Source organism: Indicator indicator, chromosome 8 (assembly GCF_027791375.1).
Source record: "Indicator indicator isolate 239-I01 chromosome 8, UM_Iind_1.1, whole genome shotgun sequence".
Taxonomy (NCBI): Eukaryota; Metazoa; Chordata; class Aves; order Piciformes; family Indicatoridae; genus Indicator; species Indicator indicator.
This window is the reverse complement of record NC_072017.1, coordinates 12,901,805-12,972,767: the sequence shown is the minus strand read 5'-3', so window position 1 is coordinate 12,972,767 and position 70,963 is coordinate 12,901,805. Positions and strand designations below refer to the sequence as shown.

General features: G+C 39.3%; 3 protein-coding genes across 3 annotated transcripts in view; all 3 read left to right on the top strand.

The window, feature by feature from the left end:
* Positions 1-16,996: 16,996 nt before the first annotated feature.
* TLR3 (toll like receptor 3) lies at positions 16,997-23,165 on the top strand. The gene is made up of 4 exons (XM_054382926.1): positions 16,997-17,440; positions 18,754-18,945; positions 20,479-22,304; positions 22,937-23,165. Exons 1-4 carry the CDS (start codon positions 17,000-17,002, stop codon positions 23,163-23,165), a joined length of 2,688 nt encoding a protein of 895 aa, XP_054238901.1. The 5' UTR covers positions 16,997-16,999.
* Positions 23,166-26,985: 3,820 nt separating this feature from the next.
* On the top strand, positions 26,986-51,677 carry FAM149A (family with sequence similarity 149 member A). The gene is made up of 14 exons (XM_054383159.1): positions 26,986-27,272; positions 39,237-39,347; positions 39,786-39,918; positions 41,380-41,522; positions 43,771-43,896; positions 44,042-44,218; positions 45,375-45,565; positions 46,900-47,054; positions 48,628-48,731; positions 48,821-49,048; positions 49,377-49,497; positions 50,253-50,378; positions 50,769-50,847; positions 51,570-51,677. The coding sequence occupies exons 1-14, from the start codon at positions 26,986-26,988 to the stop codon at positions 51,641-51,643; spliced, it is 2,055 nt and encodes a 684-aa protein (XP_054239134.1). The 3' UTR covers positions 51,644-51,677.
* Positions 51,678-55,414: 3,737 nt separating this feature from the next.
* Positions 55,415-70,963, top strand: part of LOC128968390 (cytochrome P450 4V2) — a 15,797-nt gene continuing 248 nt past the window's right edge. Inside the window, exons 1-11 of the mRNA XM_054382824.1 lie at positions 55,415-55,721; positions 58,844-58,956; positions 59,799-59,884; positions 61,161-61,351; positions 61,715-61,784; positions 63,012-63,138; positions 65,464-65,655; positions 67,009-67,111; positions 67,447-67,581; positions 67,747-67,926; positions 69,818-70,963. The exon at positions 69,818-70,963 is cut by the window's right edge and continues 248 nt beyond it. Of these exons, the coding sequence (XP_054238799.1) occupies positions 55,511-55,721; positions 58,844-58,956; positions 59,799-59,884; positions 61,161-61,351; positions 61,715-61,784; positions 63,012-63,138; positions 65,464-65,655; positions 67,009-67,111; positions 67,447-67,581; positions 67,747-67,926; positions 69,818-69,993 (1,584 nt within the window). The 5' untranslated portion in view covers positions 55,415-55,510 and the 3' untranslated portion in view covers positions 69,994-70,963. The remainder of the gene's footprint in view (positions 55,722-58,843; positions 58,957-59,798; positions 59,885-61,160; positions 61,352-61,714; positions 61,785-63,011; positions 63,139-65,463; positions 65,656-67,008; positions 67,112-67,446; positions 67,582-67,746; positions 67,927-69,817) is intronic.

The window sequence follows — 70,963 nt, the reverse complement described above, 5'->3', positions numbered from 1 at the left end:
ATGTTCATATTTTTTGGATAGGAAAGGGTTTTTTTTGCACACCACTTAGTTTGATAGATGCCATTTCAGAAGCAATAATTCAAGTGCTGTGAAAGTAATGGAAAGCAAAATCTTTTTAATAAGATTTAGTACTAAAATCTGGAAATTGTAAATATTTTGGTAATGGAAACATAAGAAAGCTCTGAGTACAGCAAAAAGTGAAAAATCTTGTTATATTTTGTCAGGCTTCATCTATGCACAGAGGTTTGCTTTTGCCTCCTGCATAACATTGCTCTTGCATAGAGCACTGTAAGAACCTGTGGGCCATATCTCATGCTGCAAATGCGGTTTGCCTGATCCACTCTCTGCTTTTGAGCATCCAAGAATTTCTTGGCCTGGCAAAGGAATGAGTCACAGACCAAACCAATATTCTGCTGTTAGCTGCTTATTTTCAGATGCCATTTTGAGAGTGTTGGTCTTCTCTCCCTGCCAAAGACCAAAAGGAAGTTGGCAAAGTAAGTAAGTTGGTGCAGTAAGTGCATTGCTTCTGAAAATTGTTATTGCCTACTGTACTAACTGTTAGTTTATGATAAGAGACAAATAGGTAACTCTGTACTCCCTAAATGGCAAACTTAGCAGGAAGATGGGTGCTTGGATAGAACTTTTACCACACTGAAATTGTGTTCATGGCAGGGGAATGTACTTACACAGTACTCTTGGAGTGGGGAGGGGTGAGGAGTTTATACACATAGTGAAATAACTAACAATAAAAACTTACAATTTAGACTAGAGCATTATTCTGAACCAGATTTTTAATCGGCTTCTAACCCAACAGAAATCCATCTGAGTATCAGTGTCTGAATTGCACTATAAACTAAAGCATTATTCTTAATCAGGATTGAAAAAAGATAGCTGCCAGGCAAAGGACTGTTACATTAATGAAGATGAGAAAAAGCTTTAAGGCCAAGGAAACTGCCACTATCTTTCACTTAAACCCGTGAGGTTACTCTGCCTTGTTGGGTGTATCTAGAGGCTGAAAGCCAAACAGCAGGGAGCACTAAACCACAGGGGCGGCACTGAAATTTAGCCTCAGCACAATTGTTTACATATTACAGTGACTGGAGAAACAGTGTATTGAAACTCAAACTTCATCTGGTACCTTGTGGTAGCATATTTTCTTGTAGTATGGAAGCCTGCATTTAAAATATGGAGCAGAAGGGATGTTTTGTGAGAATTGTCATCAGAAAATGCTAAGCTTAAAAAAATTGAAAGCTTTTTTCATCGAATTTGCTTCTTTAGAAAGTATTTGATTAGCAATGAAGGAAGTCTGAAAGCCAAGACAGCACTGCAGGCAGGAATGAAATAATGGCTGATGAACGCATTAATCTAATTTCAAGTTCTTTCTAGGGTTCTGGGTATTGACAGTTGTCTTTCCTGCTGGAAAGGTTTAGGTACTTAGACAAGGAAGAATAGTTCCAGAAGATGACATGGGAAGAATCTCCATCCAAGTGTTACACAAGATCATCCTGCTTTGTGGCAGGCAGCGGTTGCTGTCCTAGGTGATGGAAAAATCGAAGGAAGGCTGCCTGTCAGTTCCTTCAGGCTTAAATCCCTTTCCCCCAGAAGAACTGGAAGTCTGATTTATGCTTCTGCTGAAGGAAAATGCAACACACAGACATGACCTTGAGAGTTAATGTTTGACAGCATCCTCAGTTACTGTGGGCATTACGATGAAAAATTATTTCCATGGAAATCCTCTGCAGTAGTGCTTTTAAGCAGAAATGTGACAGTTTTCCAGACCACTTTTCATATCCACCTGACTAGTAATATTGTACTTGATAACACATACACAATGTTTGTTAGGCTTATTAGGATCTTTTGGGTTTCCAACCGATACAACTAAATATTTACAAAGCTTCTTGCAGATAAGAAAAATAAATGGTGCAAGTATGTGCACCATAAAAACATTGTTGGTCATCAGTTCTTCTGGTGCATGGAAGTGTCTGCATTTCTTGAACATGTTGTAACTCATTGCTATTCTATATTGGTGCAAATTCCTGAAAGTCAGGCAAGCATGCTTTTTAAACAGAATCCTTGGCAACAAGAAGAAAGGGAAAAAAGAAAAAATCCAAAGGGCTTATTTTTTTCTAAAGATCGACAGAGGCTACAAGTTGAGAGGTGAATCAAGTAAACTGGATAATGTCCAGAAAGTGAGATTAAGAAGAAAGGAAAGAATTTTAGGCTCAGGCAGCAGAATGCTAGAGTAATTTTCTAGGACTTAATAGTGTGACAGCAGTGAGCCTTTTAGTCCTGTCTGCCAGTGTATTTATTTCCATTCTAACTTAAGTTCACTTTGCTTTACTTTTAATGCTGTTCCCAGCAAAAGAATGAGTCACCCCTTGCAAGCAGATCCATGTTCCAGAACAATGCAAGTTTTTATACTTGAACTGAACAGTTTTCAAAGTCAGGAGAATGCAAAACAAACAGGTTCTTTAGAATATACTTGAACTGCTGGTGATGACTAAATAGCTGCAGCCAGATCCTTTGCTGTTGCAAATAGGCATAGCCTCCATTGACTCCATTAGGGCTGAGTTGAGCCTTTACAATACAAGAAGGATTGGGTAGGAAAATATTAACCATCCTATTTTCAGGTTTTCTTGTAAATGAATCTCAAAATATTTCCTCTCGAGTGGCTATCATATTATTGCTTGCAATGAGCTTTGGATGCTGAATAAATTAAATTGTTTTAATTTTCCTCTGCTCAGTGAGGACCATTTGCTGGAACAATCACAAATTTCCACATCAACAGAGCCTCAAGGAAAGCCCTATTTCCTGTAATTTTATTCCCAGGTCTGGCACTAATGTCAGCTCAGGAAAGAATGGAACAGGAGATGTTCTGGCTCTAGGACTGAAAACAAAACATAATGTTAGATTTCATATGCTCATGTTGCTTGCTTAATCCTGTGAGGTAGACTGGGCAGAGTTAAGAATTTGCTGTTGACAAAAGTCACCATAGTATGGTTGCCTGTGAAGGAGTTACTTTATCACTCACAATAAGTATTATATAATAATATAAAAAAACAAAAGCATTTGCCAGTAAGGAAAAGTTTATTATAAATATGGTTATTTCAAATGAAAAATCAGCTGTCTAAAGGTCATGGATATTTTTGGCTTTCCCAATACAAAGAATTTTATTCAGTCACATGATTATACCCTAATTTTCCCATATGTGCATCATGCAGAATATATAAGGAGAATGCCAAAATTAAAGGTATCATTCTATTTTAATAAATTTGAAACCTATAAAAGGTCTGCATTTTAATTTTTACTTACATAAGTAATATGACTTCTAATTCTATAATGTGGACTTACATACTAATTTTATAGGTTTACTATATAGAGTATGATCTTCTCTGTTATGTTAGTTGAAAACTAAAATTATTATTTAAATTTATTTTAAATTATTATTTAGTTGAAAACTAAAATTATAAGAAAAATGACAGTGGAGAAATGCACTTGCCCCCTCACTTTTTATAGTACAAAATCATTTTAAATGAAGAAGATGGCAGTAGTTTGGACTTTGGTTTGGTTTGTTTTTGGTTTTTAAAGGGATGTTAATCTGCATGTTCTTAAAAATTTAATTCTTTTTTCCCCCCTTTTTTTTAATTGATGAGTTTCAAGACCTTAGTGTTGGACATTTCAAGGCAAAGGGTTTAATGAGCTTAGGCATTTGTACTCACAGCAATGTCCACTGATCAGAAGCTGTTAATAAGCAAAATAGTCTCGGACCTAGCACTTCTGACTAACAGTCAACAGAAGCTCTCATTTTAGAACCTCTTAACATCTTGGCTGCCAATGCTATTTAACTTATTTCCACCTCTAGTCCATATAAAGCTCTGTGAAGTAGAGAACACCAAACTCTAGGCCATGTTTCTAACTCTTATCTACTGACAGACGCTGGAAGGAGCATTCGCGTTTCCACTCTAAGCCACCAGAACAGTACAATACAAATGGGTCAAAGCACAATGTCAGACACCTTTAGAGCAGCTGTTCACCCTTGATTTCAAAGGAACCATTATACCTTGTTCTTGCTAGAATGCATTTAAAGTACTCCAACAACATTTAAAGTCTGAAGCTGAGTATACAGCGATAGCCTGCTTCTCTGCACCAATTCCTTTTAGTCCTCTGCATTATCACGCAGTCTACACTAAGTATGCTTAAATGCCTGCTTGTTGATATATGGTGTTTCAGTTTCCCATCAGCATTGTGTGAAGATCAGCAATTAAGGCTTGTTGCTCTCTAACAGTATTGTCAGTAAACGTTTTCCAGTGTCATTATATAGCATAAAGGAAAGCCTGAAATCTGCTTTCTTTGTAAGTGATATATTTGGTGTTTTCTTTTAATCAGAGGTGTGACCAAGCAAAAACCCATTAAAAGGAAGGTAGTTTGGACTGAGCTCTTTGAAATGGATGATGCAAAGTCTTGTTGATTCTTTGTGGAACCATAAACTAGTTGAGGATGGAGGAAGGGATCTCTGGAGACTAATCAGGCCTCAGCACAAGGGAGAATCAACTAGAACAGATTGATATGGGCCATGACCAATTTGGTCTTGGGTATCTCCAAGGATGAGGAATTTACAACCTGCTGAGCAATCTGTTCCAGTGTTTCATCACCTTAAAAGCAAAACCAGTATTTCAACTTGTATCTATTGCCTCATCCTTTCACTGAGTACCACTGAGAAGAGGTCTGGCTCAGACACTTTACATGCTCCCATCAGATAGTTAAACACAGAGATCTTCCCTGATTGTACTTTTCTTCAGGCTGAATAATTGTAGCAATTTCAGTCTCTCATGAAAAACAGTCCAGTCCCTTAATTGCATTCACTGGTCATGCTCTAGTATGTCTACATCTGTCTTTTACTTAGAGAGATCAGAATTGTACACAGTGGTCCAGATAAGGTCTCAGCAGGGTTAGGTCCAGGGAAAGAACCACTTCCATCCACCTGCATGTTAATATAACCCAAGATGGTGGTGCTTTGGCTGCACATGTACATTGCTGGCTGTGCTTTTAAGTTAAAGATATGTAGTTCCCTCCCTCTTGATGATCTGTAATTGTAGAAGCATTTGTTCCAATACAATAAAGTTGGTAGTGAATAGAGGATAAGAGTCTCTCTTGGCACTTCTCAGGGACTTGCCAGAGATAACTGCATGCATTCATCACCACACTGGTGGGTATCAGAAAGGTTTGCTGCCCCTAGTGTTTGGCAAGCCAGTGCAGTGAGGCAGCACTGAACACCTGCAGGGCCTCATACTGTTGTAGACTGGCACATCCTGAATCTTCTTTTCATTAGACATGCTCATTTGCCTCTTGGCAAAGAAGCATATCTTCTGTTCTTTCCAAAGCATTCTCCTTTGGTATATATAAGGGATACAAACATAATGGCTCATACAAGAAGTAGAAGTATATCAAAAGCAAAAAAAGTCTCCATAAAATGTCAAACTCAGGAAGAAGATACATGTGGATGTGTATATAACAGTGAAAATGAGTTATCCAAGTGTCTCTAGTGCCTGCCCTGTTTGCTTGTCTCTTTTTTGTTGAATCTGAAGAGCCACTGCACTGCATTAGTTTTCCCATTCAATATCATTTGACTTGACCTAAGTGAACGCTTCTGCCATAATTTATGTGCATCCCTTAAACCAGCATTTGAAAGCGATTTCATGTGGATGACTGAATTAAGTTGATAGCTTGATGACTTCCCATGATTAAATTGATGAATTTATTATGCAACAAAATAAGGAATATAATGTGAATGCTGAAGTGTCACACTCAAATTCTATTTTTGCTCAGTTCTAGCTACAAGAGCAGGCTTTGTACTGGAGTATTGAATCAAAAATGTGTGCAGGGGAATGCCCAGAGCTGCTCCTCTGTGCAGTGTCATCACTATTTCCTACTTCACAGCTACAAAGTCTGCTTTTTGTTTTGGCAGATAAACATTTGGCTGCTTTCATTACTTAATCAGAGCCCTTATGCTTTTGCATAAATCATTAAGATTAATTTTTAATGTAACCCAGATAAACAGAATCTCATTGTAAGAATTTTCAAGTCAGCTCTGTTTCATGAATACCTGTATTCATAAGACATACGAATATAACATTGACGCTTGTCACATTCATTGCTCTCATGTTGTCAAAGAAAAGTTTGGAAAGGTATGCGTGAGAAACCTACTGCTGAGACCTGGGGTAGCAAGTTTCCCATAGCATTCCTGGAATAACAGAGGGAGAAATATGCAAATCACTTCAAACCCAGACACTTTGGGCACAGCTTACAAATTAGTCTTTTCGGCATAAATCCTAGTTCAATAGCTTAATTATTCAACTGTAGTTTTGCACTCCTGCTACAAAAGGAAGGAATTTCAAGCACATTGTTTGTGAGCTGCTTACAAGCCCTCCCCTATGAACCTTGGACCTTTTTCTTAACTGCAGCAAAGCAGGCTGAGAACATACCACAGCGCAGCATGCTGGAATAGTTCTTAAATGTTAATGAATAATATGATCACTTTATTAGAGAACCCTTCTGTGATGTGTTTCCAGGCACTGTACAAGAATGTATTTGTGCACACAATGTTTTATTTGCTTAAGAGAACAAATCACTTTTTGGATATCCTTTGACCTTCCCTTTCCCCCTTTTCAACTTTTACATTTGTTGATGTAAAACTTCTGTGAAACAGAGCAGGGTAACTGTCAGAGAACTGTTCGAATGTCTACTGTAAGTATTTTTAAAGAGCCGTAATCCAGTCTGGTTGCAAATGATTTAGGAGATTCTTTCTGTGCAACAGCATTAATCATTCCAGTTATGTCCCTGAACTGCTTTCAGAGCTCCAATATCTTATTTCTTCATCCCATATTACGTGTGACAAGAGTGAAGAGTGGCTGTAATTACATAAAGCAGGCAGTACTTTCCGTTTAGGCTCATGAGATATATAAAAACAACTTTATTTGAATCTGGCTTTAAAAATCTGGGTAATATTCTCACTTATACAGAGTATACGATGGAATTGATTGGAATAATTTAGATATTTTTCTTTCAGACATCTTGGCATCTTGAGAAAAAAGGTGTTGTAAATTAAAACTGCTCATCCAAGCAGCTGTAAATTGCATGACTAGGACTTACTCAGCAAATTACTTCCTGTGGACCCCACTGACCTTGTCAATATTGTGAGGAGCGTGGCTGCAGATGGAGAGAAATTGCTTTTGAATAGTTCCTCTGAGAATGTACAAACAGAGATGTCTGTAAAAGGAGGCAAGTGATAATTTTTAAATCACACGAAGTTTTTATATGTAGAAAAACATTTGGTGTTCCTGATTCACTGCTTTCTTGCTTGTCTCACTGTTTTGTGTTTAGGATTATATCTTCAAGATTTTTTTTTTTTTTAAATCAACCATTAGCTGTTATACTTATGTAAAAACTTCCAGTTTTCAACCTAATTAAACTAATATGTAAAAGTAATAAGGTTTTCTTACCCCAAAGTTTTACTGCTTATGTAAGGTTAACTTAAAACCAAGTCCAGGTTTTTTGGACTCCAAATCATGTGTGCATAATGGTTACAACTAACAATACTGGTGAAATGTGGTGCTCTGCAGTGAAACTTTTTTTTTTGGCACTTATTTAACTTATTGCAAAAATGACATATTCAAAAGACATTATGTCAAGGCATAACACTCAGTTTCAAACACCTAGATTTTGGGAAATGTATCCTTTTTCTGCTGATAACTATTTGTAGCTAAAAATCATCCAGATGACTTAACAGACAATTTGCCTCTGACTTGATCTAGAAAGTAGACAAGTTACAGAACTGTACTCTGAACTGTCTTACTTCTTGATAGAAGTGATTTTATTGGCAATCTGAATATTTTGTTGTATCTTCCTACTGTTTCCTGAGTATCTATATAATGGGCTTGGTAGAAAAAATTATTTTGAGGTTAAACAGTATAGTTCAAAGAAGCACCATTTGCTTCAGACACTTTTGTACACCTTGAAGTTTTCTTGGAATCAAGGACTATAGAACATTTTGCAGAATTTTTGAAATTTCACATTTGACTCTTTCAACCGTCACTAACACTATGGTAATACCTGGAGTTTAAGGTTATGAGGTGCTATAATGCATTCAGCTAAAATCTGTCCTAAAGGACTTTAAACTTAATTCCCACAATACCCAACTGCCTGTAATATCCATTTCAATTGAATGAGAAGGAATGGTGAAAACAGCAATGCAGTAATCTGTTTAGGGAGGCTGTCAAAACTCTAGATTTCATGGTCAGTTCATTTTCAGTGACAAAATAGGAAGAACTGATCTGAAAAACTGCCGAGATTCTATGCTGTTGATTCCTGATTGTGTGCACAAATACAGTAGTTAATATGTGGTAGATTTTATCTGCAGATGCCCAAGTTTTCTCTAAAAATGAAAGACAAGTTTCACTTCTACCTACAGGATAGGGAAAATAATAAAAGGGTAGGAAAATAGCCTGCCTAGGCTTACACTGTAGAGGAACATCAAATGACAGAATTCCTTCTGATTTGCTTAGTGACTATTTGTAACACACTTTGCTCTTATCCTTGGCTGTAATCAAACCAATAACGTGAATCTCCTACTAACATTGTTTGGGACAAAAGTATTAAACTAAAATTACTCACCACTGCTCCCTTCAACTCATGTCCTCTTAAACACAGAAATCTACCTTGAAATTTGAGTAAAAAAATATTCCACTACCTATACCGCATATGCAAAACAACTTACCCTGAGAGAATCAATTTCATAAATTCAGTAGCAGGAACAGACTTATGAGTAGATGGCAGTACACATACCAGATTTGGTAAGGCTGTGGGCTTGTTTTTTTTTTCTCAGCTGCAGCTGAATAAAATGATTCATTCTATGAGTACTGCGTGTTGAGTGGAATATATGAATATGGCACTCCACTGTAATTCGAAATTTAGCTCAACAAATTGAGTTTACCAGACATGTAGCCCTGCTTCTGAACCAGTTGAAGGACCGATCTTTAGGCTAAATGTTTCCCACAAGGAACTTTGGGCTTCAGGAGCTGCTTCATGGGTTTGTGCCTAGCCTGAAATAGAAGTGGAGACTGTGGTTTGCACCGTGCAGAAAGTAAATGCTGACATCTAGCGGTAACGTTTTGCACGTACAAGCTATATAAGGGCAGAATTTACATATGCAAGAAATTCCTGACTGGTTTTGCTTATTGGATTGATGATTATGAAAGCAAAGATGTGAAATGCTCTTACTGCCTGAGATAAAGTATTTAGAAGCTCAAAATATATCACACATTTAAACTGCCAATATTCTTTCATGCAATTAGTATCTCAGAATCCCATTTTCACACGTGTGCATGATCAGAACCAGTATAAACATAGGAGTCCAGCATCACAAAGAAATTGCATAAAGGTACAGAAAAAGGCAGTATTCCAAAGGGAGGGAGCCCAAGGAGGCTAGGGCACAGGTCTGGTGTTTTGGCTAAACACCTGTTCTGGATTTATTTGACTTTATATCTACCTTCCAGTACCTGAAGGGATTCTACAGGAAGGCTGGAGAGGGACTTTCCATAAGCGTATCTGGTGATAGTACAAGAAGGAATGGTTTTAAGCTAAGGGAGAGTAGGTTTAAAATGGATCTTAGCCCTGGAGGTGTTTAAGGCCAGGCTGGATGAGGCTCTGGCCAGCCTGATCTAGTGTGAGGTGTCCCTGCCCATGGCAGGGGGGTTGGAACTAGATGATCCTTGTGGTCCCTTCCAACCCTGACTGATTCTATGATTCTAAGATATGAGAGGGGTGAGACTCTGGAATAGGCTGCCCAGGGAGGTTGTGGATGCCTCCTCCCTAGGAGCATTCAAGGCCAGTTGACAGGTCTTGAAGTCTAGTCTTCAAGTCTAGTTGACAGGCATCTCTGCCCATGGAGGGGAGGTTGGAGTAGGTATCTCTAAGGTCCCTTCCATCTTAAGCCATTCTATGATCTTCAGTACTTAAGTTTCTTTTACATAAGAGCAATGAGCTGCAAACTGGTGAAACCCACCATGTTTTAAAATTTTTCAGCATGCAAGACACAGGCAAAACTTGCTTTTTCAGAGACTTCTTGACAGTCCCAGAACTTCCACATTTTTACTGTGATATTGTTTCTACATAATGCAATGCTATAATGCTAACATGACCATTTTCCCTCAGAACTTTAAAATGCTCTTTTTTTAGTTTCCTATTTCTGTCTGTCTCCTTATCCTTGCTTTCTCCTCAAGTGACTTCCAACTGAGTGGCCCAGCTTTCATTTTGAAATAGCCAGTAGACAGGCTTGAAACCTTAGCAAAAAATATAATAAACTATCAGTGTATTGAGAACTTTTTTCAGGCTATCCTCACATTCAGAAAAAATTTAGAGTGCTAGTTCTTACTTGTTCTATATTCATCAAACAACATGCAGTCTCTAAGCTTGTCTTTAAAAGACAAGTTTAGACAAAGCACAATGCAAATACAATGAACATAACCCTCAGGTTAACATGTAAACATTTTCATTTCTGGAGAAACAGCAGTACAGGGATGGCTATGCAAACGTCAAAAATGTTAACATTTTCATTCTTGGTCACATTAAAACATGATGAGACAAAAATGAGAACACAGAGAATGATTTTTTGGATTATTCTGTTAAATTCCCCACTGGGCCAAATTTATAGCCAAGTGACTGGGGCATAAGGTAATTAAATCTCCTGTTCAGCACGGCTAATGGAAAACAGTACAACTGTTACCATGCACAGGATCATAGAAATCGGGTGCAAATGCCTATTTGTATTTGCAAACAAATATTTACAAATGCATTTGCATGCTCAAAGTATAAAGTTGTAGGCAAAACCAAACTGGGCCCTGAGAATGAATTTTGTGCTGTATATTAAAAAAAAAATGCACAGTCCCTCATTTCAGTGCTTTACATTTTCTTTATAAAATGTTTTCTTGGATTTTGACTTTTTGTAGATATAATCACTGTCCAAAATAGTAATATTTTCAATATTTCTATAAAAATTGCCTTGCAAATTAAATTAAAGTGGATTGTGTATCAACTGTTAAACCTAGTATGTTTTTAGCTAGTTACAGCAAGACACGCTTCTCTATTTTTTCTCTTTATTCTGGCTAGGAGAAGGAATTGAAAGATACTGTTTCACACTTTATTTATAGATAAAAGCTTTCACAGTCGTAATCTTTGAATAGCAACAGATGTTTAAGGTCTGCACATAAATTCAGTAGCAATCTGATGCACTGGTGTTGGGATTCAGTCATCAGATTTCAATGTAGAAATAGTTAAAGCCTGATAGTTTTGGTAGCAGCTATGAGGAAGTTTTTTTGTTGTTTCTTTTTCTCTGTAAATGTTTTCCTAACTTTCACTGTTCCTCTTATCAAGAGTGTGGGCCATTGACAATAAGCCTAAAAGAGCTGTTGATTGAATTCACATGGCTCATATGTTCACTCCAATTTGGCATGCAAAAGTGAAATTTACTGCACTTATAGAGCAGTTTTGTCTCAAGAACATTGAATTATGTTACTGCATCTGCAGCTTTTATTGAGCTTCATTTTTGTATCATATTTGTTACATTTAAAATGTTTGTGATTACTTAAAATAAACTACTTCTAGCACATCAATATTGAAGGAGAAAGTTGAAATTATTTGCTATTTCTTTTTCAAAAAGCTTTGTCCAAGTAGTTGTTCCCTCAGAACATCTGGTTTTCTAAAGACTTTGGCTATCCTGCAAAGCAAATCCAAAGCTATAGCTACTGAAAACAACATAATGCAATTTTACTTAATCTGAGACAAGTTTTAAAAAATCCTTTTGGGAGCAATGCATAACTAGCCTTGGGTCCTTCACAATAAAACAAAGCATTGCCAAAACCCCTACATGATTAAGCAGAATATACAGAAGCAGGATCATTTGTCTGAGGTCCAGTGGCACCACATTAAGCAGTAGTATTTCTGGAAGGCTCACAATGAATATTTACTGCATTTAAAAGCATGTTGATGATTTGTCTAGTACCTTGTAAGTGAAGTTAGATGCAGCAACTTGTTTATATAGCTGTTGTCTTTCACCTTAACACCATTTAATATTTGTCCTCTGATGCGGGTCTCCTTCCATACCACTGAAATTTGGTAAGGTTGAAAACATTATTTTGATGAGAAAAAAGTTACCCAAAGAATAGCTTATTGCCACTGTTTCTGTGGTTTCATGAGAGAGAATACAGAATGGGTGTGGACAACAGACATACCAGAGGCGATTGTAAGGAACTAATTTTGTATTTGAAGTGAGTTGCCAGCAGAGCCAAATATTTCTTGGGTGTGGGGAAGAAAAAAGGGTGGAGTATGTGGGTGTGTTTATTCACTTCTGTGAATCTTACCTTCCATGAACTCAAAGTGAATCTGAGCATTTAGGGTGTTCAGGCTGCAGTGACTAATGAAGAAAAGATGCAACATAAAAAGGTTTTGGTAAATGGAAAGATTAAGTACTGCTGCGATTCTTTTAAATAAAGCCTACCTTTAGAACCTAGAGATTATGTTGCCTTCAAAGGCATAGTCTTTAGTGGGAAAATAATTCTAAGAGGGATAGACTTGCACTAGTGTTTGCTGTCTGTGTTGCAAGCATGAGTGTAAATCAAATGCTGGCAGCATTTCTAGTTTATCACTGAAGTTTGCTATGTTCGAAGGGCAAATGCCCAGTGTGGGTGAAAGTGTAAATCATCCATGCTGGGATACAGATTTTGTCTTGGAAATCTATATTCCAAATGGATAAAAAGGAAGGGGAAAAGAAGAAAAAAAAAAAAAAAAAAAAAGAAAGGCAGGCATTCTGAAACAAGACAGATACTGTGGGGAGATGCTGGAAAATAGAAACTATTGCAAATAAAAAATATTTAATATGCATGCTTTAAAGGACCTTGGTTCTAGTCTCAGTTTCAGTGTCCTAACTCCAAATATAAATATTAATTTATGTTAGGCTGTTGCTGAAAGTATTTAGACAGAAGGAGTAGGAAGCAAGGTTCCTAATCTCTTTGGTAGCCAGCCCACCTCCCCAGGCTCCACAACAAATCTGTCTCAGACTTAAGAGGATATAGAGTAGAAACCCACAGTCTTCTTTCCCAGAGCTCCTGGTGGTCATGCAGTTAACTCACTGCTGCAGGCTGTAATTTCAAACGCTTTGAATCAAGAATTACAGCCCAAGTTTACACTCTTGGGAGGGTCTGCATCTATCCGCTCTCTACTCAAGAGAGACAGTGCAACTACCTAAGAATATAAGGTGAACTCAGTGGTGTTGGTGTGTTCTAAGCCTGATTGTGTGAGCCCTGCAGAGGATTCAGCAATGACAATGTAGTCGAAGCAGTAGCACCTTTTGTCACATCCAGAAGCTCCTCCCTGAGGAGGTCCCCTCCAGGAAAGCGGTTCACTGGGAAAGCAAGGACATGTGAATACGCATACCGTGCGAAAAAGACACACTTCGAAAAGCTGTACCTAAAACTTCGACTTTAAAAGACAATGTATTAGTTTTAATGGAACAGAGAAGATTTGATTTGCTAAAATGGTAGTATATTAGTCTCACATACATTCTCTTTTAAAAAGGGATACTTTATGTGGCTCTGCAGGAACCTATTGGTGCTTTGCTTCCACATTAAAAGAGTAATATTCTTATGGCAGTAATCTGTCAGGCACTATACCTGCTTTTGGGATATGTTCTCAAGGATTTCAGAGACACTGGAAACAGTAATAAATGGTAACTGAGCTGTGATTCTGCTCGTCTGCGACACGTTTGTATGCTTACATAAGTTTTCTGCCAGCAAATTAGGAGTGTCGGCCCAGCTCTGATCGTAAGAGCCAGACCATCTCCACCCACGGTACCTCTGAAACATTTGATGGCGGTGAAACGCAGTGAGGGAGGGAGATCAGCATCGGCCGCAGCTCGGGAGATGCTCGTCCCGCCGCAACCAGCTCCGGGCTCGTCCCGGATTCCCACAGCGCCTGTCTCCGCTTTCGGTTTCACTTCTGCCGGCTCCGGGCACCGTATTTCCTCTCGATCTTGACGCTGAGAATCTTGTGCAGCCTCCCTGAAGGTGTTAAGTCCTGCCGCGGTAAGTGGATGCCATTCCTTGATCCTGGATTTCTCTTAACTTGAAAGTCAGCAAAGTCGGTGCCACTGCTGTTTGCTTAGTGAGTGTGCTTTGGTGCTTGTGCTTGGATGTGGTGTCCCCAGCTGGCAGGAGGTGTTTTTCTTTGTTTGTTTAAAAAACAACAAACAAACAAAAAACCCACCCCAAACTAAAAGCATTATAGGTGAGATGGATATTCCTCTACCTTGGAGATGCCAAAGGCTCCCCTACTAAAGTCTCAGTTTTTAAAAAGTTTGTTGTTTTTTGTTTTGTTTTTTTTTTTTTTCTCATAGCATTAAAATTGTCAGTATTTCTTTTGTCTATTAAATATTACTCTGCAGTGGTGTCTCTTAAGTCTAGTAACAGTGGTGTGCTTCCTTTGTTGGATTCCCAGCCAAAGCATAAAACACCCAAAGCTGACTCCAGATGTCCTACAATGAAAACTGGAGGAAAAGGCAGCCCTCCAGGCCCTACTGAAAGCCAGCCAAAGGACTCAGTTGTGTTTGTGCACTATTTTTCTTCGCCCTTTCAAAACCTAGAGGGAGGACAGGCAGCAACTGCTGAGAATCTTGGCAGCTATCTCATCTCCCTAAACCAAACCCTCAGAAGGATGCAGGTTAGAAGTAGCACTGCTGCCAGACAAACATCCGCTTTGTTTTCCTAGCTCTTTCAGCAGATGAGTTGCAGAGAAATGAGGCAGGAGTAGTGGTCCTTTAGTATCCTCAGCTACAGGGACTTGGGCACTGTGTTCAGCAGCAGCTCTAGTGGGTCAGGCTGTTCCTTCCCTTTCTGTTTCCCAGTGGCAGGTGAACGTAGAGCTAGGCTTTGTGAGTTGCCACAGATGGGTCCAGCCCACATGCAGTGTCCAGCAGAGACCTGTGTTTTTATTGAGGTTTATTTTAAATATTTTTTTTTGCAATCCTGTGTGTACGCCTTAGCCATACTTTAGGTTCCTCTTTCCCTTAGTTGTATCCCCACCTTCACTTCATTTTACTGATGTCTCTTCCTAGATGGTTAGGTTCTCTGTAATGTGGTTTTTTGGCACTGGAGTAAAATGGGTGCCCCCTGAAAAAAGCAAGTTACCTACCGAGGCATGCTCTGCTGGGGTCTGACCTGCTAAACCCCTTTTTGGCTGCAGTTCCTCAGAGTGTTTTGTTATGGTAGTGAAAACTCTTTTCAAAACATGTCAGTTCTGGCGGCTTTTTCTTTTCCTGTGCAAATGAGCTAGTTTAATGTCTTGTTTCATTTCTTGTTTCATTGTTTGCTGTTGGGCAATAATCTAATGTGCTCAAAGCTAGATGATGTAAATTAAAAACAGGTTCCAAGCAAAGGAAAATGAGAGCTGCAGAGCTAAGAAAAAGCATATTTCTAGGAGTTAGTCTTTTGAGAAGATCTTCTAGATTCCCTGTTAAGTCTAATACAGTTAAATTCAGTTCTATATACTGTAGTGCCCTATAGCCTGTAGTGGGGCACTAGTAGTCTTCTGGGAGCCCAACATGCTGAGGTGTTAACTAATTGATTGGCAGGTAGATTCCAAACGTGTTGGCAAAAGGCCACATAGATATGTATATATGGAGATTGTGAAGACACTCAAAGACTCAGAGGTGCAAACAGAAGCTTTATATTTTTTAAAAAATAAAATAATTATGCAGAGAAACCTAAGCTTACTGTTCTCTGCTAAAGCATCAAAAAATATTCTGGCAAGCACTCCCGAAGTGTTTGTCCTTCCTCTACTAAAAAATAATTCCATAGAGAATGATACGGAAGATACACTCGACTATTGATTATCAAAAATGCTACTAAATTAGACAAGCTCTATGACTCACAGCAGGCTAGTCAAACACTTCTGAGCTCTTACAACACTATTCCAATCAGAATTTGTGTGGAATTATTTTCTTCCTCATCCAGTAAAATCGTATTACAAGATCACCAGGTGAATTTAAAACTTATGGATCCTAAATTGAAACTGAAAAAAATACAAAACAAGTTTGAAATTTGTCAGGAATGTAATGAATAAATAGGCAGAGGCATTGAAGATGAGAGCACAAGTGGACAGAAGTTGGTCTCCTAATGGAAATGCTCAGAAGATATGGGGTAGAGTAGATAAGTTCTGAAATATGTATGTTTTCCTGGAAGTATTTGGATAATTGTATTGACTCTATAAACAATGTTTTCTCTATGCTTTGGCTCTTCTCTGTTTCTTTCTCTGATTAGATTGGTACTGATTTATTTTTGTCTGCTCTTACTTTCTCATACAGCTTTCTGTAGCCTGGTATTCCTTCTTTCACAATGAGATGGAAAGATACTTAGAATTTCATGTAGCAGGCTTGTAAAACAAAAACTGTCAAAAATATAAAATAAAGAAGCAGCATATTAGGTATTCTTACTTCATATAGCTATAAACATTTTAAGTGTAGTTAAGCTCAGAGCATAGTAATTAACACTGAAGGATCTCTGTATAATTAGTCATATTTAATGTATTTTATGCACATTATACAATGCAAAATTAACCAGAAAATGGAAAATGTTTGGAAATTTGCACTGATAATAGGTAACGTGTTGCAGCTTTTTGAACGTAATTATTTTTACATAAGGCAATACTATTGTTTTTTAAAGGAAGAATTATAATTTAGAGAGATTATTAAATTCACCTTTTCTGCAGAAATGAATGCTACTTTGTGGGCAAAAATAACTGCATGTTTCCTCAGTATAAAACTATATGTTGTTGGGTTTTTTAAGTTGGTTTTCTTAGCCTTTGTTTTAAGATATAACTTTATAATTTAAGATAGAAGTTATGTCAAAATTATTGTAATTTGTACTGTATTTATTTTGCCTTTGCAGATAATACAATGGGGACTGCTGTTTTTTGGTGGAGCAGCTTATCTGTGAGACTGTTGTCTGTCTGCTTGCTGTGTGCATCAGCTGGAAAGCAATGCCAGATCCGAAATGAAATGGCTGACTGCAGTCACCTAAAGCTGACTCAAATTCCTTCTGACCTCCCAGACAATATAACGGGCTTGGACATTTCTCATAATCAGCTAAGACAGCTAGGTCCTGCAAACCTGACTAAATACAGCCAGCTGGTTTACTTGAACGCAGGCTACAACACCATCTCTAAATTGCAACCAGAACTCTGCCAAAGTGTGCCCCTTTTGCAAGTTCTGAAGTTAGAACACAATCAGTTGTATAAGCTTCCTGACAGAGTCTTTGCCTCCTGCACCAACCTGACTGAGCTCAATCTAGGATATAACAGAATATATATAACAAATGATACTTTCAAAACTCTGGAGGTAAGCTCATGTAAAGAAAATATAAATTGGGAATTTACTGTTTCCAGTAAATTCATTGTTTATGCCTATTTGCATCTGAAAATACCCATGATACAATCTTCACTGTTTTTCTAAAGAAAAGGCTGAGTGGCTTCAAGTGCTACAGCATACTAGAGTCTCAGCTATCCTTAGGAGTCAATGCACTCCATCCCTCTTTTCCCTATTGCACCCCATTGCGGCACCTCTCCATACAGGATTTGTGCTGAGGAATAGCAGCGGAAGGTGGCAGGGTGTGGACGTTATGGAATCTGATTTACCTGGGGTCTAAAAATGGTAGCTACACTAAACTCTCAAGGTCAAGGTATAATTACTTAGACTGTGAAGGCCAGTGCTTAGGCTGAACTTAGTGTCACCGAGGATTTTTGAGATTGAGGAAGAGTAAAAAACTTTCTACTCTATCTTTGTTTCTCCTGCTAGGTTACACCTGGTTAAATATTCTTCTCTGTAACATCTATGACCAGCACAAGATGCAGGAAAAGACTATTCCATTGTCTTTGCACCAGGCAGAGAATCATGCAAAAGGGTGGGCTAAGGACAAAAAAAAAAAAAAAAAAAAAAAAAAAAGAGTGGGTACTAATTGTTGTACAATTCTGAACTTTTCTGCTAAACTCAGTATTTCAGTTCAGTTACACAAAGTGCACTTGCATTGTAGGACTGCTGCCTCTCAACTAATATAAATGAGTACAGCCAGTTCTGGTGCTGGAAACAGAATTGAAGTTCTGGCCTTCCCTGCTTTGCTGCTGCTCTGCTCCTGATAGATGCCAGGTTTGAGGCACCTCAAGAAACATTGTGTGGAGTCACCTTCAGGGTAGCATCTCCTTTGCAGTTGCAGGAGGAGTCTGAGTACCTGAGCATGAGCTGGAGTATTGCAAGGCGTACAGCACTATTTTTTACAGGCTGCTACTGCACTCCTCTTCACCTTCCTCACTTCCATTTACAGATGCTGTACAGTGAAGATAGCTGTAGGCCTTTGCTTTTATCACTTTATCTAGAGCTTTCAGTACATTAATTCATAAAGTAATTCTTTGTTTTACAGCAGATATTTTAGCAAGTTAAGGCCATGAACTCAAACGAAGTTACATATGTGGAAGGCTTTTTCCTTCAAAAGCTTGAAAGCTACCATTTCTCCATTTACAAATCTGTTTTAATTATAGTATTGCAACTAATTTGTAGTCAATTAGACCCTAATGCAATATCTCAAACTAGGTCTGTATAATACAAAATAAAAAATAATTTTATTCTATATACTTTTTCTGTTTGCATTTTCTCCACAGAACTTGAATATTTTGGACCTATCTCATAATTTTCTGAAGTCGGCAAATTTAGGATCGCAGCATAGGTTGAAGAACCTTCGTGAGCTCATACTTGACAAAAATCAAATCACTGAGTTAAAAAAGGAAGACTTCAGTTTTCTTAGCAACACCTCATTGAATAGTCTTCATTTGTCATCAAATCCGCTGAAAGAGGTAGGTAGCATTTCAATAGAAATTCAACAGGTGTAAGTATAAAATGTAGCTGTCTTAGTTTATTCTTTGTGATTATATGGCATTTACATTACATTACATTTTTGATCCACTGAGGTCCAAGATAATACCATTCTACTGTGTATAATATTAGTAATCCAATAGTGATACACATAATTATTTTTTATCCCATTATAATCAGTAAGAGCTGCTCCACATAAACCAGAGGTCTCAAGCAAGTAGCTCCATGTACTCTTACCAGGTATTTTTTGGTATGTGCTGAAGGTGAACAGCTGACATACTTTGTAAGTTGGACTAGTTACACACTCTAGGTCTCACTTCCTAATTAATTAAAGAGAATTCTCATTTGTGCCTGTGGGGTACCCCAGAGAAATAATCACTGCAGAAAAGTATACCCACATGTTTCAAAACCAAGTGGGTGTTTTCTCTGCCGCCCATCTCACTGTTCTCTTTGACCCACTTCTCAAGTGTTAGAACACAAAGACTGATGGCAAGCGTGGCACTTCTCAACTGGTTGATCCTTAGCCTGTGAATACTGAATTTGCATTGATTTGGCTTGGGTTTTTTCCCAGTTGATTGATCTGTAAAGGATGTGTACACTGAAACTACAAGAATATGTTGAAGAGGTGTAAGCTTGTACTGCCGCGAAGAGGCAATTCCAGCATCCTCTGGCTGCTTCATCCCTCCCGCCCTCTGGTACAAGCTTTAATGAGGCTATGCACTGAATCACAGGGGAAGCTACAGATTTTGGGCTTGGTTACCTTATGGTCAGGCTGGTTCCCTATCTGTTTCACCATGTGACTGCATATATGGCCATATTGGCACCAAGGGTACAGCGTGTGGAGGACTAGATGGGCCTGCTTCTTTCTATTGCAGTGCTACTTTATGCTGGTTTAAGGTACTCTAATTTTACAGTGCTGCTCTCTGAAAAGCAGCCTTATGCATTTCAGCCATTCTGATAAATGGAGTATTTAATCATTCTGCTGATACATGAATCAAGAGGAATCAAAGGGCCAGCACTATGTGGAGACGTGTGATTTGTACTGTGGGCACCAAGTGTGTAGTATTCCGTTTCATGGGTGCAGTTTCTGCCTACACAGAGAAGCTAGGTTCCCTCTTGGCTTTTGGAAGGCCTAGATAACTTCTTAACAGTTTATCTGTTTTTTCACTAGTATATTGGTCTCTCTAGCAGATACCAGTAAAAGAAAGCTGAAGAAAGAGATTATCTCAATTTCTAAGATACTTTAGTGAAAGAGTTTTAGTAGGTAGTAACAAAATTGTAATTGACTTGCATCTCACTAAGCAATATTCTATCACCTGAAAGAATACTACTAAGAATTACAATAATCATGTCAGAAAGTTTAGCACTCTTACCACAAGAGTTACAAACTCCAAGAAGTGTTTGCTGAACTTGGCTCTGGAAAAACGTGAGTGTAGATGTCAACATTCTGCTTGAAAAATCTCATTTGAAAACCTTTCCAAATTTTTGCATGACCTTTTTCCTTTACCTTTCAGTTTCACACAGGATGTTTCCATGCAATTGGAAATATCTTCGGCCTCATACTGAACGATGTTGAACTTGGTGAAAATCGCACAACGAAACTTTGTACGGAATTATCAAACACAGCAATTCAGAACCTCTCTTTAAGCCATGTGAAGCTTTCATTCATTGACAATTCAACTTTCCAGGGACTGCAAGGAACAAATCTTACAGTTTTAAACCTTGCCCAGAATTCTCTGTCTGTGATACAAGATGACTCATTTCAGTGGCTTTCAAGTCTGCAATATTTAAACCTGAAGGATAATAACATTCATTTGTCTTCACGTTTATTTTATGGATTATCCAAGCTCAAATATCTGAATATGATAAATTCACTTAGTGGGAAAATTGAAGATTATTCTTTTCATTGGTTATACAACCTGGAGTACCTTATAATGGATAATAACAATTTTCCAGGAATTACTGCTAATATGTTCACAGGTCTGAACAACTTGAAATACCTGAGTCTCTGCAACTGCAACATAAACTTACAAAAAATAACTAACAAAACATTTTCATCACTTGCCAATTCCAGTTTACAGGTTCTCAACCTCACAAAAACAAGAGTCTCTACAATGGAAAGTGGGGCATTTTCCTCCTTAGGACAACTGAAAATCCTTGATCTTGGTCTCAATGAAATTAGCCAAGAGCTCAAAGGTCCTGAATTTAAAGGTCTCAATCTTATACAAGTTATTTATCTTTCCTATAATAAAAATGTGACTTTGCGAAGCGAATCATTCATTTTTGTCCCAAGTCTTAGAAAACTGATGCTGAGGAAGGTGGGTTGCAGTAATCTGGCACTTTCTCCTTCACCTTTTCATCCTCTGAAAAATCTTACTGTCCTGGACATCAGCAATAACAACATAGCAAATGTAAAAGACGACTTGTTTGATGGACTTCACAAACTAAACATTTTGGATTTGCAGCACAATAATTTAGCCCGACTTTGGAAACACGCAAATCCAGGTGGCCCTGTTCTATTCTTAAAAGATCTTCCCAACTTGCATATTCTTAACTTAAAATCAAATGGCCTTGATGAGATTCCAGTTCAGGCTTTTAAGGGTCTGTTTCAATTAAAATACTTGGATTTAGGATCAAATAATTTGAATTTGCTTCCAGCAACTCTGTTTGATGACCAAACCTCTCTGAATTCATTGAACCTTCAGAAAAATCTGATAACCTCAGTAGAAGAAAAAGTGTTTGGCCCACCTTTCAAGAAGATGAGAATTCTAGAGATGGATTCCAATCCATTCGATTGCACCTGTGAAAGCATTGCTTGGTTTGCCGATTGGCTTAATGTGACCCAAACATATATACCTGGTTTGGAGTCCCAGTACATTTGCAACACCCCACCTAAATATTACGGTAGTTTGGTGTTACATTTTGATAGCTCAGCCTGTAAAGACAGTGCTCCATTTAAGCTGATGTTTGTGATCACTACCATTACTGTGATGCTGCTCATTTTTATAGTTCTCGGTATCCATTTTGAAGGATGGAGAATAGCTTTCTACTGGAATATTTCAATAAATCGAATACTTGGATTTAAAGAACTTGATAGACAACAGGAAGAGTTTGATTATGATGCCTACATTATTCATGCAAGACAGGACAAAAATTGGGTGTCCAAAAATTTAATGTCTCTAGAAAAAAATAACCACTTTCCAATTAAGTTTTGTTTAGAAGAACGGGACTTTGAAGCAGGCATATCTGAATTTACAGCTACAGTTGACAGTATAAAAAGGAGCAGGAAGATAATTTTTGTTGTTACTGAACACCTTTTGCAGGACCCCTGGTGCAAAAAGTGAGTATCATAAATTTTTTTATGTAAGGGGCAAATTTCTTAACAGATTTTTTAAAAGAAGTTTTTTTTTTTTCCTGTGTAATTTAATAAAAATACAATTTAGTTATAAAAAAAGTTTAATATATTTACTTAATATCTTGTAACTTCAGAATTATTCTGTTAATTGTTCCACATGTTCAACAGTAGAAATTTGAATCTCTTAGTCAATATAATTTTATATTTTTTCCCCTATAACTCAAGCTGTCGTCTGTGCAGAATACCTTCCTTAAAATGACTCATTTGAAAAGAAGGCAATAGTGGGTGAAATCACTATCATTCAAAGATGTTTTTTATTTGCCTTTAAATGATTCTTTTCACCTTTCTTAGTGTAGCAATCTTGAAAAGAGAGGGACTTTTCTAAACAAGGCCATATCAAGACAGTAAAGTTAAGCTATATTTTAGGGGAAGGTTTTTGATCTAGTTAGCAGGTAACTAACTAAGATAAGTAGTGACAGTTTTATATCACAGACTAGACATTAATAACCCTGTTTGAGTCCAGTTTGCAATATGCTATTAAAGGAAATAGTACAGGAACTGTTTACGTTTTTTCCACATAGAATAAAACATGTATTTTTGTCTTATTTTTGCTTCAGTTTTAAGGTGTATCATGCTCTTCAGCAAGCTATTGAACAAAGTCGGGACTCCATCATATTGATCTTTCTTCATGACATCCAAGATTACAAACTGTATTACTCACTTCACCTGAGAAGAGGAATGTTCAGGTCTCGCTGCATCTTGAACTGGCCAGCCCAGAAAGAACGAGTCAGTGCATTTCATCAGCAATTAGTGATGGCACTTAAATCTCACAGTAAAAAGCACTAACTTTTGACAGTACAGTTTTGACAGTATGGGGTCATTTTGTTAAATGTTTTCTATCACTGGGAAACTAACAAGCCTTCATGAAGACTTGAAAAAGTGTGTCATGCTGGAAAGATATGTAAGAGTCACTGTAATTTAAATTTAGTTTTCTATTTACATGTTTTTAGTGATATTTTAATTCACATAAACTGAAGTAACGTTGAAATACATTGTGATTGAAAATTGTTTAAGTCTGTGCAGCAAAAACGTGGTAGAAATTCTGAAAAGCAATGAGAATAAGTGATATTCTAGGACAAATATCCGATGTAAAGACAGGATATGCAAAAGAAAACTCAATAATGATAAAACAGCAAATTCTGTGTAGAAGGAAGAGTGGATATAACTGTTTGGTTTGATAACACAAGGCAAGATTCAGTGAAATTAAAATTGGAAAGCTTTCCACGTGAAGCATAGTAAGTAACATGGGAAATTATATTTCTGTAGCTGAAATCAAGAAACAGTGGTTCAAAGTGAATTGTAAAACCTTTTTTAAAAGAGGCAGCCATATAAAGAAACTTGACCCTATGAGCAGGCTGTTCAGAACAGCACTGAAGGACTGCTTATGCCTTCTGAGTGGGGCTAGTACTGGTGCCTATCAAAACCAGACTTTCTGATGAGTAAGTCAACTCATGTAATCAGTGTAGTATGACTTAAAAAAAAAAATGTTTACTCTTGCCTGATGAAATTCAGTGAGCCAGCAGAAGGATACTGCTATTGAGAGATGTGAGTAGAACTCTATTCAGGTCTTTAAATAAAACTGGAAATCAATATGAACACAGCTGGTGCACCTGAATAAAATGAGTAAAGGCATAGATATTTCTGTATCATAATCAGAAGACAACTTTGTGGGTGATGTGGTGCTACTGTAATTACATGCTTAAAACTTTATTACTGGTGGAATAACAACAAGAAAAATAACCTGCCAAAACAAATAATTTTAAACCATATCAGAAATCGTACAGTGACAACAGTTGCAGGTAGTGTGGGAGACAAAAATCAAAAGTAGATTAATTTCAATTTTTTTGTGTCTTTTTTCTTTATGACTGCATATAGTTTTGCTTTGGTAGCTAAAAATAGAATTGTAAAGAAATCAGATTAAAATCTGTGGTTTAATTTCTTATACATTAATGTAGGGTTTTTTTTTTTTCCTTAACATACCTTACAGAAACACAGGCTAGTTGGCAACTGCCAGAGCATTAGGAGTCGAGCATATGGACTAGTAGTTTGATCTGGAGAAAGCAGAGAACCAGCAAAATATGCTCTGAGAATCTGTTTATAATGTTTGAGACAGGTTGCAATTTTATGGAGTGTTTGAGCACAATTTATTGTAAGTTAAACACTAGACAGTCATGTGTATGTCTTTTAATATTTAACTGCTACTCCAAGGACCTTATAAAACTTTCTCTGTTTTTAGTAGCTTTGTAATTATTCAATAGCTGAGGACTCCTTTTAAAATTGTTTTTTTCCCCCCCTGCATAGCATTCACCTCATCAATTTCAATATTATCTGTTCCAGAGCCATTCTACTGCTCTGGAAAACAGTTTTCAAGCAGTTCAATACTTAACCTTTCTTGCTTTTAATCACTTAAACTTTCTCATGATTTGTTATATGTGTAGATGAAAAATGTTGCTTTTCAATAATTTTGCATGTCCCATGATGATAAAAAAATGTAAATTAGAGAAATAATTAATGAAACAGATTTTGCATGCACTGTAAGAGTGAAGGGAGTGTAGACTGTCTTCACTTGCTCAGGAAGTCCTGAGTGAAAACAAAAAAGGCTTTGTTTACAGTTGAAGTGATAGATGATGATTCCCTAATTACAGTAATAGGATTATCCCCATTGTGATGCTTTCATCTCCTCTTTCTGACCTTTTCAAGCTAAGTGACAAATTCTTTCTTCATGATTAGGTCATGAAAGTTGAGCAGGCAAGTCGCTAAGGATGGGGTGGCAGGTATGCACCATGTCAGTTGTTCTTTCTCTTATTTAAAGACTAACATGTGAAAGAGTTCCACTGCTTCCTAAATATGTAATGACATGTAGCAGAATTTCTCATTCCAATGTTAGCAATTCACATGGATATTAAAAATTACATAAAGATGCAGTTAAAGCATGGAGAAATGTTGAGGTGAAATGTGATACAAGAGGTCTGACTACATGATCAAACGGTCTTTTCTGACCCTTAAACTCTGACAAAGGACAGTGTGTCTAAATTCTATATACCTACTTCTACTCTGCACCTGGGCATTTGTTTGACAATATTTTTGATAATAAATAAATGGGTCTACTATGGAGAGAAGTTGTAAGTGCTTTCAGGATTAATAGTTTCTATCTGAGCTGGCTAGTGCCTTTGCAGTGGGCAGCATCAGCATATTATGCCAATTTGCTGAGGAGCTGGATACTAAATAAATGAAAATTAGTTCCAAACTTGTGGTGTCAAAGATACTACCTGGGACTAAGAGAAACAGTCTATTTGGAAAGCAGAATATCTAAAGGACTTGAGCAAGGCAGAATGCTCAGGTCTACAGATTTGGGACAGAATATGACTGTTTCAGTGGTTCTTGAACAACAAGGAGTGATGAACTAGTTACAGACAGTAACGTTCACAGCAGGTACTCTTCTAAGTCTTCATGCAGGGTTGCTTTAGGGCTGCAGCTGAGATAAATTTACTACAAACCAACATTATTCATTGTGCTGCTTTCACTGTGGCTCATTTAAGGCTGTTTGGCACAGTGAGGAACAAGTGCAGGCTATGCTGCTATTAATGGCTTACATGGACCTATTCAATAAGCTCAGCACATGTTTATTTCATTTTTCTAAGAAGAAAGGCCAAGAATATCCCCATTTCACATCTCAGTCCTCTACTTAAGTTTTGTGTGTGTGCTGCTCTGCCAGCTCATTGCACTCCTTGATGTACTAGGAAGGCAGGGGTAAAATGCCAAACTTTGTACCCTTGTTTGTTGTCTACCAGCAGCTGCCAGCTTTAAGCTGATAGTGCAGCTAGTTGCTTGATCCATGATCCTGGGCTTTTATGTATAAAGCAACTATGATCTCTGAGGTCCCTTCCAACCTGAGTCATTCTATGACCTTCAGCCACTCTTTTGGACACTGCCAAGGGCTATGTTACCTGCCATATTCTGAGATGACACTGTTTGCCACGTCTATGCCAGCCATTACAGCGTGCACAAATTGCTGCTGACGTGTTCATCCACACAACCCTGCACTGCAAATCTAGGGCAGTATTTGCCCCAACCACAGCTCGTGTTCCTCCATCTACCTGGCTTGTGCCACCGCTGCTGCTACTTTGATCCCAACATCCTCTATTGCTTTCCAAGCTGCCTGGAATCGTTGGGAGCATCTTTCCACATAGGCTGTTGCACCTCCGCAGCTCCATGCTGCGGCTGCCAGACATGGTCTAAAAAGATGCCCGAGTGGATCTCGCTCTCCGTGTCTGTTGCACCCATTCTGTGCACGAATGAGTGAAGGGTGTGAATCGGGGCCCTGCGACCCTGGCAGACAGTGTTGTTATTAGGTAGGATGTTAATGAAAGGGAAAATGCCCCGCTGCATCTCCTTCGCTCGAGCGCTGCCCCAGGTTCCAGCGCAGGCTGATGGCGGCTCACAGACGTTCTGCCTGCGCGCTGCACCCCGCCGAGGCACGCACCGCCCCGGCCCGGGTTTGTTTGGCCTAGCAACGCCACCAGGCAGCTCCCGCCGGGCAGGCCGCCGGCCGCCCCCGCCCGAGCTTGTTGGCACGGGGACGAGAAGGGGCTCCCGCCCCGCCGCCATGAAGGTGGCGGCGCTGGACCCGGGCGCCCTTCTCGCCAAGCTTCGCCGCGTCCCTGCTGTCCCCAGTCCGCGCCCCAAGTCCGGCGGGGCTTGCGCCCCGGGCAGGGCGGTGCCGCTGAGGGGAGCGGGCGGCCGCCCCCCGCGGCCGGTACCCGCCGCGGTGGACAGGGAGTCGGGAGGGCGGGCAGGCGCCAAAGGACTGTTCATCACCCTGCCTGACATCGGGGAGGAGGCGGCGGCGGAGAGCGACGGCGACGAGGTGGCTTGCATCCCGCCGCGCCCCGGGTGAGTCCGCGCCCCCAGAAACCTGGGCGGGGGCGACGGAGAATGTGCACCACTCTTCCCTGCCCGCGATCCCATCCTTTCCTGCCTATGCGTGGCCTGAGAGGCACTAAATATCTCCCTGCGCTGGAGTCTTCTTCCCTCCCAGGGATGTGCTAGAGGTTGGGAAAAACACCTTCGAAAGCTAAAGTGATGGTTTGCGCGGGGACCTCTTTCGGCGCCGGTACGAAGCAGCATGATGGACTACTGGGGGGTCCGGGCTTGAAAGGCTTGTGGCAGTGTGCCGGGGGAATGGAGGTCAGAGCCTGGCCCCGCAAGGGTCGGAAGAAAACTGCCCTGTCCCCGAGGCCAACAACGCCTCAGGTTGAGCGAGAGCAGCGGCGAAATCCAGAGGGAGTGCAGTGGGTGTTGAGCTGGAGCAGGAATCGTACAGATCCCGTACACAGGTGTACCGGTGGGATCAAAGTCTGTCACGAAGGTGCATCAAAGCCACCGTTCCATTCCCTGACTTGTAAAAACCCGGTGTCAAAAGCGGGTATGAAACTTTGGATGCTTCTGCGTTTAATCTTCAAGTTACACCTTGAAAATATTTAGATTTTGCTTTAGTATGTGTGCTGTAGAATTCAGTTGGCTGTATTTTGTGAAGCAAAAGTAAAGCAGAAAGGGGTTTCATAACGCATCTAAAGCAGAAGAGCTCACTTGATTGAATTGTTTTATTGATGGAGTATTTTGTACTCTTACAAAAAAAAAAAAAAAAAAAAGGACTGTATACATTACACAAATTGTCGCCTCTGTAGTACTGAACTGTGATGAGTGGTCTAGAGAACAGGTCTTACGAGGATCCAGCTGTGGGAACTGGAATTGTTTGGTCTGGAGGAGGCTGAGTGCAGACCTCGTTCTCTACAACTACTCGAAAGGAGGTTGCAGTGAGCGGGTGTTGGTCTCTTTTCCCAAGTAACTAGCAATAGGACAAGACGAAATGGCCTCGAATTGCGCCAGGTTTAGATTGAATATTAAGAAAAAATTCCTTCTTGAAAGAATGGTCAGGTTATGGACCAAGCTGCCCAGGGAAGTAGTGGAGTCAGTATTCCTGAAAATGTTCAAAACATGCAGACAACAGCACTTTCAGACATAATTTAGTGGGAGGGTGCTGTTGGGTTGATGGTTCAGCTTGATGATCTTAGATGGCTTTTCCAATCTTAATAATTCTGTGATTACCAATAATCAGAAAATATTTTGTCAGACGTCATTAGAGATGCATTTATTTTCGAAAGTTAAATTTCTAACCCTTTAGGACTGGAATCTCTCTAGTATGCTGTAAAACTCTTGAATGGATTATAAAACCTCAACTTTTATTTTGGTTTCCATGTAGCGTATTTTCTTTAAATAATAGTCCTCTGGCTTTCTGAATCAATCTCTGTCTCTTCCCTGGCAGAGAAATTGCGCTTATTCCCCAGATCTGCAGTCCTTAAAGTAAGTATGTTAAAAGGTAGGCACCTATTTATTTCTTTTGAAATCAGTTGATGGGTCTCATGTCTATGAATGTGGCAGATCTGCCTTTGAATGTGCTAGTAGCGTTTGCTTCTCTAAGTTATTGCAGTGACAGCATCTTGAAAGTCACTGCCTGCTCTGTTTTGGAGAAAAAAAAAATTTTTTTTTTTCCTTTTATGCCTGTTTATTCTGATCTACTGATTTCAAGGAGTCTCTAGTTATTGTATTACAAGGTAGTCATTTGTTCATCTTCTAATTTACCTAACTCTTCTATGATACTGTAAACCTTGAGCACATCACCTATTAGCCTGCTCAGAGTCCCAGCCTTCTTAGACTTCCTTCTAGAGATGGCTTCCTTTTCCCCCTTAATAATGTTTGCAGCTGTTTTCCTACTCCAATATGCCTTTCTTGAGATGCAGGGATGAGAACTGTGCACAATATTCTGCTGGGGGCACAGTAGGGTTTTATACAGCTGCTAAGTGATGCTTTCCATTTTTGTCTAAGCATACCCTCTGATGTGGACCAGTGTTTTGTTGGGGGCTTTGGTTGTTGCTGTATGTTGAGTCCATGATGACTCCAGGATTGCTTTCTGAACTGTAACTTCCAGTCACAATGTCTGCATCACATAAAGGTGCTTTGGATTGCTTAGTTATAACTATTGACAATACATATTTTTAAACAAATACTTTTATCTAGATATTTATAGATTTAGAGCAAATACGAAATGAATTGAAATATAATTGTAAGATAACTAAGCTGTATAGCACTGAAAGTAATGCAACTAGGAACAGAAACACTCCCTGATGTAGTTATTTTATTTCCCCCTACTCCCATGTCATTTTTATTTTTTTCCCCCCCAGAGGAAGTTGTAAACTCTTTCAGGCTTAAACTTCCTCTACATTTGTGTAGAATCGTAGCCTTTCTGGAATAGGGATGCTAATTTTGTTTGAAGTGCCTTGAGAGTAAAGTTTAGAAGGTATTTGATGCTTTATATAAACAATATCAGAACCAAATTAGTGCTGTTTGCCTATAATTTCCCACTAGTTATTTCTTTTTTTAGTATCAAACAGAAGGCCAAGTATAATGTTGTGTGAGCTGGTATTTCTAGGATGAAAAGGGCTGAAATTCACTCTTGCAACAAATTGGTAGTACTGGGAGGAAGAGCAAACTCTATCATGTTAAAATTGATTCTGTGCAGCAGCAAAATGTTTATTTTGGCTTGCTGTTGAAACATTTCTAACTGATATCCCTTAATTATCCCTTAACTGTTACACTTTTGTATGCATGGTGGCATTTCAAATATTTTATTCATAGCAGTCAAGCTTATTCTAATAAGGTATTGTCTGTGTTCAAAAAAAACAAAACCAAACTGGAAAGATGTAGAAGAAGGAATAAGATACATCACTTTGACAAGGAAAGCCTATACCTCCACATTAGCATTTTTTTAATTAGATGGTCCCACTTAAGCTTTTAGAAGAAGCATCGTAATTAAATGTTGAAAACTTTTGTATTCTCTAGGGTTCAGATTTGAATTTGTGAGTTACAGAATACGATATTATTGATAGTTACATATAGGAAAATTTTCCTACTCAAATGAAGTTCCACTATGACAAGTTTTATTGTTGTTTGAAATGTTACAGAAGACATCACCAATGGCCAGTATACTTTCCTTAATAGCAATTTAAGTAGGAGTAATTGGTTGATAAACAAAAGGATCCCTTTTATGTCTTACTATTTTTTTCCTTAGGTGCTGCCAAGCTGATAGCAACCTACACTGACAGTATACAATAGTGCCAATCTGGCACTGATTTCTTCCTATCTTTCTTAGGTAGTCTGAATTTTCTGAGCTCCACAACTACCAACAATTGGTCCTAATTCTGCAACTTCAGCAGGGCTAAGCTATAGCAATACTTTGTAAGATTTTACATTTACTGCTTTTTTTCATAGTGATTTCTTACCTCTCTAATCAAGTTGAAGGAGCGGTAAAGAATAAATATTTTTCTTTGAATGGAGAAAACAATCCACTTCTATTACTGTTGTTTGCAAAAATAGATTTCACTGTATGACATTATGAAATTCCTTGGGAGAGGATAAGATGCCTTATGCTACACTTAACCAAAATATGCTGATGACACCAAGATACATAGAGTCCCTTTTTAAAGAAACAACTGTTATTGATATCTTAACATGTTGCAGTAACTAGAGAAGATAACAGCCCTTAGATGATGTAAAGATAAATTGACAAAGGCTTATGTTGCTTAGCAGTGGATAATATTGTGTAGAAATTGATTGCACTGCTCCTCATTTTTCAGAGTATTTCTAACACATGGAAAACATGTTTGTCATCTTGGTGTGAGAAGGGTAGCTTTATTTGTGATGTCAGGATGTCATTGTCTTCCGCCAGCTTTTATTTCTCAGTAGCTCAAGCTTTGGCTTTCAAAATAGTGGGTATAAATAACTTGATGAGCTGCAGAAGAGGATGGAAACTTGTTTTCCTCATCTCCTGCTTTAAGCACTAAAAGTAACAGATCTCTTTCATGCTGTAATGCATACTAACCTAGATAGAATGCTGCAATGTTACTTAGCTTCTCATTTCCATTGTTGTACTCGTCTAAAAGAGTAAATGTAGTAATGTGGTGGTTTGCTATGGCCTGCTTTTTTCATTGCAAATAAGTGTAAAAGAACTTAGAAGTAAATTTTAATTTTACATGGGACTACAGAAGTCAATATTCCTCTGTATGGATATAACTAGAAATAATTCCTAACATTTTATAATATTATACATAACATTGGGTTTTTTTGTAAGGTCGTATGAAGCTTCTATTAAGTAGCTAAACAGCTAGTGACTAAATGTTGAAAAATAAACCCCAAAAACAACAGCTACAAAAAAAAAAAAAAAAAGAATCTGAAGTTTTTTCAAAGTGCTTTTATTGCTTTCAGATGCTAAGAACTTATTGGTAGATTCTTTTATTCTGTAAACTGCAAGTGTGCTTTGAACAACAGCATCAGTTATGTTTCAATGAGATGGAGCTTAGTCTCATGTTGATGTGAAATCTTCTATGTTTTAGTTTGAACCCACTGTTCCTTGTCCTGTCACTGTGTACCACCAAAAAGAGCCTGGCCCCCTCCTCCTGACACCCACCCCTCAGATATTTATAGACATTGATGAGATCCCCTCTCAGTCTTCTCTTCTCAAGACTAAACAGCCCCAGGGATCTCAGTTTCTCTTCATAGGGGAGATGCTCAAGTCCCCTAATCATCCTCATATCTTCAAGACAGAAGTCTTCATAGTGAGGCAAAATGAAATACGTCATTCAGTTGTATGGTCAGCAAATAACTATCCATCAGTAAATAAAAGAGAAGTATGTATAAAAGTGTTTCACAATTTTAGTCGATTAAAAATATGGGATTATATATGTCAAGGCTGAACAAGTTCTATCTCAAATCCTTAGCATGGCTACAATAACTTGTCACTCACTAAAATGTGTCCCAACTTCAAATAATGCAGAGCTGCTGAGGTGGAGTGCAAGCAAGCCATGAGTACAGTTAGAGAATACACGTTTGCAACCAAGGAGGACACATTTCAGTAAAAATATTTAATGTGACAAATTGCTCAAAGTAATACTGGTTGACTGTTTTAATATTTTTCATGACAGGACTATGTTCCAGCTCTTTACAAAGAGTATATTGGGAACTTCTCTACACAGAAGTGTAAATCCCTATGCATTGTTTATTATGGGTCATGATCCCTCATAACTTAATATAGAAGAGTTAAAACATGACACAAAGAAACTAAACCTTTTGTATTGCTTTCTACTTTACAACGTATTTCTAGTGGCTTTTGTGTCCCCTCCGTTATTTCCCCCTCCTTTTCATGATATTTCCCCTCTTCCTCCTGCACATTGCATTTCAGAATACTTTTTGAATGAGTGATAGCTTTTATATCCTTACTCTTTCCTCTCTTGACTAAGCATGCCAAACTCCTAATTATCTTCAAAATATGTCCTCTCTTGGCTATGGAGATTCTTTATTATCTTTCTATACCCTGAAATTAAAGTGTACATCATAGTGTATGTAGGTTTTTTCTTTTATCTTTTCTTTTCATGTTAAAAGTAAATGCCTTTGTCTGTTGACCTGTGTTTGAACACTCAGCTCAAGTGCTTCTGTGCATGTTTGTTCAGTTCACAGACTAAGGTTCCGCCACACTTGCATTGCTTTACTCTGTACTGTAGAGTTGTTGCTATATAACATTTCAAAGACTTTTTTTTTGTTTAATTCAGCATTCAGAGAAGTTCTGCAACTGCACTGAATGATTTATTATATGTCCAATTTTCTTCAGAGGTTAATGAGCAGAATGGAAAAAAAATGTTCTGCTATCTTTGTGATTATTATAAAAAGATATTAACTGAACTTTCAGTTGTACATCAGTATCAAGAATATACAAGGAAAGTCTTGTGGACTGCTTCCAAGTGTTTTGTTAAGGTGCTACTCCCTCCCCCTCTATTCATAGACACTTGATCCTGCAGCAGTAGATGCCTCCTATCAGATCCAAAGAAATAAAACACCTTCTCTAAGACATTAATTAGCATTCTTTAGTATTGCAATTAATTAAGATGATAGTATTTTTCTTAATGTTGTATCATAATTCACATTAAAAAGTCAGATGAAGAGGCACTTCACATGCGTATTTTGCTCTCAGAAATAGTTTACATTTCCTAGAAGCAGCTGGGATGTGTCCATGAGGGAGGAATAACTATCTGCCTTTAGAAGAGAGATTCTGAAGTTAGGCTTGCCAGTTTTGACAGGAAGAGGCTCAGGATGTGATTGCTACAGATGTGATACTTACAGAACTGTTATGGACAACCAGCAGGAGAACCTGTTACTCATTACATGCTTCAGTAATAGAAATAGAGGACATGTATGGAAAGGGACTAGAATAGTTTGAAAACTTTAGGGGAAAAGTTACACTTTTCAAAAAAATTTATGTATTTTAAAATAATTTTAACAGAATGGGCAGTAACTTCTGGAATTTGTTATAGCAGAAGGTTGTAGAGGCAAATAGTATCATCAGGTATGGAAAGATGTTCAAGAAAATGCTGGACAAGAAGTCCTAAATGGGTGTGAAAAGATGTACTTTCTTACTGTCTGCTAATCCAGGAGAGTAGATACTGCAGGAGAAGGAGGAAATAGACTACAGATGACAGCTGGATTTACGTAGTAGTATGTCCTGTTGCTGCTGTCACACAAATTACTGGAGTAAAAGGACTGTAAGTGTGATCCACTAGGACATTTCTTATGCTCTTGCATTACTTAGAGGTAACAATTACAGCTAGGAGTGACCAAAATAAAAGGCTTTGTGTGTGCATGTGAATACACAGAGGTGGTGGAATGATATCTGAAGGCTAAAGTCTCTGTCCCAAGGCCAAATCCGTAAAATAGGAGGTAAACCTTCGTCAGACATCCCACGTACACAGCACTTGAAGGATGCTGTGCTGCAGGGCTTCTAGTTCTTCTGGAGAACAAAAGAGAGGGCTTCCAAAGTCTGTTGTTTATCTCCATTTCAACTTTTCTTCCTGACATTGGAGGACACCTTTCCATCTAGCATTTCTGGTATTCATCCTCTTCAATTATATTTCAAATAAGGTGTGAAAATAACCTGCTACCAATGACATGACACTTCCTGTCTCCCATCAGAACTCTGACCTCATATATGACCCCAAGCAAGGCCAGGCCATTGTGTTTTCCTAAGCCTGGAACTTCTCAGATTGCTGTTATGCCTTCATATCAAGCCTTCATGTGACAGGATATGCTTTTCCTAACTTGGAAAGAAAGCTCCCATACATTTTTATGTCAAGCTTTTTGTCCATACAGACTCACTTCTTGTTTAGCGTACTTCATTTTTTCTCTGATTCCCTCTTCAGTGTAGACCAAAGGGCTCTCTTTCCTTGGTACAGCATTCTGAGGTTGATGATACAAACAATTCTGTAGCACAGTTTGACCTTTAAATGAAACTGTGAAACTTGTGTGCTTAGCTGGCTTATTATATTTATCCTTTTTTGATCCCAGCAACTAGACATTTGGTGTGTTGCTTCAGGTGTGGGAAAGAATGAAAAGTTTATTGTAATGAATATGCATATGTAAGATTAACCAAATTGAAGGTATCTACTGCCCATGAAGCTCTACTCATCACCCCTCATCCCTTTACAGGAAAGATCTTAAAATCTGACTGAAGACATGTAATGCTTCATTTGCTTAGGCCTTCTCTCTTCCTATTTTGTGTTCTTGTTTTACTCTATTTCAGTCAAAATAATTTTTTTCACATCATTCAAACTCACAAGCAGCCTTATATTTTCCTTTATTTTGACAGAGGTTTTTTTGGAGACTGTTATTTTCTCTCCTATAAGGAACTGTAATGACTTGGAACAGTCTCAAATAAGCAGCATGCCTAACAGTGTGACTGAGGTGTATTGAGCCTAGTACAGGATTATTTTTGCACATTGGCTCTGTTATGAATGTTGATTTTAAAGGAAACTGCATAAATCAGGTGCAGTAGAACTGGTTTGAACACGCTTTATGTGTCTATTTATTAATAAAATGTTATTCAGAATGGCTCTCTGACATGCTTGTGGGATTTAGGAAAAAGATCAGTTTCATTCTTGTTGCTTTCGTCTGTGCTGTGTATGTGCTTCTTTTCACTTTTTCATCTAGAAGGGCTATCCCACTGCTATGTTTGTGCTTATGCATTCCTTTTCTGAAGTAACAGCCAGTGCTGCCTTGTGGAGGTAACACAAAACTGGAGTTCTGCCACTGTGGAAGTGCATTTTTTTTCTTTTAGTAGGTTGCAAGGCATATTGAAGGGGCAGGAATCTGAGATGACCCTAGCAGCCAGATAGGGCACAGAGAATTCCTGTGCATGCCAGTCTTATGGTAGTGATTTTGTAGGATAATTAGTTGTGTAACATCCATGATCATTACCCTAGACACAAGGAGTAAAAATATAAGTGACTGATAATTTTATATTGACATTTTTGCTTTCTATGCTCTGCTGCTTGCATATGTGAATGAGAGAAGTCTTGAAATACACATTATGTCTGAACTGATAGTGTAGATCTCTGCTGCAAAGCTTGCTTGCTTGGACATCATGCAGGGGTGTGTGAACATAGGTATATGCAGTGATTTAGAATTAAAATTGTGTTTTCTTAACCTTCAGAGTAAACTTGCTGTTCGAGGTCTTTGGCTATTTATTGGATATGTGTAGCATGACAAAAAGCTGTGCTTTGTTCTGTGTGTGTCTGAGGTTTTGGACAAACCTTTTACTGTACAGCGATGGCTAATGTCAAGGAAAGTTGTTACAACACAGGTAAATGTAAAATACTTCCTAACGTTTCACTAAATCAGAAGAATGTGGAACTTTTTTTTTTTTTAAGCTATGTTTGATGAGAATTCTTTAAATGTCAGTGGAAAAAATGGTTATTAATTTTCCATACAGATCTTTGAGTGAGTAGTATTTTGTTGGTTACGAAACTTTATCACTTCAATGCTGCTGTTTTCCTATAATGAGATTTCATACAGTAGACTTTTCCAGCCTTAATTTTCAGCATTTTTAATGTTGTCTTTTCTTCTTCTTTCCCATTAAGAATACTCTTGTTCATGAGCAAAGGTATTCCTTCTCAGAGAGAGGCTTTCAGCAAAATACAGGGGCACCAGCAGTTCTATCCTGTAGCTAGAGATGAACAGTGGTGTAAATCTGCAGCTGACAGCCAGCACTCTGCCCTGTCACCTCTGCTTCAGGAGATCGAGGATTTTCACAGGGAGAGTTCGCAGGAGAGCTTTATTAATTAACAAGGAAAATGACATAGTGGGTTGTCCAGCACAGCATAAATTTTATCATCCAGAGAGAGGAGGGAATACCTCTCTGGGCAGAAAGCCCTAAATTTGGCCTTCATTGACCGCGCGTTCAGAGACGAGAGGTGTGGGAGATGCGCACCCCTCCACTTCAGGTTGAGGCTCAATTTTACGGCCTCCCTTTTGGGTCACGACCCAGCCTTGGCCCCCGGTAGTCTGGGGACCGGCAGCTGAGCCGTTCTGGCCCAGGCCGCGGGGTGAGGTGAGGTGAGGTGCTGCGGGGCGGTCGCTGCCGGGCCTCCTCCGCCTCCTCTTCCTTCTCCTCCTCCTGGCTGCTCTGCAGCAGCCGGGGCGGTGCGAGAGGCGGGCAGGGGCTGTCGTCCCCCTGCGCCCTCGATGCGCAGGGCGCGGGGTGCGAGCCCGCGGGGTGGCAGCTGCAGCGGTCGGGGGCTGCTGGTCGTGGGGTGAGTGTGGGCGATGGGGCCGGGCGTTGCGCCCTGTTGCCTGCCTGGCTGTGGCGGCGGGAAGGGGGCCGGGGCCGGCTCGCTAACTCCCCGGGGTGCTGAAGCACGGTGTGGTGGACAAGGCTGTTTGTACTGCCATCACTTAACGCCTGCAATCGCCGAGGCTGCGGCGGGGAGCTGGCTGCGGCAGTCCCTGGCGTTCGCTTTTCAGCCTGGGGAGCTGTGCGGCGGATGTGCTGGGAGTGATTTTTCGTTATTTCAGTGCAGTCGTTTCCAGGCCTGTCTTCTAATGGCATCTGGTCCAAGGAGCTGTACCACTGCATGAGGTGGAATGATGTGCTCCATTTCACACCCTGAATTATGCCGTGAAGTATAGTGCATATGCTTTGTTTCATAGAGAAGATCCGTGAGAGAATTTTTTTTAGGTTTGTAGGTTCAGGTTTCATTCAAAGCCATCACCTGCCAACCCAGGATCTTTGAAAAGTCAGAAAGCCTCGTCAGTACAGGAATTCCAGTCAGTGAGGTCAGTTTAGATTGCCAAAAGTAAAAGAAGCAGCTGGAATACAAGAGGGAAATGTTCATGCACAAGTAAATCACTGCAGTGCGAAACAGACAGCAACAGTAAATGGTTTCCCTTCCAGAGGTGTTTCATAGGATTGGTCCTGGGCACTTCAAGCTGGTTGATCAGGTAAACAGGTGAACAGTGAAGTGAAAAGGCTTTGCCGTGATGTTAAGGTGTGGGAAAATATGAAAGACAAGGGTCAGCTATGAAAAAAAGAGAGAAATATCTTAAAAGGTTGCCTGAGTAATAACATGGCAAATGAAGCAGCAGAGGAAGATGGACATGAGCAGGGCGAATCAACTTTCTATGTAGAAAATGGGCTGTGATCTCACAATTGTTGTCTATGAGATAGATCTTGGTGTTAGAACAAAGTGAAGTTTCCACTGAGCTGGACTGTGCTGCTTTCCGTAGGGACTCTTGGTGCTTGACAGTAGCCAAAAGCAGATAACTGGGGAAGAGGGAGGAGGATTAGGCCAGGCATATAGAGATGTTTTCCACTGTTATTGTGCCAGCTGCCAAGAATTTGGCATGCAGGGTCTTCCCAGATGAGAAATTTAAACTTATGGTAGACGTTTAGTGGCTTTATTAGCTAAGGCATAAGCAGTAGCGTATGTGATGTGGGGGAGTTAGATTTTGACATATGCATCTTTGTAATCGACATAAAGGCAAGAAAGAATAGGAAGAGGGCAGAGCAGTCCTAACTGGTGCAGGGCCAATCTACAGTTCTTGTCTAAAGAAATCAAGGAAACTCCTGAACTGCCATCTGTTTCTTTAAAGTTACTCATTCACAAATGTAATTTGATGCAATCATGTTGCTATTCATGGTTAGGATCTGAGGACTTGATAAGATGAAAACACAAACTTCCACAAATGAGGTCATCTGTTCCTCTAAATGTGTTTCTGAGGAACGCTTTGACATGTCTGAATATATTTTGAAGAGATTTTGAAGTCAGAATAATCGTGTATTTGGAGAACAAAAAAAAAAAAAAGTCAAGTTCTGGTATCTCTTATGCTGGAAAGGCATAGCAGTAGAATGATGCTATGACCTGTAAATGAATCGAGAATGTGCCCCTGTTCCATGATGTGCTGATATCTTGGCTCGCTTAAAACCACCAGGTTCAGAGTATATTGTTTTAGTAAAGGCCATTGTTTTCTTGGGATTAAATCTGTAACTTCATTTCATGTTACTTATTTTTATGTAGCAAGATGTCTGAGAAAATGGGTTATGTGTTATTGATTGAACAGAAACATAACTGCTGTGTGGACATTTACTAGTTTGTGCCTTTGCTCTGTTCCTGCAATACTGAGAAGCTGCTGCAATTTTTTGTGCTTTGTGTGGATTTTAAACTGCAAAACCAAAGGAGAATGCCCGGGGAGCAAAATAAGTCTCAAACTGCATGTAAATTTTTACTGAAAGATGTTCATGTAAATAAGGTGAACAAAAACTTTTTTAAAAAGGAAGTTTGCTTTAAGCAAATATTTATGTGGATGGATAGGATTGAGAAATGCAGGAGAACTGCTGTTGTCTTTCCTTTTTTTCTCTCCAGTGGAAGTGTGAGTTAACCTTACTAAATACTATGGAACGATGTGTTTCTGTATTTATAGGAAGGGACTGTCCAGAGGTTCCACAAATCAATGTCTTTCTGGAAAAAGTGGAGAATCTCTTCCAGCAGTTTTTGAGGAAAATGTGCAGGAAGCCATCGACAATTATACTTGGTATGCATTCATTTCTGAAATAGTACTTCATTAATGGAATCTTGGCTTAGTTATTTAAAGATTGTTGTCCCCATTAGCTGAAATGGAGAAAACAAAAGAATTGGTAGAGGTGGAATGATTGGTACATGTGTGTGTATATATGCATGGATATATTCTAGAATGCCCTTACAATTGCAATGATATATATATAAAAGCATAATGCTGTAGAAGGAATCACCTTTAAGGCAATAAATGGTGCAAATAGGAGCATGCAGTCATTTCACTCCACATAAAAAACATACATTTGCAGTCGTATTGAATTCCAGCAGTATGTTCTAAATATCTTGCACGTGACTGGGATAAGTATCAATGTTCATTCATGTGACTAGTTGCATTATTTTTTAAATTTCATACCAAAACCCATTATGTTACTCATTTTAATTTGTGGATTTTTTGCAGTGAAACACTTTCGTCATTTTCATCTAGTGGCTGTACAACACCCACAGAGCTGAATAATTCTTGGTCTGGGATAAACAGCTATACTACTGGCTTGTCTACTGAAAGAAGCTCAGTTTACTCCTGGAGGGATGATGTATGTCAGAGAAACTTTTACAGTACACTTTATCTAAATATTGTAGAATAGATTAATTTTTACAGAAAAAAGACATGCAGCATATGTTCTGTAGAAGTTAACCACTTTCATTCATTCTAGCCTAACGAGTAAGCATATTAATTGAATATTTAAAAAATAGTTCTTGCTTGCAGGTTGATTCCAGTACAGCTGATGTGTAACAAAACAAAATAAGAAATAATGACGTTTGGAGAAAACAAACCTGTGTTACCAAAGAAGATAGGCGTAGGTTTCTGAGTTCAAGAGAACGATAAGCTGTGTTTTCTAATTGTGCATAATGCACAGTGTCTGAACTGAACTGTTCTCAAAGTTTTGAGGCATAAACTACGTTCATGACCATGCATGTAAATGTCCCAGTGTGAGTAAATAATTAGCTTTTTCCTAAGCTCAGTTGTGTTCTGTAGATGATGCAGGGAGAGGTTAAGCCCATTAGGGAGGCTACCTCTGAGGTTTGCCTGATGCAGACTGGCAATGCTGAATAAATGCAAAAGTACTGCAGTCACTGCCACCTTCAATTTAGGAATCCATCTGTGGCTGCTAGTGGTAGTTCTGACATATCTTTTGCATAATATCCTAACCTTTAAGGTAGCTCATCTGTTGCTGCTAGCCCTCCTGGAAAAAGTCTGACCTTGGATCATACAATAATGTGGATGGGAATTATTTTCCCATTCCTTTTATGTGTTGATTCCTTTTGTAGCCTGGTGTGGTTGGGCACTCATCTGGAAGGGAACAGATAGGGTTTGAGCCCTGAGTATTAGCACTTTTTTCAATATTTCAAAGTGTCCAAGTAATCAAATATCACTATGAACATGCTTCAGCCAAGGACCCTTCATGCAAGGGCTTATTTTCACATTACTGGATAAAGTCAGGCTCTTTCCTGTTACTTTAATATGCCACTGTGTTCACCTGTTTCTGGTTGCACTGAGTTGCAGCTTTGCGTTGAGGGCTGTTTCATAACCACCAGACTGACATGCAAGAAGGGATGTTTTATTCAGACAGGAAAAGCATTGCTCAAAAAATCAAGGAGCTTTGGTGCTGTAGATCCCAGAGGTGCAGTGTGCATACTTCACTCCCTGTTGAAGCAGGGAGAGAGGCAGGAGCCTAGACACCTTATAACTGGCGTTTTGTTTTGACTAATCCTAGGCTAATCCTAGGCAGCTCTTTTTTTTTTTTTTTTTTTTTTTTTTTTTTTTTTTTTTTTTTTTTGCTAAATCACTTTGCTCAGGCTAGTTACTTGGGTTTTTGGTATTGGCTTTGTTTTGCACTGAGACATATAAACTGTGTCTCCCAAGTAGGTAGTCTGAAGATCCATTTTGAGATGCTCACCCTGATCTGTCCCAAGTTGTTTTGTTCTTTAAGTATTGTGGGCTTTATAAATATATATGCATATTTGCTAGCAACTGTTACTTTTATAATATGTAGGAATTTGATAAAGCCAACACACAGAGAGTGCATGAGTTACTTTGTGAGATTGATGAATTGCTGTTTGAAGGAAAAGTGACCTCTCAAACTCAGAGCCTGCAGGCAGAATGTGCAGACTGGACTGAACAATTTCCTCATATAAGGTAAGAAGATTTCTTGTTGGTACTGGTTTTAACCAGTTACCACTCTAATTTAAATTTTTGGGATACCCTTGTATGAATTGCTTTTGATATACTGTCTCAATAATGTTTTTTCATTTAAATCTGAATCCCTGGTGGTGCACTAGCCGCTAATGCACTATTTTGCCTTACACACTGACTACAGGCAAAGTTAGTTTAGCAGGATATAATGAGTAAATAATGCACCATTTTCATAATGACTTTTTCTAATTAAGGAATATTTCTTTATAAAGAAACATTTGTTTTTACTGTAAATGAAGACATACCATGAAATTCCAAGAAAGTAAATATTGATTCTTTTATTGATTCTTCTAAAAATAAATACAAAATGAAAGTACCAACATGCTTCATGCATACTGCACAAGCATATTGTCTTCCTAGGCTATATAAATTAATGTGGAATATTGTGTGATATTAACCTGGCACTAATTAGCTAAACAGATAGGAGGATGCATACATGATTAATAAAAATTATGCAAAAATACCTGAGCAGCCTGACATCTGCTTCTTACTACACAGGGGACAGAAGTCAGCATTGCACTGTGTTGTACTGTTATGCCTTTGTAACTGATGCCATGTCATTCATAGTGAGATGTGGTGACTCTAAGCTTTTTTAAAAATAAACCGACACATGTCTGTCTTCTGGACAATAGTTTGTTAACACCATTAAAAAGAATGCTGTCAACAACTGTATGCTTTCTGTAGTTTTACGTAATTTTTTAGAGGCTTGTTACTAATAAATATAAATTAAAATCAACTAACAAAACTTGTCACACTTTTTCAGGAGCAAGAGCTAATTAATAAATCTAAGGCAGTTTTCACTAGAATGCCTTGCCGTTTTTTAGGTACTGTAGTGATGAATAGAACATGCATAAAAAGGACAAGGTTTTTGTGTGGTGGAATACATTCAAAATACTGAGTCATTTCACTGTATTTTCAGAGTTCTTTCTCTAGTTGAAAATTCTTTTAAGTGATTCTCTGCACTTACCATTTTTTTGATTCAAATGTAGTACTGGCAGTGCCAACCTAGTCCAAGAGGTTGAAAACAAACTGAGAAATTCTGGGAGCAAGAGCTGGGTTTGGTTTTTTGTTTGTTTGGTTGGTTTTTTTGTTTGTTTGATTTTTTTGTGTTTTTGTTTGTTTTATTATCTCATTTTTTTTAATTGTTTGGTACTAAGGGATGTGGTACATCTTTGATTTTAAAAAGGAAAAAAACCCAAACCCAGACTATTTATCATTCTTAAGCTTCAGCCTTGTAATTCAGTTTGTGTTGACTAGTTACTCAAAAGAACAGCCTCTGGGATGCTGGATTTATTTCTGGGAGTTGTGCTTCAAAGAGCATGCTGTTCATAATTTTTTTTATCATTTGTAAAACAGCTATGTTATATGAATACTTAGCTGATCATGTGGGAATAAATATACTTGAGAACTGTCATCAATAAGAATAAGAGAAGAATGAGAAAGATGAGAGGTGGCTTTCTGTTCTTGGCTTACAAAATAAAAAGTAGAAATAGCTACTGCTTAGAGTTTCATGTGGGTGTTCTGTAAAAAGTAGTCTCAAGCAAATGTGTTCAGGTAAGTCTGGACATTGCTGCTTGCATTTCAGGTGCTATTGGGAAGTTCTTTTGACATCCCTTGGGAATTCTAATGAAAAAAGTTCCAGAAGCAATGATTACTATTAATCTTTATTGTGTTCAGAACTTACTTTATGGACAAATTTTGTGTATATTTAAATAGAGTTGTTTTTACCTTTCCTCTCTGTCTCACCACATTATGCATTGGAGTGGAGTCTGTGCTTTTTATGAACATTAATTTTAGCCCTTACTATCCATGTAAACATTTTGAGTTTACATCCAGGTGGGGTTGTATAAGTGAAGTTATAGCAGATGTTTCTCTATTTTTCTTCTCCATCCATTTTAAAACATTTCTTATGGAGTTTTGTTTGGAAAGAAAGCATTTTTACTTTATCTGCCTTTAGAACAATCTACCAAGCTTGACTATTGGCTTTTAAAAATTATAAGACAGAATCTCATCTTGTGTGAATCATCGTACCTTCTAATGACTTGACTACTGGGCAGTGGTAATCTATTACAAAGGAAATGTAAAGTATGCTTTTGCATTGCCTGTTGTTTGCAGGCATTTCTACTCTTGATATGTGCATATGGAGTGGATTTTCATCTAACATACTGCTTATTCTCTTGTTTTTATTCAGGGTTCTGGGAAAGCAGCTCCTACTGCCAAAGGATGAAGGCTTTCAGCATTTTCAGAGCAGAAGCGATACCTGTGTGGACACAAAGTGTTTATCTGACCTCCATGAATGTACTAGTAATATAAAACAGTATGTTAGGTTTTTAAAGTTTTCTTTTTGGTTTTCCCTCTTCAGAAATGTTTCTTTTGTATTACTGAAAGATTTAAGCATAATTAAATATGAACTTTGTTCCTTCTTGGAATATTGGATTCTCATTTTGTTGATATTTTTTCAGGCTCTGCATTTCAGGCTCTAAATTGATCCCAGCACCATCTCCAATACGTAAATCACTGGATCCAAGTTCTGCTAGGATTTCTGACTCTGACTCATCCATATATTCATTCCTGGAGGAAGAAATTTATGATGTGGATGGAAAAATAGAAGAATATCTTGCCTTTGACAACAAGGAGCTGTAAATAAGATACATATTTACGTTTTAATAATATAATGAAAAAATATCAGTGAACCCTCTCAGGGTTTTTGAAAGAAAAGGCCTGGATGGCTGCCTTTTTGGGAAGGGTTTGGGTTTTAATAATTCTCTTAGCATTCGTCTCTCTTCATTTTGTTAAGTAAGCAAAATTAATCTGGGAGAGAGACTTCACTAAAAGTGGGTTTCTCTCCTTTGTGCCTCCTTGGTATGTTGTTTTTTGTTTCCTTCCTTCAGTTCTGAAATACCTTGTTCTTCGTAATTAAAACATTAGGCATTACAAAGCCTGATATGCAAACAGATTGGCCATTTTGTGAGTTGGATCATTCAGCCAAATCTCAGTTACACTTAAGTTTGCAGTCAGGTTTGAGGAAGAAGTGATTGAGAAGGGAAAGGAAGCTAGTAGAAACCTCTATGAATTTGAGATCAGCCTTGTAACCTCAAAAAATTTCATTTCCTTAGAAAGAGATATGATGAATTTAAAAAATAAAATGGTTAATACTTTCTTTCTGAGTGGTGTGTTAGAAGGCCAGACTGGAAAATGTTTCTATGCTGTGCTGCCCTAGGCAGGGAGGGAGAGGAAAAAGTTAAAAACAAAAAAAGAAAAAGTAACTGTCCACACAGTGTTGGAAGGGAATGGGGTGAATGTAAGGTTATGAGCTCTGCTATTCCTGTCAGGTTATTGAAATCTTTTGAAGTTGTTTGTCTTTGATCAGTAATGGAGTGTTACAGATATATGCAGGTACACAGAATGTGATAAAAAAGAATGTTCTATGTGATCATCCTCCTGCTGAATGCAGCAGATAGTAGTTCTCTTCCATTGTGGTAAAAATCATTGAATTTATTCTCAGATGACTATGTGCCACATATAAAAATGTTCCTTTAAGAGCTGCAGATCATTCTGTTGTAATGCCCTGACTGAATTTTTAATTTTTTCACTTGCACACAGAAGAAATCATTATAACTATGTGATAGGTTCTTTTCCCAAAGGTACTCTGTACATTTGAATTTGAATTTTTTTGGGATCTAAATCTAATTGGTTTTTCTTTCATATATAAGTTTCTATTCACTCAATGTATTATAAGGAGGGGGGGAAAGTCAATACCCATAGGAATTAATTTGAATTTGCTTCCTTTATTAGTGATGATGAGGACTGGGAACAAAAGAAAATACATCTTGTTGAGAAGAGGAGCAAGCATGGCATTCCCCCTGTTTCTCCTGATGCCTGTATGAAAGATGCTGTGGCTTCTGAAGTATTTGATTGTATCTGGAGCAATGTAATTGGAATATTGGAGGAACTAATTAAAAAAAAATGGGAAGTTAGTATCCCAGGTATTTGCAATTTTCAGATACATTATTTATTGAATCAAACTCAGAGAAGTGATGATTTATTTATTTATATTTTTTATCCTCCTTAAATAAAGCTTGGGAAATCTCATTATTTTAAGATAACCAAGTTGGCACTTCAGCACTATAAAGTGCCCACATGCACACACCTAAAATAAAAACAGTCCTACTAATTTTGTCGGAGTTTTGTATGAGAGGGCATGTTGAAAAAAATAAATCTTAATCACTGGCTTGGGATGCAAACTGATGCTCTTAGCAGGGATCACCACCGACTTGTTCTGAATCTGGAACCTAGGAATCAAAGTCTCTAGACCTCATTATTTGAGCTCTAGTAACATAAAGAACATAAAGAATCAGACAGTCTTGCTGACAGTGCAGGAGTTCATGAGTTTAATATAGGATAAAGAAATGGTGATGCATGTAATTTTCTTTTATGTTTGTATGCAGTGAGGAAAAGCACAGGCTAGGAAAATTAACTAGAAGTGAAATTCTATTTAGTGTACATGCGCTGACTTTTGGAGGCTGAGGGAGATACCAGTTCTTCTTTCAATGTGTTTTAAAAAGTCATTGACAGAAGAATATGTAGGGGTGGGTTTTGAAAATTACCTCAAACGTAAGTTACATTCAGCCTCACATGTAAGTCTACAACAAAGTAAGAAATGGCAAAATTGCTTGGAATATTTGCAACATCAGAACATAGCATTTCAGGTGTTACTGAAATACTAAAGGACTTTCCACACTATAGATGGATTGTGTAGCTCAATGTTACAGTTTAGGGAGGAAAGCTTAGCATTTTTTTGCTAGATGTGCCCTTTTATGAAGGCATAAACTTAGGACAAATAGGTTGCTAATCAAAATATTTCAATTATGAAGGCAGAAGAATTTGAGTTTATAATAGAAATAAGATGGCAATATATACCTAAAATGAAACAGTGTGTAGCTGCTGTCAGATAAAGACAGGATTGATAGACTTTTTCAATATATTCTTTTTCTGTTTAAAAAAAAAAAAAGTGTGAATTTTTAAATAACATGCTCAGAGTCATAGTGTTTTCTTTAATGCCCTCCTCCAACTCTACCTATATAGACCAACTCGTTTATCAATGGCAGAGAAAGCATCCAGGAATGTTTTCAGAAAGCCATCCTTTATGGTAGATTTTAAATATCATGGACACTGAAAGTTTACACTGAAAGTTTTTATTTACTGCAAAGTGTAATATTGTTTGAATCTCAACAAATGATGATTGGCAAACATACAATACCTCTTATTCCCTCTGCTTCTTTTTTTTTTCTTTTTTCTTTTTTTTTTTCCTGTTGTGCAGAATCTGGCAAACAGGTGGAAAAACTGAAAACTGTTACAGCAAAACTGCCACATTTACCAGTTGTTCGTCTTGCAACAGGTGCTGGGAGCATTCCTCTTTCCAGAGGCTCTCAAGCACGAACTGTATCTTTTGGGTCTCACTTTGTTTCCTCACAGGTAAAAAAAACTTTACACCAAATAGTGTTCTTCATTCTACTAACCTTGAACAGAGTCCTGGTTGAAGCTAGCACCTTTTTTTTTTTTTTTTCCTCCCATACCTGTTAGCGTATCTGAGTAATTTTAAATGCAGGTTTAATAAATGTACATTTCTTTTCCACTGGCCTTCTTTGGTGGTTTTTAAAGGTGCTGTTTACCACTAAGATTTTGCTGAAGTTGATTTACAAAGAAACACTTCTTGGACTTTATTCCATCCTTAGAAAATAATGCTGCTTTTACAAGTGGTCCGGTCATTTCCTCTTGGTAGAATTAAGAAAGCAAATCAGACTCTTCTCTGGACTGCAGGGATGTGATGTTGCAAATTGAAGTGCTTTACTTGCAACTCTGTGAATTTCAGACTCTCATTTAATTTCCTTTGCCTCTTGTAAAAGGACACTGCAGTAGTTCCTCCGCCAGCATGCTGGCACTAGGCCTTGCTCTGTTGCGGAAACTCATGTTTGTGTGAATGATGCGTCGTTTTCTGTCCTGCTTGCTGTCTCCTCCTTTTGTCCCCTGAGTCCTGTTTTTTTTTCTGGCCACAGCTTCTACAAAGCTAGTGAGGGACCTGGAACACAAGCCCTATGAGGAGAGGCTGAGGGAGCTGCGGTTGTTTAGCCTGGAGAAGAGGAGGCTCAGGGGTGACCTCATTGCTGTCTACAATTACCTAAAGGGAGGTTGTAGCCAGGTGGGGATTGGTCTCTTCTCCCAGGCAACCAGCAGTAGAACGAGGGGACACAGTCTCAAGTTGTGCCAGGGGAGTTATAGGCTGGATATTAGGAGGAAGTTCTTCACAGAGAGGGTGATTGCCCGTTGGAATGGGCTGCTCAGAGAGGTGGTGGAGTCACTGTCCCTGGAGATGTTCAAGAGAAGACTGGATGAGGCACTTAGTGCCATGGTCTAGTTGATTGGATAGGGCTGGGTGATAGGTTGGACTGGATGATGTTGGGGGTCTCTTCCAACCTGGTGGATTCTTTGATTCTAAGATTCTGTTTGATAGGAGATTTTGTTTGGGGTTTTTTTTGGTCTTTGTTTCTCCTATCTTTCTCTATTCAGTTCAAGCGACTTCATTCTCTTCTGTCTGGCTCTTTTGCATGCTCGTTGGGTAGTGACATAGGAAACATGGAAGAGATAGCACAGGAGTCTTGGTGCTCCTCATTGGTGTGTTTGGTTCCATAGCGGTCCCAGCAGCCAGAAGTTGTAAAATGCTTACATAAGAATGCTCAGGCTCTGTGCCTCTGGACTGGATTGTGCTGGGGGAAAATGGAAACTTCAGAAAATTGAACTCCAGCTTTGACTGAAACTTATATTGCAAATTGAGTTGCAATTCAGCAGCTGAATTACCCAAGTTCTGTTTGTGAGAATCTGCTTAGAATAAGCAAAACAACATCCTTGCCTTATCTACTACAGAGTTCTACTGAACCATGTTAACAGCAAATTTTCTAAGAAACAAGTAAAATACCTCTTTATGTATGTGCTTTTTTGAAGTCTTCCTTCAAAAAACTAAAGGTTAATTCATATTTGTTGCTTTTACTAGGTTCATCGTTTCTCCAGCAACTTTTGTAGTGACCTGAATGGTGTGATGACAATTCAAGCAAAACCACTCCAACAGAGGCATGTTGCCACAGTAGAAAAAATACAGTAGGTTTTGATATTGACAGTTTTGGAATTGACATTTTCTTCATCCTCATTCCTTATCCCATTCTTCTTCTTTTTTTTTTTTTCCTTAGGAATGAGCAAGAAGAAAAACAGTATAGCATTGGCTCCAGTGCTCCAAATTCAGTGCATACTAGGCCGGGGAGAATTGCTGATAAGAGTGTTCTCTCATCATCTCAAGTACTGCTGGCATCTTCTAAGAAGCTACCAAGCCATTGTAGGTTGCCTTCTCTCACTTCTGACCAACTCTCCTCAAAAGCTCCTAATATGTACAATGATGAAATCCTTAGGGGGACTAAATTGTGAGTTTTTTCATTTTATTCTTTGCTTTCCTCAGAACTTTACTGAAATTTCACCAGTGAAGGATTTTACAAAGTGCTTGATAACTACCCTGAGATTAATTATTAATACTAGAATTCATAGAGAAAAAGCAAGCAAGCAGAACTGTGTTTTTTGAAGAGGGGCATTTGTGTTTTGTTTTGTTTTTGGTTTTTTTTGCTATATTAGGTGTTGTTATTATCTGTAGTTGAGCTCTATAAAGAACTTTAGTGCTTAATAATTTCATATTACTTCAGTGAAGAAGTTATTAATAGGAGTTTTCCTAAAAGAGGAACCCTTAACATTCTGCAGGGTTGCCAGCTTAGATCATTTGTCTTCTGCTCGTGCATCTACAACCTGGAGCAGGTTGCCACCAATAAACTCAGAGGCTGTTGAACAGTATCTTTCAGTACCCCGACTGCAACTAAGCTCTGTAAGTTGTATTCATTTTGGTACAGGTGCAAAACTTCAAGCTTCTTAGAAATAAATTGCTCTGTGTCAGTGGTTGAAATGAGCAGTTTTACATTTTGGTTTTGTTTGTATTTAATACATGGTCTTAACATGCTATCGTGTGTTACACTGAGACAGCATTAGACTGTAAGAGAAGCCAGTTTAAAACCTCAGGTGACAAAAGAATCATGGTGGAAAGACTTTGCTCTGACAACAAAAAAAGAGTTCTAAAAAAAAAGAGAAACCAACCAATAAACAAACCAGGCAGTAACCTTGAAATTACATGCACCTGGATTTAAATAGCTCTTTTCAATGTTTTATTCACTAATGTTTGGTTATAGGAAGTAGAAAATTTTACTGCCTGAAGTAGAAAAAGATGCTGAAAAGAAAGAAAAACCTTTCTGATACTGGCCTATTTTTGAAGGATAGAGAGGTAATAAATTGCCATAATGAAAGTGAATTGGCACGTTGAAATTGTTTTGCTTCTGAATAGTATTTATGACTGAGACACATGTAAAGTCTGTTATTACTTTAATATAAATCTTTGGGGATTATAGACTAATACTAGAGAACAGTTTCAAATCTGTTTGAAAATTAGTTGCTTCAAATCAATGCTTTTGGTTAGTGAAAACATTTTTCTTTTCACCTCTTCTGATTTCTTTGTATGGCAAGGGAAAAATTACTATTATAGAAAATTCAGTTGCTGCATTCTCTTAATGCTCTTTTTAATTCTGTCAGCATCGAGGACGATACGGTCGTAGCAGAGTGTCAAGTGCAGTGCCTGGCAGTACAGAGCTTCAGCCACTCAGAGAAAGAACTGTGATTGATCAATTTTCAAGGCCCAACACAACTCATGCATTCAGGGTATGTTACAATGTAAACAGAAACGTGAGAAAGTGAAGAAATTTCCATTCTTACCTGCTGTTTGTCTGCAGGAAGTCTCATGTACTGAGACTCTTATTTCTGATGTACAGGGATTCCTGGTACCTGTAGAAAGGAGTATATTAAAGGCCTTTGGGAGGGTGTAGGACCTTGGAAAGCAGGACTAGTATATGAGGAGGGTTTTTTTTTCAAGTCTAATGCATCAAGCAGTTCCTCTAAGGATGTGCACTGGAAAAGTGCAGTTGTAATGCTGCAATGGAGCTTCGCAAGTTGGTGGGACCCATTCTGCTTAACTAGATCATAAAAGCTGTAATTAAACCATTTCAGTAGGTAAACATCATACTAGCTAATAGTATGTCTTTTCTTTTACAGGCAGACACACCTCAGAAAAGATCTCTGACTACTGTGGATTTTCCTAACCACAGAGGGACAGGTCAAGGATCTCTAATTGGTAGGCAAAGTAAGAATCACTTGGAAGGCAAAAGACTGACAAAACCTGTTAACCCATAGTATAGTCGTGTAGAAGAAGATCAGGTGTGTTTGGCAGGATCTTGGGAGTTTTGAAGTTCCTTGTTACGACATGGTGGGCCCTCATCCTAAGTTTGATTATTATTTTTTTTCTTTTCAAAGACTTCAGCATATTTGCAATTATGCAGTCGTGTGTGGTGTAAAGGCTAGATGTTTTGCAGCTGCTAGAGTAGTAACAGAAATACACGTTTGTGAACTGTTTCATGACACGACTTTTATTTTAGCCCCAAATATAAATTCACCAAGTTAGTAAACTTTTTATGTGGGGAAAAATAAAATTGGAAATAGGCATTTTAACATAAGTATAAACTCTCTTAAATAAATTTTTAAAAAGCCAGTAATACTGATTTGCAACTGTCTTCTATAAGGCTGCTCTCTTTTTTGGTGTTATATGTCTTATTTAGTTCCATCATTACAATAAAGCTAGTTCCTGAGGTACCTGGGTGCTTGTATGTAACCTTGATTTTTTTGGAAGTTCCTTGAGTTTAAATGTTTTCCAACTGACATATTTATACAACAGGTGGTATAATAAGGGCAGTTTAGCAAACAGTGATGTGAGCAGGCTGATGAATGTAACTCATATATAATCTTGGAGTGTCTTTCACATGCTACCAAAATTAACAAACGATGTTTAATCTTTTCTAGGCTCACAGCATTACTACAGATCCTTTCAGAGAAATACTCCAACGTCAAGGAAGAGATTTCAGATTTATTCTTAACACACCTTAGGAAGAAAGAGAAAGCCCCTGCAATGAACAGAAGTCCGATGTGCTAAATTTGCCAGCTAGTGTCTTGTGTAACAGAGGACAGTATGCTGGTTTCCACTGAGCCTTGCAATCCTCAGGATGCCTGTATTGCCTTTTTTTTTTTTTTTTTGTAAAGCTGTCTGACTAAAGGTTAGAATAAAAATCAGAGCAAAAAGAAATAAATGGTTGAGATGTCTGCACTACTTACTGAGTCAAGATGCTGCTGCTGCTGCTGCACTTTCTTCTTGGGCATTCCTGCTTTTTATGCCTTTCCTTAGGGAATTGTTATTCTACCTATAGAAGCAAGTCAGTTATGTTTAGGCCATGATGACTTACTCCCACTTTTTCATGTTTCCTCAGAGTTATGGATGTTGTAGTCTATCCAAACATCAGTTATATATAAAATTCATGCTTTTAAACAATGGTATTTCCTCTTTAGCTGCTGTTTTAACATTTCTCCATTTTTAAGTCTGTCTGCTTATTGTATGTATTGCCTGTCCCTACTTTTTCTTCTTCCTTTAATTCTTTTGAGATAGAATTCATTCATTGCTTCTACTTATGCTGTTCCTGTCATCAGTAACTATGAGAACTGCTGGGATAAATTTTGTTTACAGGACATAATATTTTCCCTGCCAGGCCAACCATGATTATAAATGCTGAGCAATCGAACGTACATGCTGATGAGTTGGTAAGAGTGCTCACACATCTTGAGATTTCTTATGAAATAATGGCTGTTATTGTACAAATTAATAATATTTTGAAATATCCAAGCCTTCAAAGTTTCAACATGAAAAAATACACTTAAGGGATGAAAGCATTATTTCATACCTCTTAGTGTAGATCCAGATGGGAAGATCAAAGAGATGACTGGGATTGCATTCTATCCATAGATCACAGCCCTGATCAGGTCCATGGCTAGTAGTACAGTGTGTCTTCACAGTCAGGGATTCTTCCTCCCATCAGAGAGCCAGCTGTTTAAGTAGATGAGGTTGGACAGCTGAAGAAGGGGAAGGGAAGAAAAACTTAATTATTTGTCCAAATTCTGCAGGTAAGAATAGAATCCCTTTCTTCTACTTGAGAACTAACCCTTATTTTTTATGAATGTTCAAGGATTGGTAATCCAAGGCAAAGCATTTGCAATACATGTTTTATATATGTACTGTTAATCAGATTTCTGGGTTTTGTAAATGGTCACTGAGCACTGCATTCTTTTAAGTAAATGAAAGCATTTGTAAATCACTTTCCTGGCTTAGTATTTTTCTTCTTTGGCTACAAGAAGTTTACTCACTGGTGATATTGTGGTATAGTGTCTGGTTGCTTTCATACAGTTGAGGTTAATTTGATGCAATTTCTTCAGAAATCTCAGGTGGAAAATGGCATAATCAAAATTCCCCTTTAAGTTGTCTTCAACAGTGAGTCCAAAATACACTCTTGCTCTCATGAGGGCTTTCTCATGGGGTAGGTTGTGGCCATCCAACTTGGGAGTATGCTTTTTTCGTGTCACATAGGTGAATAAACATAAGGAAAGAATGTCTGTTGACAGGCATTCTGTTGGAATGCCTGTTGAAATCCAACATTGAGCAAATAGTTGTCTGAGTGAAAAATGAGTTCTGATTGCAGTCTAGCAGAAAACTCCTCTCTATAGAATGTCTTCTAAGGTTTGTAATGGTTGCATGTCTCAGTGACATGATTAGGCCTTACAGGTGCCAGACTTTTAATTTCTTTTTTCTTGGGTATATCTTTTACATCTCACTCCAGTGTAGCTTCTGCCTTTTGTTGGCAGCATCACCATTGTCAGCCACTGGCAGCATTTTACAATGTTTATTCTGCAGTTCCTTATTGCTTTCCCTGTGGCTTTTCACCCTGTCTCTGCTGTTGCGCTGTTCTTTTTTCTTTTTCCCCTGTAGAAGCAGTTACCAGCAGTTAGGAACACAGGTTTTGGACTCAGAATCACAAATAACCACTTCATCTATTTATCTGCTCCATGAACGCAATAAACAGCAAGCTAGTCTCCATTTTACAAAGACAAAAGGTGAGCCTCTTAGTCCTACTTGCTTGCTTCCTTCCTGGGACATCACCTGAACAAAAGAGGGGACTTGTGACTGCAACTTGCCTTCTGTGTTTGCAAGACAGGGTGTGTATCTGCTATTTCCTGTCACAATCTATTGCAAGTAGTGGTGGGAGTAGCAAAGTTCATTTCCAGCTGTTTACTGTGCAGAACAGCGCAATCGTCAGGATTTACGATGGTGTTTGCTGGGAGACTGCAGGAACAAAGTTCCAAAATTTCCTCCACTCTGCTGCCAAGGGTCATCAGCTGTTACTAAACTTCTGATACTCTTGAGTTTTCTTGATACGCATTTCATATGTTGGTTGTTTTTTAATGCTGATTTTTGGTTTACTAAAAGTGCCACTGCAGTAAACTTTGGTACAAAACAGACAGGAGAAACATGCCTATGGACATAAGAAGCTTTTGTGGTATATTTAGGGGGTGAAGTTTTACAAAATGCGCGTGAGCCATGCTGTCTTTTCCCTGAACATGCCTTTGGCCACAAGGTTTCTGAGCATTGGAGGTGTTGAGGAACAGACACCAAGTCCTGCAGCAGTGAGAAGAGACCCTAGATCCTCCTGAGGCAGGAAGGGAAGCAGTGTATATGGTGGGTACGACACCACTCCTACCCAAGCACTCTACAAGTTGTGACACAGGTGTGGTGGTTTTAGGCTATACCTAGAGAATTTTCCACAGATCTTGAACAGAAAGTGATAGAATGTAAAGCAATTACCATTGGATGTAAAAAGGAAAATAATTATAAGGTCTAAATAATCCCATTTGTCTGAAAACAAACATAGTTTTGTATATTAACTATTTTTGTTTTCGGTTACCTTTGCTCTGGCAGATAGTAGCTTAGCTGTTGCTGACCTTGAATGAGTTCTTCTTGTGGCTAAGTACTAACAAGTGACTCTCTGCTTTTCTCCTTTCTTCTCTTGTCCCGTGTACAGGAGGGAGGGAAGGGAGCAGGGAGGGGGAAGCTATTGGTAACCCCCTGGTTTTGTCCAGGGGGCTCCTTGTGCTGTTTATAAATTGTGAATATACAGAAATGTTGTATATTTTTTACATACTGCATTATATATTTTAGATTGTCTTTTTCCTTGTAAATATAGCTTCATTTGCTTTCAACTAAGCTGGTCTGGCAATTTTATGTTGGGGGGAATTTTCAACCCACCACACAGAGGTGTTACTGATACCTTTTAGTCTCTAACTGAGCATCTAACAGTGAGATCAATAAAGGCCTTTCGAGCCAAGATGTATCAGTGTGACTTGAAGTGCTGCTCTTGATCATGGGTCTGCGTGGGTTCTGGTTTGTTTAAACTCCTGAAGCCATCAGCCCAACTGAAGAAAGATAACTCCCTATCTGAAGTATTTGAAACCCTTCAGTCATCGTGTCAGAGAGTACTGGAGCAGTTCTGTATGGAAAAATGGTGTTCCCATTGATACTGAGAAAATCCATCCTTCCCAAAACAGCAAAAGGATGCTTTTCACTTGAGTCAGAGGAAGCAAGTGAGGCTGGGGAAGCAGCTCCCTTTGCTGTGGCTACTCTGCTGTCAGGAAGTGCTTGCAGGCAGCTGTTCCCTGCATGTGTTTTTTATATCTTTGTTTATTTTCCTGGCAGGAAGCTGCGTGTTGGGGACATGTGACAGCCCTCCCCCCGCCTTTTGTGGCTCAAGTCCCAGGACACTGGGCTGGCTGCAGCACAGCAGAGCTGGGTGCAGGCACAGCTCAGTACAAGTAGTGCAGGCCTCCCAGTAGGAATCAAGGCAGGAGCAGGAGACAAGGAGGTGGTGATGGAAGTCCTTCAGGCAACAGCAAGGGAATCCCATCTGTTGCACTTAGGGGCTGGAGTCATCACTCTGCTGTTGGCACTTGTGTCCTTGTGGTCCCTGCCCTTCTTTAAGACTTACTGCAGGCAATGGTGGGTGTTGAAAGCAATCCCAGATGTCATGCCCTGCTTTCCTTTCCTGGGACATGCTCTATTAATGGATCGCAATGGATCAGGTAAGGGCAACTCATCCTGTAGCCCAGGTATAAGGTCTCTACACTGTGTAGGGCTTTGCTGGAGGGAGGAGCCAGTGCTCTTGAGGCACTTGGGTGGCCAAGCTGTGGCTGGCTGGGATGGAGTTGTTGGGTGTGCTGTTGTCTCCAAAGCTGTGGGCAACATGGATTGGGGAACTCCATGAGAGGAGGATGGTTTAGCCTGGGGAAGAGGAGGCTGAGCGGAGTCCTCATCGCGCATTGCAACTACCCGAAGGGAGGTTAGAGTGAGGAGTGGGCCAGCCTCTTCTCCTTTGTGCAAGTGACAGGACTAGAGGGGATGGTTACAAGCTGCACCAGGGGAGGTTTAGGCTGGATGTTAGGAAATATTTCTTCACTGAAAAGGCTATTAAACATAGGACTGGTCTGCCCAGGGCAGTGGTGTCCCTGTCCCTGGAGCTGTTTAAGCGGTGTGTGGACCTCGGGCCTGGGACATGATTTAGTGTTGACCCTTCAGTGCTGGGTCAAGGGCTGGACTGTATGGTCTTTGAGGTTTCTTTCAACCAGATGTATTCTGTATGATTCTGTGGAGGGGGAAGAAGAGGAAGTGCATAAATGTAGGATTTTTATCAATCAAAGATTAGCTGGAGATTCAATCTGGCAGTGGCTTCCAGATGCTAATTCTGGATTCAGACCCGTTTCCAGTTGTTGATGAGGTGCCCCATGAGGCTGTGGAGTGCATTTTTGCAACAGAGATCTCAGTCAGGAAGTGCTGTTTTGCAGTGCGGAACCCTGTATTCCCATGGCTGTTAGCTGCAATCTAAACAAAACTTTTAGCTTGCAAAGAAAAAATACTTTAACAAGTATCTTCCCCTAAGTGGATATGTGCAAGGGACTTTAGCATGCTGAGTTGCTGGGTCATTTTCAGAATTAGCAGCACCTTAGGTTTATACATTAGAAGCAAAAGAACTTATATGACTCTTTGCAGTACATCCTTTGATGGCGCCGCCTTATTTTTGTCAGGTACTTGAGAAAGCATACATGTGCTACAAATTCTCTTTCCTTTTAGTACTCAGTTTTGCATAGGAGCACATTTCTTGAGGAGTCTGTGTGTGCAAGTGGCTCTGGATGTGCTAATGGATCAGCAGACTCTTCTAGGTGTGTTTCTGATGCCCATGTATGGCAGTCTGCTCGACAAATGTGTTTCTCATTGTACTGTCAGGTGTGCTGCCAGAAGGGAAGATGTGACTGAATCAGGGGAGCATGGTGAAGCCAAGAACGAGTACAGCATAGGCTCACACACAGGACAGTGCTGACACATGCTGAGATGTTGTCCCTCTGTTCATTAGGGTACACACTCATATCTTTCCTCTAGATCTCAGTCCATATCTACAGATGTGAGAGGTCTTTGGTGGAAGTAAGGGGAGCTTTCCGTGAAGCTGACTTTGGGGAAGCAGTAGCAGGGTCGTAGTCAGGATGAGAATATAAGCCTGAGAGAAAAATAATTTTTTCCTCTTTTTTTTTCTTCTTCTTAAATCTTTAAAAAAATGCATGAACTAGTGCTTCTCTCTCCAGAAAGCAATTTGATGGAGACTCTCATATTCTATGGGGTTGTTAGTCTCCTTTGTTATCAGGAGTCACATTGCCTCCATACTTTAGTTAAGTCCATGAGTATGTGCCATTCTTCTTCTTTGTTTATGTATAATAAACAAATAGAGTGGAGTTTGTGACCATTAAAAAACAAGTTGTTTGATAAAAAGGTTAAGATCTTATAGCAGAATGAAAAACAACTTTTCATCTGAGTGATTTTATTGATACTGGTAGACAAATTCTGGCAAATTGTGATATTTTAGTCATGATGATGCTAGGAAAAAGTATTTTTGAAACTAGCAAAATAATTTTACACATGTAGGCTGTTTGGATGAAGTATCATTGGAAGTCCACCTAAGATAAGAGAATGATGTATTTGTTTACCTATTAGGAAACCAGGGTTTTTTCCCTCTGATTTGAGGACCTTTGAATTTTTGGCTGCGGGAGCCTTGGAGTCAGTAATTTATTGATAATTTGATTTCCAAAAAGGCAAAGGTGTATTTAATCCTTGGAAATCTTGATAGCAGCCACCTCCTCTAGGATTGCAAGACAAATTGCCCTCTGTGATCAAATAGCTGGATCTGTGAGCTAGGGAAGAACAGTAGATGGTGTTTAATTTGATGCAGAGAGGTCTTTGAGAACATCTGCCATGCTTTCTGTATAGCTAAACTGTCAAGAAACGGATAAGTGGATAATAATGTGGGTTGGACTGCAGAGTCTGCCATGAAGTCTAACTGGCAGATGGACAATAGTGGTATCTCTCAAATATTCTGTGGCATAAATGATCCTGTCGGTCTTTATGCCAAATCCACAGTGGCCCCATAAGTGGTAACTTGCCCTGCAGTAGGTTTTCTGAAAGGACAAGAATGGAGTTTAATCCTGGAGCAGCCAGCTGGCAAAAGGCCCTGCTAGAATTTCAAACAGGCTGTGAGAGAGTGAGAGGATTTAAGCATGTTGAAGAAGTAGTTTGGTGGCAGACAAAGAATAACATCATAAGGAATCTGGGTAATTTCTTGAGGAATGCAGTTATCAGAAACTAGACATTTCAAGTGATATTGGTCACTGTGCAGTGCTCTGTCATTTCTGTGAACAACATCGCTTGCATGTGCAACCACCAATATAATACTTGTCAGTGAGGTCTCACATGCAAAAAGGCTGGATGTTGTACTTGGACAGTAAAGAAGCATCTGAATACAGCATTTTGTCTAGTGTCACACAAGGCAAAATGTAAGCATAGCCTTGATAAAGTTTCATTTTGCTCTAATTGCTACAAAGCACATCGCAATGTAGAAGGTGCATACTGCAGTGCTTTGAGGCTACTTAAATCAAGCTGCCTGAATAACAGCTAGGACAAGTGTCTCTAGAATAAAATGCTTCAAGAGTGCATCCATAAAGAAATGCTCTTTCTGTACATCTAATCACAAGGAGCTTGATTGTAGTAGCAAGATAATACAATAAAGACATAATGACAGGGCATATGGTGAAGAGAGTTAATTACACAATGTTGCTTTTTCAGCAAACCTCTCTTTTTTAAAATCTGCTCTTTTTCATTCCAGGTTTTTTTAAACAACTTCAATATTACAGTGAAGAGTTCAGAAGCTGGCCATTGATCAAACTTTGGGTAGGACCATTGCCTTTCATAGTTTTGTATCACCCTGACGGTGTGGAGGTGAGTGTACTTTTATCTATTCTACTGTCGTGCAAAGCACTGTCCAACCTGTTAGTTTCTATTATGTCAGTGTAATTTTTGCAAAAAAGGGCTTGGACTAATTTTACTTGAGACTGTCCTCTGACCCAGTGCTAAAGGAAGGCTGAAAGTGGAAGAGTGTAAAAAAGCCTAGTTGTGGAAAAAGTAAATACTGGAGGCGCTAGCTAACGACAGCACTAAGTCAGTATGTTTTATGCAAAGAGGAATCTCCTTAACGTTACATGTATGCAAGCTTCTGTTCCCAAGACCAAAACAGACTGCAGTTAGCAGGGAAGATGGGATCACTGAAATAGGATGAAATGCAGGTTGCAATGCTTGTGCCTGTTTGATTTCTACATTACAACTTGGTGAGTCTGTCTTGATGCCATGAAATGTAGTTTTGCTACTGACAGTGAGTGTCCAAAACTGGAAAGACAGAGTTGTTTCTTTGTTGGAGTGATTCAAGATATTGTATTTCAAGTTTGGTTAAGGCTGGAAACCATTGGGTTTTCTTTGAGCTGTGACTTCATAACACAGTTTTGTCTTTTTTTTTTTTTCTGAGAGGGGAAGATAAGAGGAGTGGGAATAGCAGTTTTTGAGTAGTATTTCACTGTTTCTCAGGATTGGGATGTTTACTGGAAGACTTGAAGGTGTGAACTCAGTGCTTCTCCTGTGTAGCAGCTTGGACTGAAATATTGTGCATTTTACCAAGGCTTGAGGCATTTTTGTGAAGAAACTGAGGTTGTGTGAAGTAATCTCAGCTGAAGAGACCTCTCTCCATTTAACAAGAGATGTTTTTCTCTCTCCTTTCATTTTTCTGACAGGCTATTCTGAACAGTTCAAAACATATTGAAAAATCATACCTGTACAAATTCCTGCATCCATGGCTGGGCACTGGACTTCTGACAAGGTATAGTAAAGTGCTGATTAAGGACAGTAATGGTAGACAGTAAGCAGATAAGATGGCCTGAGGAATGCTCCAATAGCAGGTTAACAGGAGAAGTAGCGTGATGGTTCACCCAGTAAGGTAGATGAGTGCCTGTGGAGCTTGTGATTCCCAAAAAGCTAACAAGAACTCCCAGAAAGCTGGTGTTAACCTTCTGTGGGTCCATGCTCTTTCACGGACATGTAGGAAATGGGTGCCTGTCTTCAGGGAAGGACTTTGTAGACAGACCTTGAGGCAGCAATTTGTGTAAAGTCCATGCACCCTACTTCTCTGCAATCCTCATTTCCTAGTCAGTGGTTTGTCCTGGTTTCAAGCCACGAGCTACTTAGGACCAGAGGACAGAAAAGATATTTTACTCATTTTTAGGGAGCAAAAATAAAAATGCTGCACACTGATTGGAAGTTTAAATGGAGATTCTATTTACAAATAGAAGGCATTCAGGTAGAATGAATACATTCACAAATTAGGCAGAGCCTACCAGGCCAAAACCTTCCAGAATCCTCCACCCCTACCAGCCTCAGCAGGCCAAAATTGCCCTGCCACTAGATTTATGCCTACCAGGCGTCACCAGGCCTTGTGACATCTCGAAATTCCCCTGCCAGCCAAAAGCCATCTCCTGCCCACACAAACCATGAGATAAAAGGTGTATGCTCTTCTCAAGGAGGAGAGAGGAGAGAAGAGAGCTATACCGGTTGTGCGTTCCCTTAAACAGAGGAAACATCAGGAAGTGGAATAGAATAACACATTACAATATCCCGGGATCACCTGTCTGTCCCGCTGTGGCATTCTGTCTTTTTGAAGGACTTTTTCTATGTAGTCATCTTAAAGGTACCTGAGCCTCAAATCCACCCCAGTGGCTGAAAGCAAGCACAGGTGGTGATTTACAGAGACAATGTGATGAGTTGAGGACTTGATGCTGAATAGCTGGTTTGCCCTATAGATGGCTTCTGCTAGATCCTTCTGAGTCTGTGCACTGAGCAATGATAAGGCTGTATTGCCTGAAGGCTTATTGGCATCCCCTTTTATTGAGAGTAACTACAGAAATGGTGACTTGGGCTTTGAAGAAAGCTGGAGCAAGAAATTCTTCTATATTACTCCTTCTGGGAAGAGCTGTGGACAGCTTGAAGAGTCATCTACAGCATGTCCATTAATGGAGATGTTCCAGGCTGCAGTTGGTGGTGAGGGGTTTATTTTTGACTGGGAGTTTTTAACACTTTCCTTTTCCCTGTTAATTTTGCAGCACTGGAGACAAATGGCGGACACGAAGGAAGATGATAACTCCCACATTCCACTTTTCAATCTTAACTGATTTTCTTGAGGTTATGAATGAACAAGGAAGTATTTTGGTGGAGAAACTTGAGAAGCGTGTTGACCAGGAACCATTTGATATCTTTCGAGACATCACTCTATGTGCCCTTGATATCATCTGTGGTATGTCCTCCTAAGTTGTTTTGTTGGGGCTCTGAACGATGCAGAGGCTGCTGAGTGCAGCTGTGCCTTGTTGTGCATTTCCATCTTTTCTCGTAGGGAGTCTTGTGTGTATCTGAGCAGGTAAGTTTGTGGGATGAACAAGGCAGCGGTAGCATTCTGAAGCAAGAGTGTTTTGAGGAACAGAGTTCCTGGACATGAAAATGTGAAAGGAGCTCATGACTTAGAAAGGGATGTATGTTTTTACTTGTTGAAGGGATGGTGTGGTGACATTCAGATGCTGGGAGCAGTAGTAACCTATTGTGAACAGGGATGCTGCATTTTACTTTGCACTTGGGAATGATGGTGATGATTTTCTCCTTCTAGAAACGGCGATGGGCAGGAATGTGGATGCTCAGAAGAATAAGGATTCTGAGTATGTTAGCGCCGTCTACAGGTAAATGGACATTTTCTTTGGCTGGACATTTTCTTTGGCTAGCTTGTAGTTGGACTGGAGTTGCTGCTGCTGGTGTCAGGAGTTCATCTGCTTTGAGCCAGGAAGGAGGGCATGGAGGTCACAGATGAAGGTAGAAAGCCAAGAAGGCAGGAAAAGCTCCTGCAGATTTTGATGCATTTTCTGGTCTGAGTGTATGCAATGGGAACCCTCAAAGCTGAGGCTTTGAAGAGACTTGAGCTGTCATTCAATTAATCCATTGGTACTGGGCATTAAAAAAGTGGAATGGAGCTGCAACATTTCATGTCAGCATGCCTGGCAGAACTGGGAGTGTGCTGTTTTAGACAGCATGTTAAAGATGAGACTCTCTGCTCTGCAGTTCACTGAAGTATTTCCACCATTCAAATTCTATATAATTGTCCAAAGGATTAGGAACAGCACAGTCTGTATTCCTACCACAGTAGTGTGCCATCCTCCATGAGATGTAGCTGCATCTCACCTCTAGCCTTTGATGGGGCTTATTGAGACAGATATGTTACAAAAAATGGGTGAAATTAGAAGATTGTAATTAGTTCCTTGGCCTTTCCCAAATGGTACCACAAGTGAGCTGGCCTAGCATCAGCCTAAATGTAATACTCTACAGTCTCTTTCTGTAGACAATTGTGTATAAGACCAGGACAGCAATGACAATCAGCCCTTCCAGATGTACGCCAGTAGCATTTTAGTATACGCCAGGTCTCATAATATGTATCTTTCGTACACTTCTCGTGTAGAGTCTGGCATGTACAATATCTGGATAGTTAAGTAAGACTGTAACGTATTCAGATGACTGTTTGTGGTCATGGAGCTGATGTTTTAGAGTCCAGATAAAAGTAGTTTTTTTCAGGTTGTATGTATCTTTTGGGTATGGTCATTGCTTTACTGATGTGGAGTGGAACTGAACTGTATGGCTTAGTATGCCTGTTTCAAGGTGAATCTTACTAAATGAGACTTTGCTGTTCTCAGAGATCAGTGCTTAAAGACGTAAATAACCATGGTGATGCTGGGGTAGGTTACAGAAATTCTGAGATGGTTTAAAATCAGCCTTCCTTTCAGATTAATGAGTTTAAACCCACACAGTATGTTACTTTTCATTTTATTGAGGGGATACAACTTTTTTGGTTCTTAAAGTTTGTTCTAAGTTTATTTTTGGTCAAGAAATGTTACATGGTGTAATCATTATGCCCCTAGGATGAGCGATCTAATCCATGCGCGACAGAAGGCACCTTGGCTTTGGCCTGATTTTCTCTATACAAAGTTCAAAGAAGGAAAAGACCACGAGAAGAGCCTGAAGATCCTTCACGATTTTACAGATACAGTATAGATCTTTTTTATGATATTTTTTAAACTTTTTTTTAATAGTACCTTCCAATTAATGGAGCAAAGTCCCACACTCAAAGAGCTTCCAAATTGGAATGAGGTTCACCTCTCTTGATATGTATCTATTAAGAGGACAACTATATCTCTTTGTGATGTTGAGGAATTCCCCAAAAAGAAGAAAAGAGCTGACTTTCCTGTCAGGAGCTCTGTCGTATTTAAGTAAGGCAGTATATTACTCCAAGCAGTAACAGGGCTTTCAGGTCCTTGACAACCAAAACAAGCACCAGAAAGTCGCTGAAGGCTTGTTCTGCCTCAGATACTCCCCATCTGAGTCATCTGAAACAGCTCACTGCCACTTGTAGCAGTAAATATAATTGTAGCAGTCAGGGTCACCATTTATAATTGTATCTGTAGTGTTCTTCTCATAAGCTGCGTGTTGCGGTGTTTCCAGGTGAAGACAAGACAAAAAGACTTACTGTGAAAGGCAAAAGCATTTATTGCCTGAGCAGCTAAGCAAAGTACTAAGCACAAGCAAAAGCAAAAGCTGAAGCATAAGTCTAAGCCTACTATTCCGTTACATAGTTAACTTACATACTTTTCTAATACAGAGCTACCACATCCCAACTGGCTATGCTTTCACTGACATGGGTCCAAGCAAAGCATACAGTAGGTTAATACTGACAAACAAGCTTCTCAATATATCCACTCAGCTTCTGCCTTGTCTTTCTCTTCAGTTACACAGTGTTTACATTCTTTCCAACTCTAAGATAAAACATAGCCTTCTCAAAGGTTGTTCAATGGCTTGCTATCTTCCTACAAGTAAGCTTTGAGCTCTCTGCTTGATAATGTTACTTGGCCCAGCACTCAGAAATTGAAGCCTTTATTGATTTCCCCCTGTTTGGAGCAGAACTGCCGAGATGTGCAAGCACAAGCACATCCCCACTGGCAGTGAGACAGTGTGGCACAGAAACCATTAATCATACATCACAATGACTTGGCATAAAATGTAGTGTGTCCTAACCATGTTAGACTGTGTGAGTAACACTCCTTTCCCTCACCAGATAGCCTGTGTGCTGTTCTTGACAATCATTGCTGTCCCAAATCTACTGTTAGGTTGTCTGGAACAGGAGTATTTCATTGTATCAATGCCCACAACAAAGGAAAGAATCTGTGAATTTGGCATGTAATGAGCCACACTGCTTCTGCATTTTTTTTTAAGTCGGTCATGTTTTGCTTCCTTTTACCAAGACTTGCAGCAGTTGGGCTTGAGAGAGGCTCTTGAAGAAACCTAAGGTAGCTCTTCCCCTCTTCCCACGGTGTGCTTCTCTACTGATACAAGAAGCCAAATCTTAGAAGATGTCAAAGGCACAGTAAATAATAATATCCTGTGTGGACTACCCTAAGTGATCCTGCTCTGGAAGGGGGTTGGACCTGATGATTTCTTGAGGTCCTTTCCAACCTCTGATATACTGTGATACTGTGATCATCTAGTGTAGGTGGTGACAGAATGCAATGAGATGAAAGGTGGTTCAATATGTGTTTTTTATATGTTTATATTCAGTGAAGGAAGCAATGTGTGTGTGTATACCTGTATTTTTTTTTCCTATTCAGTGCTTCCTCTGAACAGAACTACTCTACAGCCTTTCTTTCTAGTTATTTTGTTGTTGAGAACAAAAACAGTTTAATGAAGCACTGTGCTGGCAGCAGAAAGTTTCTGCCTGTCACCGGGGCTGTGTTTTGACTGAAAAAGGGAAGTTCTGAAGAAAATTTGGGAACCCTTAATGTAGTGGTTCCAGCCATGCTATGTGTAGTGCTGACGCATGATTGTGGGGAATCCTGGCTTCTCTTTAATATCCTAGGTTCCCCAGATACTGGAGCTGCGATTCTTTCCATAGTTACTGGATAGGGTAGATAATATCTTCTTGGTGATCAGTCTGTTCAAGTTGTAGTGATGTTTTTTTTGATTTACGGTCACTACTGCTGGCATTCACAACTGGCTTGTTCCAGATATTTTAGATGTATTTAAACTTCTTGATGATTGAGAAGTTGTTTTTATAATTTGGCTATATTTTTGATCACACAAAGGCTATTCAAAGTTTGTTCTATTGCTTGGGACAAGATGAGTTGGCCATATTTCACCTGCTAACACAAGAAGTCAGTTAAAGTCCATGAGCTAATGCTTATGGCTGTGCTGGCCAGCACACACAGACTTCTTATGGAGGGGAGTGGTGGTGTTTTGGTAAGCTAGGACAAACCTAGGTTATGTGATGACAGTGTAGACTGTGTGCATGTATTGTATCTAATAACATCGTTCTAATCTCAGGTTATTGCAGAAAAATCTGCAGAACGTTTAAACACCAAGGGAACAAAACATAATGCTGATGGCAACTCTGAAGAAAGTGGCACCAAAAAGAGAAAAGCTTTCCTGGACATGCTGTTGGATGCAACAGATGATGAAGGGAACAAATTGAGTCCAACGGATATTCGTGAGGAAGTGGATACTTTCATGTTTGAGGTACTCAAGGAACCTGTTGGTTTATTTGGTGTGGATTTTTTGGGTGGTGGTTGTTGTGTGGAGGGGGTGTGTGGTTTTTTTTTGGGTTTGTGTTTTTTTTTTTTTTGGTGGTGTTTTTTCCTTTTTTTTCTTCTTTTTTTTTTTTTTTCTAGAACTTGAGATTAATTATTTGCAGCAACTGACACTTCTTTCTCTTAGTTCAGGAGAATGCTTTTAGTATAAAGTTATTTTAGCCCTGGAGGCCTAAGAGGAAATTCCTGTAGCATGGAAATGTTTGATTTAGAATCGTATGCCCTAGCAAAATGTGGGGCAATAAACATGTACTAGACTCATGAAAGCAGATGAGTGCTTAGTGGCTGATGTGGGCCATGGGCTCTCAGCTCTGTTGCAAACTTCACTACTGCTAAAGAGAGGTCTAAATGGTTTCAGTGTTTAGCCATGCATTTTGTCAGCTCTCCTTTCATTTTGTTTGTTGCAATGCTGACTGTAACCTCCTGGTTCTGTCAGCAATGGTGCATTGGTACTGTCTTCACATGTCAGGTCCCGTATCCATTGAAGGATCTAAACAGACTTTAAGAAGTTCTCCACGCTACTCAATTAGGTGGACCTGAATTCTGTTTCAGAAGAGCTTAATTCAGAGTCATGTTACTGCTGCTGTAGCCTAGAGAAACTCTCTTCCCATGTCACCATTCTTGTAACACCTTCATAGCTGAATTTTGAAGATGTGCAACATCTTGAACTTCACACCAAATGTGCCTATTTAAGTATCAAAATCCTTTATTGATAACTTTTTCTTTGCCCTTTATTTCCTTGCCCTTTGTTTCCTTGCCCTTTCCCTTTCTTCTATAATACCTCATCTCCTTCTCATAAGAAATCAAGAAATATTCCCCCATAGCCACTCTACTGTGTCTCATTAGACCCTTTTTTTGGATAGTTTTATACCATTTTTCTTTGATAGTTTTTTTAAAGGTTACAGATTTTACCTTTCCTGTGGTACTCGTTGACCCTCAGGTGTTATGTTGTTGACTGGTCAGTAACCAAAAAGATAACTATACATCTGTTTCATTGTGTAGATACAGCTTCTGGATAAAGATACAGCAGAGGATATAGATGTTTGCTTAAGTTATTTCAATACTTTTTTCCTTTTGGGAAGTTTTCAGGCCCCTGACAGAATCATAGGTCATCTTGTATCCTGATAATCAGCAAGTTGAATGGAGTTCTCCATTCTTGATTAACTTTTCTTAGGTTCAGGGGACTAATAAGTCTTCTACCTGCACACCTAAGTATTTACAAAGCCTGCTTGTGTACAGGAATAGTGTTGAAGTGAATATTTTTGTAAATGTGGACCTCTAGGGCCATGATACAACAGCAGCTGCTATGAACTGGGCCTTGTATTTGCTTGGACATAATCCTGAAGTACAGAAAAAAGTTCACAGAGAACTGGACGAGGTGTTTGGTAAGTTTCCATTCCACCTTCGCTGGGGTTGTGGTGGTGGTTGCATTTGTGAGTGTGGATGTGGTACCTTATAAGCCTAGATGTAGAAGGGGAGGTAGGAACCTGCCCTGGGACCCTTTCAGAGCTTTCCATAGTTAGAAGTGATTGGCATGGGTACTAGAAGGTCTGTACGAGAGGACAGTACAGCCAACCTTATGGGGCGGGCAAGGCACACATGTTCAATGTATGTGTAGCACCTTCTGTGTGGTCTTGGTGAGTGGTGAGAGTTCCTGGAAGGACCTGGGGTGAGTTTGTTTAACTAAAAATGGGGTGTTCTGGCCTTTGTTTTTTGACAGGCAACACCGAACGTCCGATTACAATGGATGATTTGAGGAATCTTCGGTATCTTGACTGTGTTGTGAAAGAAGTCCTTCGACTCTACCCTTCAGTTCCAATCTTTGCCCGTACCTTGAGAGAGGATTGCTGTATTAGTAAGTAGTACCTTGCATTTGCTGTTTCCTATTTTGCTAGCATGTCCTCAGCGAAGGTGTTTCCCCAAATAAAAAGCAATATTGTTTCTTTTTTGTTGTTTTCTTCTATAGGAAGTCACTTTTTGCTGTTCTGACCCTTCTTCTCTCTTTTCCTTTCCTCTTTAGGTGGGTATGAGGTACCAAAAGGTGTAAATGTTATTGTCTTAACTTACGCCCTGCACAGAGAGCCTGAGATATTCCCTGACCCAGAGGAGTTCAGGCCTGAGCGATTCTTCCCTGAAAACTCTAAGGGAAGGCACCCATATGCTTATGTGCCCTTCTCAGCAGGTCCCAGGAACTGCATTGGTAGGTAGCTGAAGAGAAACCTTTGTAATGTGACAGTGCTGCTTTTGGTGTGGTAACTGGGGCAACAGCGAGTATGTGACCAATTTAGGTCTTGATCTGCCTGCTAGTTGTGTGCCCCATTCTCCTTTCCCTGTCCTTCCCAAATACTGGGTACTCTGCCCTGTAAGCCTGATGCTTGAGCTGCCACATTTTGTTTCTTCCCAATAGTTTCCTGTGCCAATGCCTACCTATCATGCTACTGTGTCCATCTTACTGCCTGTGAATCCTGGCAGCATGTTAATGGGCTCCTGTGTTAGGACAGGACTATTTCCAAATGTCTGATCCTCAGTGTAGGCAAGACAGAGCAAGAGAAGGCATATGTCCTGCACTTGTATTGCTCTGGAAGCATCCCATCTGTATACCTCATGATCTCAGCTGTGTGTCCTAAACAAGCAGTCTGTAACTGAGGTATTCTTTCCCTCTTACTAACACGTTACTCTGGCATTTTCATTGTCATCCCAGAACTTTTTAGCTCTTCAGCTCAAAGCAGAAGCATGGTTATTTATATTGTAGAATACGAAAGTGTTCAGATGTGGGACATTCAGCAGCTGTCGTGACATTTACAAGAATGGGAAATACAACTTCTGTTTGTTTATTTTCTTTTTTTCTGGTGGGGTTCTTTTGTTTGTTTTTAATTTCTTGTTGGGAATGGGTGTCTGTCCCTTCAGAACAGCAGACTAGGTCTTCCCACGTTCCAAAGAGGAATCTGATTTAGTGTCTGGCTGTATAGTTCTTGGGTATATAGGAACATGTACAAGAGATGTGAGTCATCGCTATCATTACAGAAATACCTCACTCTGCACGCATGTGTTGTGGTTTAATCCCAGCCAGCAACTAAGCACCATGTACCCACTTGCTTACTCCTTCTCCTACCAGTGGGATGAGGAAGAGAATTAAAAAAAAAAAAAAAGAAGTAAAACTCATGGGTTAAGGACAGTTTAATAACTAATAAAATTATTGAATAATAGCAATAATTATGAAATATTATAATAATAGTAGAAATATTACAAAAATAGTAATGAAAAAGAGAAATGAAATTGAAGGAGAGCACAAGTGATGCACGGTGCAATTGCTCACCACTTGCTCTCTGATGCCTGAGTAGTGATCCAGCCCTCTTGGTCAGCTCCCTCCAGTTTATATACTGAACATGATGTCCTATGGCATGGAATATCCCATGGCTAGTTTTGGTCAGCTGTCCTGGCTGTGCTCCCTCCCAGCTTCTTGTGCACCTGCTTGCTGGCAGAGCATGGGAAACAGAAAAATCCTTATCTTAGGAAAAGCACTACTTAAGCAACTGATTCTCACACTGAATCCAGAACACAGGATTGTACCAGAAGAAAGTGAACTCTATCCCAGCCAAAGTGAGGACCACAGGTACAGATATGTTTCTGAGCCTGTTACACAGAACAGAGCACAGAAAAAGTCCTGCTCCCTTTTTCAGTTTAGTTTGAGTGAACTGCTTGGATTGTGACACACTGTTGCACCTTCTCTTACTCTGCTCCACCATCCATTCCACCCTGTCTAGTCCACACAGCAAGGTTGTTATTTTTATTACTTTCAGTATTAGTAAAGTGTTGCAAGTTCCCTCTTTGCTGTTTGAATTCTGTGTGCTGTGGGAAGGAGAATGTGCTGTGGATTGTCCCAGTAAATCTGGAGTTGTCATGCAGATAAAAAAAAAATCTGGTTTCAGTAGTATCTACATGACCTTGGTTTTAGACTAGAGCCAGTTCTGCTCTTAAGGCATTCCTTGCAGAGTATGTTCCAAGGGTGTTGTCTGTGAGCATGCAAATGCAGCGACTGTTGATGCAACCTGCTGATAACATCTTTAATTTTGTTGCCTTGTGATTCATAGGTCAGCGCTTTGCACAGATGGAGGAGAAAACTCTTCTAGCCCTCATCCTGAGGCGCTTCTGGGTGGAGTCAAATCAAAAGCCAGAAGATCTTGGCTTAGCTGGAGAACTGATCCTTCGTCCAAATAATGGCATCTGGGTTAAGCTGAAGAGGAGGCCAAAAGTTGAAAAAGAATGAAAGGAACTGCAAATTTGATTTTTCCAAAACCTTCCAATCTGTTTAGGCTGAGATATGTTTTTAAATCAGATATTTTTTATAGCAGTCCAAGAATTAGTTGAAGCTCCAGTGCTTGCTGATTGCATCATTAAAGAAGGTGTTGCAATAGTCCTAAATTGCTCTCCTTTCTAATTCATATGAACTTTGTGTTCAAACATTAAATATCAGTGTCTTATCTACTACTATCTTTCAATTATGGTAGTAACAACAGTAATGTATCTCATGGGGTCACCTGCTTGTATTCCACGTTTGCATGGTAACTGATAGTCTCGAACCTTCGTATGGTTATCAGGTTTCTTTGATTCTGGAAAGTACAAGTGATCAATTCTTTCACTTAGCACATTTATTTTTCTTGTTCTGGGGATGGGTTGTAAAATGGGGTCTCAGGCTTGAGACCCTAGCAGTGCAGAGATGACTCATAGGGAGTTGTGTACATAGCTTAGCCCTGATTTGTCCATAAACCATAGACCAAACAGGGCAGTGCTGCATTATTCAGAGAACTGAAACCTGAGCTGAGGCTCCAAGTCCCTCAAAAAATAGTATGCCCTGAGTCTCAATTCCAACCACTACTCAGCTGCAGAAGAAGAATAAAGAGAAGCTAAGGGGGTTTCAGTATCAGGTTCAGCCCACTACCCTGTGTATACAGACTATGAGATCAGCAGAAGAGAAGTAACAAGAAGAGCACACAAGTGAACCCTATCTGTGGTTAAAAAAAAAAAAGATAATGAGAAACTCTATTACACTGTCAAAGAGAAACATTTCCAGATGGTATCACCCACTCACGCATAGTCTTGACCACAGTTGCATAAATCAGGGGATAAAAGCCCTAATACTTGGGTTAGGAATGAGGGTTTGCTGCTCCAGTGCTACACCTTGCCTGTATGGAGACCCTTCCCCCTTGGTCAGGACACCAGCTAAGGTCACTTTGCTG

What these genes read in the sequence shown, in the direction of transcription:
- FAM149A (XM_054383159.1), top strand. Translation starts at nt 26,986, where the DNA reads ATGAAGGTGGCGGCGCTGGACCCGGGCGCCCTTCTCGCCAAGCTTCGC. An exon ending in GCCTTTGACAACAAGGAGCT is followed by an intron (nt 44,219 to 45,374) that starts GTAAATAAGATA and finishes TTCCTTTATTAG; the next exon opens with TGATGATGAGGACTGGGAAC. An exon ending in AGGTCAAGGATCTCTAATTG is followed by an intron (nt 50,848 to 51,569) that starts GTAGGCAAAGTA and finishes AATCTTTTCTAG; the next exon opens with GCTCACAGCATTACTACAGA.
- TLR3 (XM_054382926.1), top strand. Translation starts at nt 17,000, where the DNA reads ATGGGGACTGCTGTTTTTTGGTGGAGCAGCTTATCTGTGAGACTGTTG. An exon ending in ATACTTTCAAAACTCTGGAG is followed by an intron (nt 17,441 to 18,753) that starts GTAAGCTCATGT and finishes TTTTCTCCACAG; the next exon opens with AACTTGAATATTTTGGACCT. An exon ending in CAGGACCCCTGGTGCAAAAA is followed by an intron (nt 22,305 to 22,936) that starts GTGAGTATCATA and finishes TTTTTGCTTCAG; the next exon opens with TTTTAAGGTGTATCATGCTC.